General features: G+C 42.3%; 5 protein-coding genes across 6 annotated transcripts in view; 4 read left to right on the top strand and 1 right to left on the bottom strand.

Annotated features, from left to right (window-relative positions):
- The window catches only part of smad6b (SMAD family member 6b), an 18,321-nt gene extending 11,233 nt beyond the window's left edge, over positions 1-7,088 (top strand). Inside the window, exon 4 of the mRNA XM_037452166.2 lies at positions 5,665-7,088. Coding sequence (XP_037308063.2) covers positions 5,665-6,206 — 542 coding nt within the window. The 3' untranslated portion in view covers positions 6,207-7,088. The remainder of the gene's footprint in view (positions 1-5,664) is intronic.
- A 19,886-nt stretch (positions 7,089-26,974) lies between these two features.
- smad3b (SMAD family member 3b) lies at positions 26,975-37,146 on the top strand. The gene is made up of 9 exons (XM_037451738.2): positions 26,975-27,441; positions 29,604-29,797; positions 29,911-30,045; positions 30,345-30,419; positions 30,520-30,567; positions 32,661-32,873; positions 32,972-33,109; positions 33,226-33,370; positions 34,444-37,146. The coding sequence occupies exons 1-9, from the start codon at positions 27,239-27,241 to the stop codon at positions 34,565-34,567; spliced, it is 1,275 nt and encodes a 424-aa protein (XP_037307635.1). The 5' UTR covers positions 26,975-27,238; the 3' UTR covers positions 34,568-37,146.
- A 564-nt stretch (positions 37,147-37,710) lies between these two features.
- Positions 37,711-40,531, bottom strand: aagab (alpha and gamma adaptin binding protein). 2 transcript variants are annotated; one of them, XM_037451740.2, is made up of 10 exons: positions 40,345-40,531; positions 39,844-40,034; positions 39,655-39,751; positions 39,467-39,556; positions 39,279-39,362; positions 39,108-39,187; positions 38,837-38,933; positions 38,609-38,713; positions 38,425-38,474; positions 37,711-38,281 (listed from the first exon to the last, which is right to left on the bottom strand). In XM_037451740.2, the coding sequence occupies exons 1-10, from the start codon at positions 40,436-40,438 to the stop codon at positions 38,204-38,206; spliced, it is 966 nt and encodes a 321-aa protein (XP_037307637.2). In that variant the 5' UTR covers positions 40,439-40,531; the 3' UTR covers positions 37,711-38,203. The 2 variants fall into 2 exon arrangements, with proteins under 2 accessions (XP_037307637.2, XP_037307636.2); XM_037451739.2 differs by having other exon boundaries at positions 37,952-38,281; positions 38,837-38,936.
- A 285-nt stretch (positions 40,532-40,816) lies between these two features.
- On the top strand, positions 40,817-61,382 carry iqch (IQ motif containing H). Its single transcript, XM_037452299.2, is given in 21 exon segments — positions 40,817-41,102; positions 41,398-41,520; positions 41,653-41,747; positions 41,903-41,978; positions 42,338-42,457; positions 44,544-44,640; positions 44,792-44,878; positions 44,988-45,181; positions 45,278-45,823; positions 47,179-47,245; positions 48,185-48,268; positions 48,349-48,533; positions 49,450-49,722; positions 49,868-50,056; positions 54,488-54,608; positions 54,812-55,098; positions 57,992-58,144; positions 59,390-59,512; positions 59,705-59,766; positions 60,024-60,132; positions 60,300-61,382. Coding segments are annotated over 21 exon segments (3,114 nt in total). The 5' UTR covers positions 40,817-41,051; the 3' UTR covers positions 60,372-61,382.
- A 198-nt stretch (positions 61,383-61,580) lies between these two features.
- Positions 61,581-64,174, top strand: c6h15orf61 (chromosome 6 C15orf61 homolog). Its single transcript, XM_037452300.2, has 2 exons — positions 61,581-62,316; positions 62,420-64,174. The coding sequence occupies exons 1-2, from the start codon at positions 61,974-61,976 to the stop codon at positions 62,545-62,547; spliced, it is 471 nt and encodes a 156-aa protein (XP_037308197.1). The 5' UTR covers positions 61,581-61,973; the 3' UTR covers positions 62,548-64,174.
- Positions 64,175-71,379: the final 7,205 nt, after the last annotated feature.

The raw sequence follows: 71,379 nt of genomic DNA, 5'->3' as shown, positions 1-71,379 counted from the left end.
GGGGGGGGGGTGGGGGCAGTTGTCTTTGTTTGGGGAGCTGGTGTCTGGATGCCCTCCGTGGAACAGTGTGAGTTACAGCTCAGCAAGTGTTGTGATTGAAACAGAAACACTGGTGCCACATTATCCTGACAGAACACATTCTCCTCGCATCGTCTGATCCACTGGGCCGATCAATAGGAAACCATTGTTTGAACGGCAACTTTGTCCATTATGGCGGGTTCACCTGGCTGCCCGGTGGAAACCAAATACCCGCCTTTCGCCTTAAATTAGTCAGACTAATATAACTCGTAGTGATGGAGTTCCCTGTTATTGTTCATTTGAAACCAAGCTCTTAACATATCTTGATCATAAAGACCAGTCAAAGTAAGTTCCCGCCCTCGTAGTATTTAGTATTAAAATCCAAAAGAGCCCACAGCCAACACTCTCCACTCCCATGTGACGTGTGATTTGGGGAGAATATTTTTTGCCAAACGGGACTCTTAAAGGAGAAAGAAAATCAAACCTTCTGGATGCACCCTGCCCCCCCCCCCCACAGTCCTAACCAGAGTAGGAAGTTAGGAGGCACAGCCAGGGGAGGAGGGGAGGGGTTCAGGAATGTGCAGGGTCTCCTCTACTCAAACGCTCTCGGCCCCCGGACCTCCCTCACACGCGCACAAACAAACACGCTGACGCTCGCGCGCACGCACACACAAACAGAGAGGTCGCACGGGGAGGTGAAAGGGCACAGCCACCCAGCAGGATGTTCAGCGAGTGTTTTGCTTTGTGCGCTCTCCTAGACTGCGCTGGCCTTTAAGGCAGCCTGTAGATATGACATTTACAAACATTCCCTGGAGTTTTCACAAAAGGCCCCTAGGCCGCACTTGCATCACTACCATCACGTATGTTGTGTCTCTCACACATTGCAGAGCTCTAGAGGAGACTCTGAGGAAATGAGGAGCACATTTGCTTCCCTCAGAAAAACAAAAAATAAAAGTTTTCTCCCCTCACTCCACTGTCCCCTTAGGACGGCTCCTCAGCATTAGCCTCCTTAGCTTCCTGTGCTTTTTACACCCTCTAGTGTTTATTGATTTAACTCATGGATTCTGTTAGTTATCTGCTATCAAGGCTATCAAGGGCACAGCACTTTTCCTCCCTTGTGGGGTCATCCAGAAACAGAGGGAAAGTGGAGAGGAAGTGGATGACAATGTAAAGCATTCCCATTGTGACCAGCCGGGCTTGGTGACTGGATTCAGTTTCTGCGGCTCCCACAGTGTTTTCTCCCAGCACATATCTTTTCCTCTCTTTCTCTCTAGATCTCTCTCTCTCTCTGTCTGTCTGTCTCTCTCACGCTCTCTCTGTCTCAGCAGAGAAAGGCCAGACCTCTGGGAGAAAAAATCCATAGACATATAAGAGCAGCTCCAGTGAGCATGTCTGTGTGATAAAGCCGACTTTGATGGCAGCGATAGCCCAGACGCCAGCCTAAATGCGGCCCGCCCAGAGGTTGGAGGAGGCCTGTAGTAACTGCTGTCTACCCAATTAAAGCCACACCGTACACGGGAACAAGAAGAGGCTTTTGCTTTTGTTCAATTTTTTTTAATGTTTTGGTTCTAAACGAAAGTTATATCAAACAAATTAGTGGGGTGAACCGAAATGCTCAAAGACCAACATGTGTTTAAAATGTTCTCAAAAGTGTACACAACCGTGCACACACTCACGCACCACAAACACGCACAGTCCTCGTGCCCGCCTCCTCACTGCCAGGCCCCCAGCCTATCAGTTTGTTGTTAGGGTTTAATAGCTGGGGGGGGGTGGGGGGGGGATCTAATCCTCGGCGCAGAATGAGAGGCTGCCTCTCGTCCTCCTCTCGCCTGCACTGCTTAAAGGGACTCGCAACAGTCTTTTTTCCTCCTCCTCCTCAGCAAAGTTTTACAGCAATGTCCCCATCCCGCTCTGGATTAGGAGAGATGAAGTATAATGGAGGTGGCCCCCGGAGCATGGTGGGGAGTGTTAGCACGGAGGGGAAGCTGTTGTTTGTCTGCCTGTCCCTGACACACGGCCTCCCATTCATCTCACTCTAAAGCTGCAGAGCGGTGTTTACCCTGGGGCAGCTCTTTGCTGCTTCTCTCTCTGCCCCCATCCCTCCACCCCCCCCCCCCCCCCACCCCCTTCCCCCCATCCTTTTCATGCTGTCTTTAAGAGCATTACTGGATGATCATCAAGGATTGCCATTGAATCTCTCAGGCCCCCATTTTTGTATACTTAGTATTGAGTTTCCAGACTTGCCCTCGAGTGCAAAGAAATCTGCCGTTTTCCATGTGAAGGTTTTTGTTTTTTCTCACAGGCATAATTAAGGGTTATGTTAATATCATGTTGGTTATCTCTCATAACAGAGGAAAAACTGTTGAATAGCAGTAGTCATCACCAGTATTTGCCTTTCTTTGGTCTATGTCCGACGCAGTAGCTTGATATACCGTAATTATCAGTGGGGGAAATGTAACAAACTACAATTATTCAATTTCGGTGCCAAAGCACAATTTTCACAGGGGGAAATGTAGCATACTTGAGTTGTTTTTTGTTTTATGCATCGTTGAACTTCTTACTCCACTCCCCTTTTACTATTCAACCCTAATAATTGATGCTAAACCTTTACCAAAATCGGACAGTTTTGCAGTCTCTGTTTGCTTTCCGAGTTGCAGTGAACTGATGAAAGTCTGTTTGTTATCAGGCCTGATGTCCTGCTTTTGATCTTCCAAATTCCTCCAATCAGACAGAAAAAATCAACAATTTCACAAGGTTTCCGTGGAGCTCACGCCTTGTGGAAATCGAGCTCAGCGCAGCAAATTCTTTCTGTAGTTGCAAAAGTGTTTTATAAACACGACTGCAGTACTGCAGATTCAGTCAACCAAGGTTCAGTGTCGTAATCCGTTTACTTATTTCATGACCCTTAAGGGAAAGCCAAACACAAGCTTATCATCATTTACTTATCATATTTCCTACAGCTTTATTCCATGAAGCCAGATCTAACCAGGTCTCCCTTTTTTTAAACCAAGCACTTTGAGATTGGTTACGCAAGGCGTCGGACCCCTAAACTCCTTCTGGTGTTCAGATCAACGGGGAACTGGCACCGGGGCTGCGTCCTTTGACTCTGACTGACACTAAGAGGAGAGGCTTTTGAGAATAAAATAACAATAATAACATACGCTACTATTCTAATGGGCAAACTAAGCTGTTAAAAGGTGGCAGGGTTAAATGGATGCAGAGCCCCGGTAATTGCTCCCAGACCTGTCGTGGCTCCGCCCTGAGCAGACCCTCGGAGAGCCCGGCATGGAGTCGTTGGTGCCTTTGCTGCGGTCAGAGGGGAGGAAGACACACGCCCTTCCTCCACCGCCTTTTAGGTTTGGTCGTATAATGATAATTAAAGCCGGCCTCGTGCTCTCTTGCACCAATTTGGAAATGGTAGATAAACATAAACAGACATATCCAAACATCGCTGACAAAGTCTTTTAAAGAGCGTTTTGACGTAGGAGCCAGCGGTGGAGGCTGTAGTTGCCGCGGTGATCTTGTCCAAACAGTCTGCCGGTGGCGATAGATTTGCTCTGTTAAAAAGATCCCAACGAGTCCCTCTGTCGGGAGCCTTGATCTCAGCACTGCCCCTCAGCCAAAACACACAAGTTCAGGACAAAAACACAAACGCGCTGGGCGATTTTCATCCCTGTCCAAGCAGGCACGTGTGCGCACAGGCACACGTAGACGCTCGACACAAACAGAGCGACAGGAAAAGGCCTGGCTCGTGGTGCACTCATTGTCTTCTCTCAGGCCGAACATTTGAGACATTTCTAACCTTTGTCCTTCTCATTCTTCTTTCCTGGTCCTGGCAGTCTTACTCACTCCCTTTGTTCAAGGCTACGTGTGAAAACTAGACAGTTGACCAAATTGCTTTTGCTTTATTTCTCCCATTTAAAAAGAAGGAGACGGTAGCCATTTGGTCTTTTGTGTTTGCGTGTGCAGTTTCAAAGTGAGTTTACCTTGATGTGTGGCCTCCATTCGATTTGAGACAATAGAGGGCCGTAAACAAGTAGAGGCTGAGCTCTTTGTGTGGCCGAGCCACGCTGAAGTAAAGGCTGAGCTCAGAGTGGAGGAGCTGGAGTGTGGAATTCACTAATGGCACATGCATGTTGGGGCCCCTGAAGAGAGGGGGTCATTTCAGCCATCAGTGTGTGCGCAAACACACAGAGAGCCTGTCTGCAGCTTCCCCCCCCCACCCCCCACCTCCCCCCACCCACCCGCACACACCCCCGCTTGCTCACTCTTCTCCTCCCCCTCCACAACAAATTGAGCCTTGAACCGGCAGCCGTTTTGCCTGTGCAAGTCTGGTCAACGTTTTTGCTAATCTTTGTTTAAACTCTACCAGTGTGGGTCACTCAGCAGAAAGGTTCAGTCGGGTGGGAGGAGAGCGGGGCATTTGTTGCCGCGCGGATCTCCGATGCTCCACCTTAAAGGCGTTTGTTAATGGGGCGGGCGGTCATTAAGCCCCGAGAGAGAAGAGGCCTGAAAGGAAAGAGGCCACAGGCCCAGGCTTTAAATCCTCTGTGCCAATAGACTCTCTGAAGCAAAATAATGGCATCACTCTGTGTGTGAGTTAATGGGAGCTGATAGCATGAAGGCTGGGGGGTCAGCGGGTCACGGGCTTGTGCTAAGTTGTCAGGGAGCTGAATGCCGTCCCTGGGCCCACAGCAGGGGGAAGAGCGGGGTGCAGGGGGGGGGGGCCTCTGCCTGGCCCTCTCCCTTCACCCCCGCTCTCGTGGAATGTGAGGAAGACGGGGGGGGGGGAAGAGGAGAAAGAGGCACCCTCATCCTGGAGAAGTAAAGGGTGAAGAGACGGATGTGAGATCATGGGACTCTGTGTGCTTTTTCTCTTCCTTCCGCCCCTCTCCTGGCACCACGGCACAACTGCACGACAGCTTTGAGCAGTGTGGACTGAAGCAGCCTCTGAAAGTAGTGCTGTGTGCGTCCGTTCACTACAGTGAAGATAGAAGTCCACCGAGGGAGCTGTAACTCACTTTGGAGTGCTGAGGGCTGTCACTGGAAAGAGTTCACAGACTGCAGCCATGAAAACTGAATTAGCAAGCTGATTTACTGGACAGAGATGTTAAGGAATGAGGTGCCAACTTTGTTCCACTGTAAAAAGAAAACAGTGTGTGGCTCTAAAGCAGACATGCAAAACACTGACTTTTGAAAAAAACACGCTGGACTTTTTATCCACTACTGATTTTCAGTGGAACCACTGTGTCGAATCCAAAATCATTTCTCGAGTAAACACGACCTGTTTTATGAAAAAGGTTCACGTTTAGGAGCAGCGACTGCTTCCCGCTGTGTGGCCGGTGTTTAATCGTTACAGTGCCCTCTTGAGGCAGAGGATGAAGCTGCAGGTCTTCAGCTGGACTCACCCTGTTACACCCCCAGGATATGTATAGTAGCCCGAGTGCGTGTGTGCGCGCATGTGTGCTGGTCGGATGTGCATGCAGTTGTATTTGTACAAGGCTTAGATTTCAATACAGGGCCTCCTTCAGTATTTATAGTGTGGCCATCTGCTCCACACAATAAAAAGAGATAGTTAATCCGTTAAAACGTTTTTACTAGGCCTGTTTGCTTTTGTTTATGATTTTTTTTTTTTGTCTCTTCTAGATGCCAGTATGTCGCCTGACGCCCCGAAGCAGAGCCACTGGTGTAATGTGGCGTACTGGGAGCACCGCACGCGCGTGGGTCGCCTCTACACGGTGTACGAGCACTCCGTCAGCATCTTCTATGATCTACCTCAGGGCACGGGCTTCTGCCTGGGCCAGCTCAACCTGGAGCACCGCAGCAGCACAGTTCAGCGCACGCGAGGCAAAATCGGCTACGGCATCCTGCTCAGCAAAGAGCCGGACGGTGTGTGGGCGTATAATCGCAGTGAGCACCCCATATTTGTCAACTCCCCAACCCTGGACGTGCCCAACAGCAGAACTCTGGTGGTGCGGAAGGTTATGCCGGGCTACTCCATCAAGGTGTTTGACTATGAGCGCTCGTTCCTCCTGAGGCACACCACGGAGGTTGACCTCTTGGACGGACCCTACGACCCCAACAGTGTGCGCATCAGCTTTGCTAAGGGCTGGGGCCCCTGCTACTCGAGACAGTTCATCACCTCCTGCCCCTGCTGGCTGGAGATCCTCCTCAACAACCATAGATAACACCGACGGACACCCACAAACTATCCAAAATATCATCTACCTAGATTTAATATAAAGTTTTATATATTATATGAAATATATATTATACTTGTAAATACGGAGTCATTTTTACAATGTAATTATTTATGTATGGTGCAATGTGTATATGGACAAGAAGAAACAAACGGAAATGCACTTTGGCTTATATATATTATATATATAAATATATATAAAGAATCTTTCAATACCAACTTGAGAAATTATTCAGCAAAATTAGGATGAGCCTGGATGCGGTGTATAGTTTTCATATACTATTAATATCCAGACAAAAAGCTAACACCATTCACACATTGATAATAAAGGATTCGCATAATAAATATATTTGATTTGTCTGTATCATTAGTCCTTTGATAACAAATGGTAACACTGCTCTCTGATTCATTTTCAGGATGTTTTAACAAGTGTATTGATATCTCAAGGTCACCAGGTCACGCTTATGATTTGTCTAAAATGCCCACCATCACACATCTTAGTAAACCATCATGTATTATAGTGGTGTATTTTACTGAAATAATGTCCTTGTGTGGCATTTTAAGTTTACACAGGACAAGCCTGGGAAGGTCTGAGTTGAACTTGCACTTTTCTTTGCTAAACAGAAAATGACCGGAGCAATCGTTTCACAGTTTATTTACAACGGCAATTAAAAAGAGTAGCACTGTGTCTTCACCAGTGGGTAAAAAGCAGAAGCAAATACTGCATGTTCCTTGCTGTGAAGACAAGCAAACTCAACTGATCCACATGTCCTTGAGGTCCCAGGGAGCCCCTGTAGTGAGGACACAGAGGAGACGGTGCAGCAGTGGACAGCGTGAAACTGCTCGGCCCTACACACATCGCTGGTCCCGCAGTCACAGGCGCCCGCAGCCAGATCGCCTCACAATGCGCGTTGCTATAACTGATCGGGGGGGACGCGGCACCCTGAAAAAACGCCGCACTGATACTGGAATGTATACAGAGAAACCAAGGAGTTTTACAGGCCTACTGGAATCTTAAATACTTCAGCCAAGGTGGATGTGGTTTCGCTGGCTTCCTTCATAATTGCTGGTGTAGGGTTGTCAGATTGGCGGTGGTGGGAATGATGGGGGACGGAGGGGGGGGGGGGGGGGGGGGTGTTGGGGCCAGAGGTCTCTGCCAACATTCAGCAATAGAGGCATTCAGTAACACTCTGATTTAATGAGTGCTGAACTGTGCAGTTACAAGGAAACAAGGTTTTTGAAAGTGGGCTCAAAAAAACATCAAAACTGCCGGATGGGCTTTTTCTGAAGTGTTACAGGAATGCACTTTCAGCAGCACAGTGAAGAGCGGGGGGGCCTTTTTCGGTGACGGGTTGTCATATTTTGTTGAGGAAATGACTGCTTTCCAGTGGTGGTCTGCTTGAGTGCAGCGTCTCCCTGTCCTTCGCCTCCTCCATAAAGGCTAAGACAGCTCCTCCAGGCCTGCTGACTGTCTGGAGCCAAGACCGCGTTGAGTTCAAACAGCAGAGGAGTGGCTCCGCTCCGCCTCCGTCTCTGCCTCCGCTCTCCTCCCTACAACTGGGGGCCATTATCCTGCTCCTTTGTGTCTCTGTTATGGGGAAAAAACGGGCCCACATCACCACTGGAGAGGAACTGGCAGACAATTATATGGGGTGGCGAGGAGCTAAGACACATAGTGGGCAGATTACACAAGCCACCGCAGAGGGTATGTGAGGGGGCCTAATTAGACAGGGCTGGGGAGGGGCCGAGCAACAGAACACGTCCACATCCACTGAGGCAGCATCTCTCGAGAGGCGCCTGCTCTGCTCCGGAGCAGGAATAGTTGGGGCAGGAGGACTTTGACTCTGAGCAAGATTAAGGAGAGAACGCAAAAGCCATGTTAGCGAATGGCTCCGTGAACTCAGGAATGGCATCAATTATCGGGCCGCTGCCATCAATCGTTTTCGTTTTTTCCTTTGATTTACTGAGCACGTATGTATGTATCTGCATTTGTGTTTCTGTGCACAGATGAGCCCCTCCAAGCTTTGTATGTGGACGACTCCTTTTTAAAGCGCTGAGTTTTCAAACCCTGTTATTATGGCTTCTGTCCTGCCAAAGCCTCAGTGCATTCCTCTGACTGTAGATTCTTGTCTTTAATCCTCTCCTAAAGCCGGGGTCCTCCATGTTCACAGTCACAAAGGCTTGAGCTCCCTCTGATAATTCCAATCAAGATACCAAACGTGTCTGTTCCCTTAAAAACAAAATGTGAGCACACCTCCAAAAAGCATCCCTTGGTTCAATGTGTGAGTAATAATGCGATACTTTCAACCAAAAGAGGTTCCAGCGTTCCTGTTGGCTCATACAGTACCAGAGAGTTAAAACAGACACTAAAGTCAGTATTTTAGAGTTGTCCTAAAGAGGTCCTAGGAGCCATAAATATGTGGAACTACAGCAGCTCGCTACTATTCACTCCATTTGATGACCCTATCCTGCACATCTGGCCCCAGTAAAAAAACATGAGGTAATCGCACCTTTTGAAAAAAGGAGATTACACTTCCTTCCCCCCGCCCACACTCTCTCTCTCTCTCTCTCTCTCTCTCATGAACATCGGTCTACAGAAGTCTTCTCACCTCTGGTGAGGGTGTTAATTACGGCTCCTTGCAGCTGCCATGCTTGCCACTTACTGGGCCTGCCGACACTTGCCAGTGCACAGGGGATCCACGCTCTCAGAGGGGATTATGGGCCGGCACGCACAGCGCGGCAAGAAAGGGAGACTTTTCCTTTTGGGTGTTTTTCCACTTTTAATAGGCTGAATGTAAGACAGACGACAGACGGATGAGAAGCGACTTGATTGATGTCTCTGTGTCTTGGTGTGGGTTTGCGTGGGTCTTTGCTCGCAGAGGTGTGCGGTAAGTCTGTACAGCCATCGCAAGCACTTTGTTAATGCTTTTCTGTGTGGATGCGTCTTGCTTCCCAAGTTACATATCTCCCCAAAGACAAACTATGATTCTGCTACTGTGCTGCATGCCTCTAACTGGGCCTGGAAGCGACCACTGAGTAAGCATTTAGGTGGTTTTTCAGTGGCCAAAAGCAGCCTGGTGCTGATGCTCCACCTCCCGGTGCTCCCCCACCCTCTCTGCAGTAATTACAGGGTGCACAGGGGCCTCTCTGACGTACGAAAAGGATTTATTTTAGTGTGTTTCCACAGAGGTTAAAATAATGCCACAGTGTGAGCACAAACACACACACACACACACCCTCAGGCTCAATCCTGACAGCATTTATCAACAGCCCATTGCTGCCTCCCTTTGTTCAACTAAAAGTCATGAGAGCACAGGTCATCGTTGTGGCATCCAGTGACATTAAGTATGTCTTTAAAAACTGGATGGTGTGAATTGACATTTCTATTTCAAAAACGAAAAATCTGTTGTTGTTTTTTTGGTTAGAAGCCTCTTTTAAATGCACGCAAGACTTTGCTCAGTTATAATACTTACATTCCTTTGATGGAGTTGCCTTATTGGCTGCGATCGAGTCCTTTCGGATCCTTGTTTCTAAACGGTGAGGCAATAGCTCATCAAGGCGCTGTGCTGCAGAGGTGCTGCTTGTGCTGACCAGTGTTTTATTTGTTCTTTGAAGTGACTCTCTGAGAAAAACGATCATAAATCAGCTTTACACTTTCTGCTAAGTAATACAAAATACATAAGTCTCACATGTTTTGAGAAGTAATCCTATATATTAAAGTATGTCATGCTCATTGATCTTGCCAAGAACTCAACGACTTTTTTCCACAGGCCCAGTTTGTCCTTTTAGAAGTCTGACGGAGTTTCTTTTTTTTCCGAGGGGCTGTAAAAGAGAAGACCGAGGAACGTAGCCCCCTTTTTTTTCTCTACAGGGCTCCTAATATGTTCCATATTGTGAGTTTAAATGGGGTGGACTCAGGAAATGCAGTCACACTGCTTTGCCTTCCAAGCTTCCAGTCTGAGGTTTGGCCTGCAGTGCCGGTGGTTCTGTGGACTGGGGCTGATTGGGTGGTTGGAGCAGCCGAGGCGGTCAGGCTTCGCCATGTGGGCTTTCTTCCTCCTCTCCTCCGGAGCCGAGATGTCCACGTCGCTGGTTCTGTTTTGTTATGTTTTCCTGCCTGCAGTGGAACCCCATCTCATTCAGATTATAGATAAATGTCTCTCCCTCTGGCCCGCTCACGCTCTGGTTGTCCACTGCAACTTCATTCCAGTTCATTGTGCAGAATTTCTTAAAGGAATGAACTATACATTTTGAAAGTTTCTTGCCAAGAGTTAGATGTGGAAATAGATACTAGGTTTTTGCAGTTTGCAGCCAGTTAGCTAAGCATACAGACGGTAACAGCTGTAGGAAGAAATATAATCCACCTACCAGCGCCTCTAAAGCTCACAAATTGACACGTTATAACTTCTGAAGTGCATTCAGTAAGAGTTTGCCATGCGACCAGCAGCGAATTCAGGAAGTTAAAGCTTGCAGCCAAGAAATGGTGACGGTTCTGTGGCAGGGCAGAGGAAAACACAGAAGGCGAGGTGAGGTTGTGGGCAAGGTCTTTTTACCTGGCGCAAGGCAGTCACACACAGGAAGTCGGTCAGTTGAGGCAATCAAATTCGACAGGGAGTAGGCCAAAATCCAAAAATCAAGAACAGGAAACTAACACAAGAGGGGAATGTTAGAAAGCAATGAACAAAAGGTACAAAGAAGCAGGAAAGCAGGGGAGGAAACCAGCGGCAGGTGATCGAACGCAGGTGTATTGAATGAGAATTCGGGAGGAACAAGAGGACAGGAGCTGAAATGACAGCAGAGGTTAGTGACAACATTAAACAGGGAACACACTCACAACGGGATGTTACTGAAATAGTCCAGCGTTAAACCGCTTTCTGGTCTTCATACTGAACTAAGCTAATGGCAGCCGACTGTAGCTTCATATTCAACACAATCTAATCCAACAATCTGCAAGAAAACATAAGTATCTTTCTGAGAATGCAAAACCTTTTCTTTCTTTATACTTCAAGCAGTTGCCTATTGATGCCTATTTTGTCTCCAGTGTGTTGTGAGATCTTCATTAACCGGGGCCAGCACTTTAAGCCAACCCTTCATCTGCTGCAGATGACTTTATGGGGCTTTCTAAGTACTCGTGCTCAGCAATGTGAGGCCCAGCTACGAGCGCGTATCTCCGAAAAGAGCAAAGATGAGTGAGGAGGCTCAAATTCCAGCACAGAGGTCAGGTTTCGCATTCCTGGGGCACACACCACCGCCTGTCTCCACACTGACATACCTGCCGAGCGTATGAGTGCCAGTGAGGGGCCAGGAATGTGTGTGTGTGTGTGTGCGTACACATGCACGTGGTGGACTGTGATTATGTTTTCTTCATTTAAACTAAATTTGTCAAAATGCATTCCATTGCAAATCACCAAACGCACAGAAAAAAATCTATCAAAGCAAAGAAAGGAGTGAGCTGTTTTGTTGTGTGATACAGAAGAAAACTCACAGATGTAGCGAGGAGTTGGCTCACCGAATCAAACCAAGCACTCATTGCTCTGTGCACGCCATTCCCGATCAGCTCCGAGGGTGGGTGGGAGTCCAAAAAGAGCATTAAAAAACACGAGGCTCCTTCTAGTCTCAGTTGAACAGAGCGGATGCCCTTGAAACTCAGAGGAATCCAGAGAAACCGCTGCAGCTTTTAGCTCATGGTGCCTGCTGGGCTGCAGCTTTTATTTTGAGGTAAAAGCCTCGCTAAACAAAAGCTGAAGTGTCTTTGTAATTGTTTAGTCATTTTGTTGTGATTTTAATGGAAAGTTGGATACGAATACCAATCCAGCTGCATACAATGGTTTTCATTAAGTTAACAATAGTGTTTATTTCACGGTCTCTGAACCGGGCCCCATGAGGGGAAGTGGATGACTAATTAGATTTAAGTGTTGCTTTCTTTTTTATAAAATATGAAGCTTAAAGTTCTGAGCCGCATGGATTGTTTTATTCATCCTCAGGCTTTAGCTGTAAGAACACATTTTCTCAATACAAAAAATGCACTTAAGCCTGGATAGGTAGTAAACGTTTTATGGGCCATGTCAGAGTATCGGATGTCAAAAGCAGAATTTATGACGCTATCTCTTTACAAAATGTACGTCAGGCTGGGCAACTCCTCACCAATATACTGTAGGTGCAGTAGGTGAGGTGACATCTGGCTCGTCATCGTTGCGGGGCTCATCTGCGGAATTCTCTTGATCAGAAACACAATACTTCCCAGCAGTGTTGCGTTAGTTGCTTAATGGTAACAGTACACTAAATTTGTACACATGTTTGAGTTGGCCCAGAACGAGGGGTTATCAAACAACTAATTAGACGGCATCAAACTTCACAGAAATACAGAAACTTGGCCCGGGTGGATCTTCGCTCCACATGCTCTGCGATGGGGTCCCATGAGAACACAAGCGTCCTCAGTGGGCTTCCCAGTCATCAAGAGCGGCCAGCGTTAATAACATGTTTTATTCCTCTATGGCCGTGCAACATGATCTCCATCTGACATTCCTGGGCTTTTGTTTGTCTCCGTTTCCACTCCGCTCTCCCCACTGCTGCTTCACTTGTCCCGGGCCCAATCCCGTATGAGGCTGTTTAACGTCTTAATATGCTGCTGTCTTTCATCTGGCTCCTGTTAAAGCCTTAACAGAAAGATGGTGAATGCTAACTACTGTCAGCACCTGGCTGTAAGAGAGCGGTGGAGTGGTGCACAGAGGGAGAGGAGACAGGGGGCGGGGGGGGGGGGGAACAGAGGACTCAAAAAGTGTCGAGAGAAAGGCCCGTTGACTCAGTGGTGGAAGTTCTATTGCTTTAAAAAGTTTCAAAACTTTTGATTTTATGAAATGATTTTATGACCATTGAAGCAAAAATCCTCTTCACTCTGAAAGGGCTCACATGGCTATAGGAATGATTAAATCTATTCATTTACACTGTGCCATACAACATTGTTGAGTGATTTTTTTTTATATTGAGGTCAAAATATTTAAATTATGTCTGAAATTTAGTTGATTAGTAGTAGAGTAGAAGACAACAAATACGTGGATGTTCATGTTCCTCCTGCTGTAATTCACCATGTGTCACGCACGGTCATTTTCCGATAATCTTCCCTCTGTACTGCCCGCTCGCTTGCTTTTGTACTCTCGGCCGCTCTTTGTCAGCTTGTTGCTGTGCATCATGGCGTGGTTCGCCCAGATTCCTCTGCAGGTTTATGTCCACGCCCATCCCATCGCCCGCGGCAGCAGGTACGCGTGGCGGCAGCCTGCCAGAGCTGACGTGTCTGATGATGTCCTTACAACCATTAACACGGCAAGGAATTGCTAATAGAAACCAGCCCCCCAGCTAAAACGAGTCGTGTCAGCCGCGGTGCGGCAGGCCCCCCCCGGTCTCTATCGGACGAGGGGATCTTGTCCTAAACATGAGGCCTAAACATGAAGCAGCGCAGTCGCAGTCCTCTCTTCTCTTCGCTGGCATTCCTCTAACTCATTAGGTCTCCCCCCCCCCCCCCCCCCTCCTGGCCTGTACCAACACAACGAAAGCAATCCAGGTGAATTTATATAAACGCTGTAATAACGGCCCTCGGGGCTACTCAAAATCAGGATAATAGGAGGCGCCTTGCGAGCAGAAAAGAAAAAGAAAACCCTCATTACACTTGCTTCTGCTTTGGTCCTGAATTGTCCAACGTGCTGCAGCTTGTCACTCTTGGAAAGTGTTCAGACTCATCTGCTTCGGCGTTGTTCATTCCTCCTGCGGCCCAGATCAGGCTGCTGATTGAACGAAGGCCCCCGAAACTGTCTGAAATTGTGTTTATGTAATGTAATACCTATTATTTTAGTAATGTTGTTTTATATCCCGCAGGGCTGTGGAGTGAAAGATGAGTTATTCTTCAGTATACCAAAGCCACTCGCTCAACCTCTCGCTGTCAAGTGTAGAGTAAAACTAAGGGCAAGGTAAATTTGGTCCTCAGTGTTGCTTTTATTTTTGCTGGCATGCGCATGTTTTTGGGCACAAGCGGGCATCTGCTCGTGTTTCTGGTCTTTGGCACGTCCTCAGTCGGTGAGGTGCAGTTTCAGGGGATTTCTTCCCTCAGGCTGTGGCTCCAGTCCAGGCTAAGAGGCCTGTCCGCGTCTAAAAAAGATGCCCCCCGTGTCAGTGTGATTGCTGTGTGAGAATACAGAAGAACGGGCAGGTGGTATTTATAGCAGGAGGAACTAGACAGTGCGGCGGATCGCGCTTACTATGCGAAGAGAGTCAAAGAGCTGGTTTATTTTGTTGTGACAGGACAAATATTTGTGAGTCCATTATGAGGTTACACCTACAGACACAGGCTTTGGAGACAGTAGGAGTTTGTTTTCATCCTTTTCATCTCCCCCCCAGCCCTCCTTCTTCCCTCCCTCCTTTAACTCCCCCCTCTCAGCAGAGTTTTTAATATCAAAGTGCACTGTCTGACAGGGGTGAGTCTCAAACAAGGCCTCTTTTGTTGGGTCTCCCTCCAACCGGCCAGCAACGACAAGAACTTGTCAACCCTTGTTCAGTTAGAAAGGAAGATGAAGGGAAGGGGGGGAGGGCCCGAATTGGCTCTTCTACAATGTACAAACCAGATTATTTCGGCGTCTGACGTTGGGTATGAAACTGAATAACTTCATTTCATCTTATTAAGAAGCAGTCATATTATCGATATTAAAAAACACCATTCATTTTTAAGATTCCCCATATATTTAATGTCATCACACATAATAGGGACACAATCTCTCTGTCTCTATAAGGAGGAGAGGGGGACGACTTTGCCAGTAAACCGAACAGCAGCCAGAATGAATATAATATTTGTATCAGTATTCAGTTTGCTTGGTATTTACACTCATGTCTTGCCATGTGATACGGAGGCTATGCACGTTTACCCAGCAGTGGTGAAGAGTAAAGTATATTCAATCAAGTCAGATTTTAGGATGCTCTCCTAGGAGAGGAGAGTTACTTGCTGGAAATGAAGGAATAAAACCTTTTGTAGCCTGTTAACAACTGGCTTGAGTTAAAAGGCTAAGTGCTAACTAAAAGCTGTTACCTATGCACCTCTTTGAGATGACACTCAGGCTAAACTATTCACAATATTGACAATTAGCTGCCATGAGACAGCCCTGCTGTGAGCATCCGGCTGTGGTTAGCAGAAGGCTAAACTATGAGCAACAAGTTCTATTCATCTCTGAAACATATTGTCAGGATTCCATCTAAAGGGACCTGCATCTGCATTTGTAGAGCAGCCAATAGGAAAATATCATATGAATGTAAGTCTGACAAACCCTTAAAACAAAGCGGAGAGGAGGCACAGAAACCAGAAATCTTTCTCTCAGATCACTAGAATAAATATGCTCAAAGCTTATTATGGATTTTTGTCCAACGATGCCAAAAATAAACTGCCTTACCACAGCTTTAAGTACAGGATATTTTTAATTTCACCTCATTGGCTACCTCATCCTACTTGTGATTGAACTTGAAATCATCCTCCGAAGAATTTATTGCACATGCTTTGGAAAATGCCTTCAGCTCACGTGATAGCACAGAACTTTTATGCTTCTGTTTTCAATGTAAGCAACCTTGTAGCGTCATGCTGATTCATGAACCGCTGTTTAGTTTGTTTCCACAGATGAAGTCACAACTGTGAGGAGGATCATTTGATCTGGATGAACACTCTGCACTGATCATTGCCCTGTCGTGTCACCCCTCCAGAATGGGTTGAGTTTGTGGTAGTAACGTGGCTCTGGTGAGAATTGAGATGATCTGGATATCAATGCTATTCCTGCATGGAAAACACCTTCAAACAAACCAGGCTCGGTGCAAGAGCCACGATGTTCTTCCCTTACTATGTGAAAACTGCGTTTGACCTCTTTCCACTAAGAACATCCTCGCGAGTTGTAGTTCAGGTTGTAGGTACGACAGTGTATGTTTACAGTGTGCTGTAATGCACACCAGGGGGGAGGAGGAGGAGGAGGGGGGGGGAGGGAGGGAGTGCCCGTGGCTGGCGGCCAGCTGAGGCCCCAGATGTGCCGCGTTGTTCGGACCTTGTCCTGCGCTGTAAGTGTGTGGCTTGGAGTCGGCTACCGGACACACACTGAGGGATCTGGACAGCAGATGACGGCTGGCTGCTCCCAGCGTGTAACACAAACTGTTGAGCTGTTAAGAACGTACAGTGAAAATGTCAATGAGATGAAAATCATTTAGTTAGTGAGAAAGAAAAAGGATTAGTTATTTTTACGCCATAACGAACCGGCAAATAACAGTATGTGTCACCAACTATCATTCATTTGGAGGTGTGATTAATATAAGTCCAGTATTTCATCTCCTCTAGCTCTGTTTTAGGACTGTAGAAAATACCTCATGAGCAACTAAATGCTCCCCCATGTTCACCGGCTAGTTGCCACCTTTATCCGCCTGCTGTTTGGTGCCGAGCGCATATGTGTAACATTTTTTTGGAACGTTTTTATCCTGTTCCCTCTGATGTGTCTCTTTGTCATCAAAAAGGAATTCCTCTCTAGGTTTCTCCTGAGGGGGTCACTCCTGTTTTGACATCTCGTAAAGTGCCCCTGGCTAAGTCTTTGAACCTAATTGTGGGTTGATATCTATAATAATGTCACTATTGCACTATTCTATGAAACCCCCTCATTATTTTCAGCGTTACCTTTTTTCTGTCTCCCACCACTTGAATCTTAGTTTGTCGTCCTCTTGCATGTTTGTCCCCTTTTCCATGCCGTCATGGGGGACGGCTACCTGTTTTCCCACACTGACATGTGAACAGAAAGCCGAGGCAGCGGAGGCCATGCCTGTCTACCTTCCCAACCCAACGTGTTTGCGTTCCACCGTACGCCATGCGTGGAGAATGTGAACTTATTATTTTGAGACACTTCAGGGGGGGAAATGACTCCACCCAGAGGTTATGTAATTTAAAAAGCTCTCTAAAAAAGGTTCCTTACTTTCTTTACGGGGCTTTTTCAAATATGGCCAACACTCCTCGAGGGCCACGTGTGGAGGTCCGTGAAGGGTTTGCTGGACGGGCACGGAGAGCACGCAGCTCGGCGAGGGAGTTTAAGTGTTCTGTCATGGTGGAACACGGACGTCTGGTGGTGATTACGGGCCATTTGTTTCTGTCAGAGCACAAAGCTTAAGCCTTCTTTCTGCGGGATGGATGAATTAGTGGAAGTTAACTAGATAAAAGGAAGGAGAAGAAAAAAGAGAGCCGCACTCATCAATGAAATTCTTTGACACTGAGACGTGCAGTGATTACCTTCACTGGAATGTGTTTCTACGATACGATTGAAGAAAAAAAAAGTTTTTTTTCCCCCTCCCTGTGTGCGTGTTCTGTGCTCTCACGGACCAAATTTTCCATTGGAACTTCCAGCCCTTGTATCCAAACTTGTCCTCATTTTATTCTAACCCCTTGTTGTTTCCTTCCCTCTTGCACACAAACACACGCACACATACATAATAAACATGACCTGACTAATGCGTGTTCCTTGTCCAAAGAGCAGAGATAAAGACAGAGAGGAAAGTGGCGAGTGGTGCAGATCCCCCCCCCCCTCCTTTCCTCCCCTCTTGTCCTCCCCAAGGGGATCGGATGTTCTCAGCCGTTATAAAGCAAGCAAAGCTATCGGCCGGCAGACCGTCTGGCTCCAGAGCCGCCCGGGCACACAGACAATGCCAGACCTTCTGTCACGAGCTGTGCTTTCACGGAGTTCATCCCAACGAGCCTGTGGGCCCGAAACACGGCCGCACACACACACACACACACATACACGCATGCACGCACGCACGCGCGCTGAGCACACTCGAGATAACTTAGTTCATTTCGAACTCTTGTTTGTGTCGTCTTGTGTTCGCAGCTCTCAGCTCTCACTCTCGGCGGGATTTTCGATGACCTCGCCCTCCGTCTCAAACTCAAGCCGCCGTTTGACCTCCTCGGTGACAGCAGGTTTTTTTAATAAGCTCTGTGGGTTGTTGCAACGTCAGCAGCAACTCCCAGAGAGCCCTCAGCCTGTGCCATTAAGCGCATGTGAGAAAATGTCGCTGGTATTGACGGTGTCCATTCCACCCTTCATTAACTTAAATGTGGACGCCAACTAGTTCATGTTATTCAATGGATGAAACGTGCACAAGCACTTTACTTGAGTCATCTCTTTCACACTTACATGATGCCCCGTTACATAGTCTTAATTACTATGTAGTAGTTAATTACCACTAGCTACAACAAAATCCAATATTGAGAATCAGACAACACTGAGAAGGATCACTTTGGCAAGAGACTACTACTGTTTAAGATAAAATTCTTTCGTTCAGATGATTGGGGGCTTTTTGTGATGTTCACAGGGTGAAACATTTAAATGGATCCATCACATTTTCTAGATATTTTTTGCAATTTCAACTTTTTCTCTATCTATGAACTGAAATTAACATACAAAGTTTTAATTCAAGCCACTTTATTGCAACTGTGTTGCACAGGAGGATTAGCTGGATGGATGTCTCCTGCTTGGGGATCTACCGGTCTGACTGCATCCAGGAGACCGGAGTGAGTTATTCCCGCTGAGGCTTCTTTGTAGCCTGCTGCAGCTGTTTTGGATTTCAAGGTCCACCCCTCTCCTCTGTCCAGCATTTCCCCCTTCAGACACCCTCCCTCGATTACCACCCCTGTAGTACCCACCGACACTCGCTTACATCTGCTCTCATGGTAAAATAGCGACAGGCATCACAACAGGTGTTTTACGATCGCTTGTCCGTCCACACGGGTTCCAGGGTGATTGATGGAGGAAGAGAGGAAAGCAAGCATGAAGGTTCACATTGTGTTTGAGACAACGGCAGGAGCTGCACACAGTGTGTGTGGTGGTGGCGGCGCGAGAGGCGGCTGGCCCGGGACCGTGAGTCCTCCTCCACACCGGTTCACCCCTGGACAATTAGGGACACTGTGCCCATGAACGCGTCCTTGTACTTGCTTGTGGTTCCTCGTTGCGTGTGAGATGGGGGCCTTGCATGTCAGAATAACTGATACTGATAATGGGTACGGTGTAAAAAGGAACACTTAATGAATGTCATTAAGACATTCATTAAGTGTTCCTGTACGATTGGACAAAGAGGAACAAAATAACCCGACCAAAACAAAATGTCACCTATTTATCCTCCCTCCTCTTGTGATGTCCCCACCGTGCTTTCTCCCTCCAATATCTCCTTCTCACCCACGGCTGTTTTCATCACCCCCCCCTCTCTCCCTCTCTCTCTCTCTCTGAACGAGCTGCCCCTCGGATTACTGGGGCTTGTGGAGCTCTATCAGAAACATGTGTGGAGGGCTGGAGGAGGCTGATGGGAAGTCCTCCGTCAAGCGGCTCGCCCTCATTTATTCCAAAGAGCCCCAGCCAGTGGGGAAGACAGAAACCTTTTGGCTTTTTACAGGATATTATTTCCATTGAATGGATAAACAGGAAGGAAAAAAACGTCTTACCCTGAAACCACTTTGTAAAAAACAGGAGCCAGTTGGAAACCTTAATCCCCCCCCCTCCCCACCCCCACCCCGTCTCAGGCACTAAGGCTTTTAGCCTGTGACTTTCCTGCCCACCGTCTCTGTTTAAAAACGTTCAATGTACATCTTCCGCCGCAAACTAAAGACACACCTCTTCAGACTACACCTTGACTAAAAACACTAACCAATCGTAGCACTTAAATTGTACTTATAATGGCTCTTATCGTTAACAAGTTGTAAAATGGCACTTCTTGTTCTTCTGGGTTTGTATCTCTATCGTTGAAAAGCACTTATTGTAAGACGCTTTGGATAAAAGCGTCAGCTCAATGACATGTAATGTGTTTGACTTCAATATCAATATCAATTATAACCATGGCTGATCACACCAGACTGCGCAGTCTGCTGTCTGTAAATATCAATGGCAACATGTGGCAACAGTAGATGCAGCGTTTGACAGAAAGGACGCTTTAAGTTTACTTTATTTGGCGATTATTCAAACCTTTGTTACACTGCCACCTTGTGGACTTTTACTGTATTGAGGGCACACATTTAAGGGGACATTTTAGTTTAAATGTTTAAAATAAACTACTTGTTCCATTATTTTATTTGCTCCTACTTGAGTAGTAGTACAGACGTATTATTTTAATATGAATATTGAACTAAAAGTGAGTGTTGATTTAATCCTATCTGACATTTTTGGAAGGTTAATAATAATACTGAATGATAGTCTGAGGTTTCTTTTTTATAAGATGTGGAATGATTTTTCCTTTTCTGGGTCTCAAATACCAGTTCTTGTGGAGCAAACATAACAGCTGTTTATTAACAATATTCACATAATATTACATCTGCAAGTCTTCATTGAAGAAGCAGCAGATTAAACATGTGGCAGAAAGACTGCATTTGTTTTTTGGCCATTTCTGCTAAAGTCATATGCAAGAAGGAACCAAAGAACTCTAAATTGCATCTATAAAGTCCATTGAGATTGTAAAACCAAGTCTTTGTACTAAGTACAGTAAGGAGAAATCACTGCAGAGTAATGCTGCCGGAGCAGGAAAATGTCTCTCTTTCAGCTACCGAGTAGAGTCTGTGCTGCCTGAGAATGGGCCACAGAGGGAATGGAAAAATCCACGGCATTTAGCTGAAGCTATGTCATAAAGGCAGCACTAATGAGCCGGAGGTTTTAGGAGAGCGAGAGGAGGAGGAGGAGGAGGAAGCGAGAGGAAATGGTTTACATATGGATTTGAAAGAGCACAGGCAGGCACCACAGCTATGTTGTGTATTTAATGCAAAGCATTCAAGAAAAGTCATTTTGGTGCAAATGTGTCCCTCGCTCCTGCTGCTCCTGCTCCGACACTTTTATTTGGCACTCACTTCGGCTTGTGAAACTTATACACTCGTTCATTTGTTGCAAAAGAGTAGGTTCATTAATATTACAGAATGCTAATACACTGAAGAGGATTGTATGAAGGAACACTAATTTAGCTTTTTTTCATTTTGTAGATTTTCAAAATGTTTCTTTCTTGTACACAATAAAGAGTGTGTCTCACTTAGAAGGAGTATCTTTCTTTCCTCAGCTCTAAAACACATTGTTGGTTGTTAAGCTGCTTCTTAAACGCAAGCAAAGACCAGAGGCAATGTGAACCTTCATAATAAATAAATAAAAGGACTACAACAAGACTAATTGTTTTCTTGTCTTTAGGGCACATTAAATCATCTTCATAGCAACATAAAACGTTATCAAAAGGATTATAAGATTGTTGCTTTATTTAGTTATGGACTGTAGTTCACATATAATAACAGCACAGTTCAACTTGTTTTATATCATACAGAATAGAATGAAAAGCTCAAGCAGCATGGAGTTTTTAAAAAAATAGGTCTTTAAAAGGAGTTGTTAGAAGCTGTGATGGAGATGTCAAAATGTCTTGTCCAGTAACTTTTCTGGTTATATTTTAAAGAAAGATCGTCTCAGTTTGTTTCGATTGGCCGCTTATACATTGTTTGTAATGTAATGTAATGTATTGTAAAAAATACCAATAAAATTTCTGTAAAATACACAGCGACTTGATAACCTCTTGTGAAACTTCATTGAACACAAACAGGGGAAAGATGTCCTCATAAAACTATTTTGTCAGGCACTTGATCAAGAGACTTGAGTGTTGTTTTTGTGATATTACACTTTACTGGCACCATCCTCCGTGTCACCGACCTTCACTTTGACCAGTGGATTAAAACTAAAGAGGATGTGGTTGTGTGTGGGGACACTAATCTATTTTACACATAACTATAGCAGTTTGGTCTCTTAAGTGCCTCTTTTGACCAAACTACAGCATCATCTGCGGCCTTGCGGCTGTCCCTCCACTGACCTGGTCACATCACACATATCAAAGCGCAGTGGTTCTGGTCTGCAGATACACATCCCTGTTCTAACGAGCTCTGTGTGGATTGGGCCGTGGATGGACGCAACAGGGGTTGGTTTGCAGCAAAGAACACATGTGACACAAACAAGGTTTACCTAAAGACAACAGCTGAGGGAGAGAACGGGACTTTCCTGTCATCGCCCCAATCGTGAGGAATGTGTTGATCTACTTCCCCAAAGCACGGCCCTTGTCATTCTGCTCAAAGTCACAATATCAGCAATAGAGGTTGGAAGAGTAGCAACATTATATTAAAATACATATACAGCACTTTCCTCATGAAACTAATACTTCGCTATTAATGTCTTGGAAGATCAGAAACCACAAGTACACAAAGTACACAATAAAAAGCAATACGTTTACTTAATTTACATATACTATTGAATATGCCAGAATCCCTGATATTTGTGAGGTTTCAAACAACTAATGTGCCTTTGTATATAATCGGGGGGAAAAAGTGTTTCAAATTTTTTTTGTATGGATAACGATTGTAAATACGCTCTTACTACTGAAAACACATTTTCAGGATACAGTAAGAGAGATCAGTAAGTTTACAAGTTTACGCTCTCAAACTAATCCTAATGAGAAGACATTATAGGGAGAGACTCGAAAATAGCGACGAGTCGAATAAGAGCTCTGCATCGCCTGCAGCTCTCTGAAATAAGCAAGTTTTAATGTTCAAGAGTAATGCTTAATTATCCATACATGGCCATTTACGAGCATTTTGCCACAGGGCTTCGGCTTCACATTCCCCAATCTAATAGAAGATGGCATTATTGCGTGCAGTCAGAATTATTCACTGCATTACCCACGATTCATAGCGTGTATTAAAGCAAGCAATTTCATGCATATGGATACAGTGGGTCTTAGCAGGGGAGCTCCTGATTGCTCTGAAGCTAATTTCACAATCATTAGTTTTGGTGGTGATGTGAGTGACGGAGTGTATTTAGATTTCAGAAAATGACAAGTTCCACAAGCTTTGGTGACGAAGTTGTAAAGATGAAAGTCTGATCATTGTAACGCTCTGTGTTTAAGCGGCACAGCGCCTGCACTGCTGTGCGTTACAATGAATCTGCTATGATTTCCAAAAACTTGCTTTTCAAAATACAAATAAAGTACATATTGTCTGGTGTTCATCACTTGTGATATAAAGGTTCACCCATGAAATAGTCCCAGAGGGAGAGATACTTTGTAGATTCGGGGCCAAGTGCTTGAAGCTCAGGCTCAACAGAAAACCATTTTAGCCTACAGGTAAAGTTAATGAATCATGGCTAAGTGCTGCATTCCATGCATACGTAAGATGAGCAAATATTTTGCAAAACCTCTGAATCCACTTAATGCTTTTATGGACCATTGTTCACAAAACAATTGTAAATTGTGTTTATGGACTAGGATATAAATCAATGGCAATAAATTATAATCACAGAGAGTCCTTCCAAATGCCATACAATGTAAAGGTACGGGTTTCTTTGCAGGCGTATATAGATTATTCAACATAAATAATCAACCAAGTATATATTATTATTGATAAAGATTGTGAAAAAAATACTTTCACAAACAGTACAGTGATGCATCAATAAATATAATTTAATTAATAAAATAAACATTGTTCTGAAATTATCTTGAAATACCTCATTTATTCTGCTCTATTTTAAGTATATTGGGATGTTTTAGCACACATGGTGGATGAATAGAAAAGATATTAGATAGATAGATAGATAGATAGATAGATAGATAGATAGATAGATAGATAGATAGATAGATAGATAGATAGATAGATAGATAGATAGATAGATAGATAGATAGATAGATAGATAGATAGATAGATAGATAGATAGATAGATCTATGACGGTTAAATGATGTAATACTAGCTTTTAGCCAGTAGGGGACAATATGGTATCTATTTTGCTAAACCTTGTATTTCAGCCAGTGTAAAATACATGTCACAGATTAACTTGCAATTTTGCTAAATATATCAGAAATATTCTAGATAATAATGTAAAATCATTGCAGAACAACATTGCATGCACACAGGGTGTAAATGTTAATAGCAAGTCTCACTATCTCACTATCTAGGCAAAAGGCATTAACAATAGGCCATGTTATTGGTTAATAATCCATTGCTTTATAGATCCTTTAGAATACAAACATTTGGGTAAGTGATGATTGGTTCCTGGTAATAATACATTTGGGAATGTTGGCAATCCAATAATAATATCTGACAACAGATTAATTCTCACCCTCTTATGATGTAATGTGTAAATGTTACTGTTATGTTGTCAATGAATGGCTTTTATTTCACATACTCTGCCAATATTTCCCCAGATGTCACTTGGTATTTTGGTTCAATGAGTGTCTAGTGATGAAATCATCAGACAAAACCAATATGTGAGAAGATTAACGAATCACACCGGCATTAACCTGTGCGACAAATGCAGGAGAAAAAAAGAGGAATGTGTGAAAGTGTATTTCCTGCACGGGTCTGAAGCGTTTGAGGGTGTTTTGGTTCAATCAAGAGGGAGGGAGTTATGTACTGTACCTGTTTCAGAGGTGCCACTGTCTGCGGAGAGATTGATGGGTGCAAGATATCACTTGCATTGTAAAAGGAGCTTAAAAAGGAGGCAGAAATTGCAGGGAGAACTGGACTCCACCCGTTTGGCGCTGTGCAGAACAGCCACGTCTGGTTCTAACACACTGCAATTAGCTGCTGAGGCAATTACTGGTTTGTGGAGCTCCAATTTCTTTTAATCATACGGTTCTGTAAGCTATCATTTATCTATAGAGATTGTGCTGTTAGCAGAACTCTGATACCAACTGGATGAAGACTTGTGTTCAAAGTCATTTTTAAACTTTATTTAAGATTTTGGTAACCTCATAACACTTAAAACGTTAGTTCAATTTAACAATATGGACACACAAAAGGCATATTTACTCTAATTGCCACTCCATCCTTGTCTAAGTAATGTTGTGACAGCAGCCCAGCTGATCAAGCCTCTTCACCATATCCTGCTTGTTTCCCACATAGCTCCTGAGTGGTCAATCACAATGCTATTGTTATCCATCAGATTGTCTGCAGTCATTGCTTATTCACAGATGTCGTGCTTTTTGTCCAAAATGATTCTTCTCCTGTTTGCTGTGGCCCATCTGCCCTGCAGTCAGACAAATGCAAGGCCCCCATTTCTCTCTTTCTTTCTCTCGCTCTCTCTCACTCACAGACACACACACACACACACACGCACTTACGCCAGCTGTCCAGCTTGTGTCCTCCGCCAGTAAAAGGTGATGGCCCTGAAGCATCAGAGAACATAAGGAAGAAAAGAGTCATACGAAATAACTTTTTATTGTCAGTTGCCTGACTGACAGATTGTATCAATGTGTCAGCATTATTCCATACAGACTATTCCAAATTAATATATCAAATGTATTATCCATCCATCCATCCACTCTTCCAACCGTTTATCCTGCACACTGGGACGCGGGGGGCTGGAGTCAATCCCAGCCAATTTGGGGCGAGAGACAGTGTGCACCGTGGATCGCAGGGCTAACACGGAGACAAACAACCATTCACACTCACGTGCACACACCTAAGGGCAATTTAGAGATCCCAATCAACCTAATCCCCAGAGCATGTCTTTGGACTGTGGGAGGAAGCCGGAGTACCCGGAGAGAACCCATGCAGATACGGGGAGAACATGCAGACTCCACACAGGAAGGCCAGTGGGCGGGAAATGTATTATGATGTTAATAAAGTATATTCAGTTGAATTGAATTGCATCTGACTGGAAATTCGGTCAAACTTATTGATTATTATATGGTCTGCTGACACTATATAAAAAATATTTAATCCATAATGAAAATAATTGGTGGATGCTTCCCTACTTGTGATTATTGATATGAATAGGTAATACTTTTGGACATAAAAACTATTGAGCCATTATTCAACATAATATAATGTGACTTTATGATGACATTTCTTTACATTATCTTTCATGACTTTTTATTTCTGACATATGTTTTAACTTTTTATTCCTGACATTTCTTGACATAATATCTAACTGTTCTACCAAGAGCCAAGTGTCCAAGTGTATAATATTTTCAAGTGACACTGCCAATTTTGCTTAAATATTTATTTAAAGGAGACAATGCCGAATACTTTGTTAAAAATAGGTAGCAGTCATTGATAGAGTTTATATATAGAGAGAAGGAAAGAGGGCTGGTTCTGGATGGAGATATTTATAGCACAGGAACACTGATGTTTACTGGAGGCGTCGGCCATGAGATGCACTTATTAATAACACCCTTAAACCCGAAATAGGCTACAACTGATATCAAAGTCACCTCCCTCGTCCATTTCTGGAAAGATGCATCAGTGGTGAAATCAAATCGCTTTTATGACAGGATGAAAGGGATTACTCTTTAGGGGTCTTCTATTCATGGACCCAGTAAATGCAAGGATTGGATCACTTTTCATTGATGGCATTTCTCTGATAGAAAACAAATTTTCCATCTATTGACTCCTGTGTTTGACTTTGAGTTTTGAGTTTAAATCATGCAAGTTAAGAGGACACATTCCTTTCGAGGCCATCAAATGATATTACCATAATCCAATAGTGCCAATGTAGTTAATCAATGAGTGCTCGAATCACAGCTTCACACTTTAGTTAATTTAATGTTCAATTAACGTTAGTTTACTGAAAGTAAAGGAGTTTACTGAAAATGTTTAAATAGGTGCTGGTATTATTTTAGGTAGAAAAATAGTTATTGTCCTCTTTACACTGTCACTTGATGCAAGTGGAGGACAGACTAGCGGAGTGAGGAGCAGGAGCAGGAGGAGGAGGAGGGGCAGCGGACAGCCCGGCAGACGGAGGAGCTGCTCCACCACTCGGACGATCGGAGTTGACCTGCGACGCGAGCCGCCGCCGCCGCTGAGTCCGCAGGCAGCGACCAGCCAGCCACTCGTCCGCCTGGGACTTTATCCAGCGAAGCTAACTGGCTAACTTACTTTTGCTGTGGGAAACTGTTAAGTAATGTTAGCAATTCTGGGAACCAAATCAGTGTGCTGTAGCTAATTGTCGACCGGGTAAGCTGAAAAGCGGGTAAAAATGTCCATATTACCGTTTACACCTCCAATCGTGAAGAGGCTTCTTGGCTGGAAGAAGGGAGAGCAGAACGGGCAAGAGGAGAAATGGTGCGAGAAGGCTGTCAAAAGTCTTGTGAAGAAGTTGAAAAAGACGGGACAGTTGGACGAGTTGGAAAAAGCCATCACAACACAGAATGTCCACACGAAATGCATAACCATACCCAGGTAACAACACAAACCGCTAACTGCCGTTAGCTGCCATCGTAGTTTGCTAACGTTAGCTTATGTTGGCTAAGTAGCTTGCTAGTTAATTATGCTAAAATTAGAAGCGTTGTGATTTTGTTTGTCTAGCCACTTTTTTCTTCTGGCTTATCAATGTCAATGTCGGCAGGTCCATTTACCAAAACATAATTGAAGGTGTTATCTGCAGGGTTAGCTTTAGCAGCTACATTTAAGCTAACCCAATGCTACATGGTAACAATCTAATAAGCGAACTTGCTTTTCAGGCTAACGTTACATTTTACATTGTTATTAAAACCGGTAACAATGGACTTTATAAGAGTCTCAATTACTGAAACGTTTCATGTAATAACTTACTTACTGAAATAACGTTAAATGTAAGCGGATGACATTTAAATTTGATGCGATTTGGGCCATTACCCCCACATTAATGAAGGTCGTCACATAACGATAATTAGTTTGCAAAGTCAGCATAACCGCTAGACCAGCGTTATCCTATACTACCAATTCAAGCAACATTATTGTGCAACCAGGGTCTCTCAAATTGCCTGAGCAACTTTAAAAAGAATGTCTTTAAGCACATTTCACCTGTTGACATGAATGCTGCCTGCGGCACATTCAGTGCTACACAAACAAATGTGTCCACAGTTCACACGTGTGGTGAATGTCAGAAGGGGTGGTTTGGCAAACAGTTCTGTGACTCAGAGGATGTTTAGACTAGAGAGTGTGTACTCTGGGAGAGTTGGAACAAGGGCTCAGTTTGGGATTCCCCATATGGGATACCCAGAAACGCTACTACAAACGAGGTCGAGTTTGTGTGTGGTAAAAACCTTCTCTCAGTTCTTGGGTACTTTGCTCTAGGGATGGCGTGGGCCACTGTTTGGATTGTGGTTCAACCTCTGGGGGTTTAGAGCCGGGAGGTCTACAGAAAAACAGCTGTCTGGCTACTTGTTGGGGATGCAGAGAATCTGTGTGCGTTATGCATAGTGAAAACACCAGGCTAGCAGCTAAACTGTGTTGTTACCATTCTTCATGTATATGTAGAAACTTGGCAGTACACACTTTTTTTTATTGTCTATCTTCGTAAAATCTGGCTGATGTTGGCCGTGAGACCAAAGTCTTTAACAGCAAGTGTTTTTTCCCCCCCACTCGGGAAGGTTGAAAGATAGGAAGTATTGTTTTGAGATCCCTGGGTTGCTTCTCTATTGTTGTTATTTCTGGTGAATAAAAGCGTTGTCTCAGTCCAAAAGTGGTGATCATGTCAAAGACCGGACACCAGCCTTGGCCAATCTCAGGTGAAGCATAGGAAGGTTGACCTCAGCTGACCCAAAGAAAAAGACACCCTCTATGCAGGAGGCAATGCTGGATGATGATCCTCAATCCTTCTCTTTTGTACGTGTGTGCGTGCACGTTTTAGAAATTATGATAATTGAGTTAGATGCTGTAAGTTGGTCACCTTGAAACTAGCACCAAGCTAGCTTTAAATTGTTTGCCTCGAACGCCAAGTCCTCTCTGACGTACTTCCCAGGAAGGTCAAGCCATGGTTAAGAATGAGATCCATGTGTTTCTAGTCCGACAGCTCAAAAATGAGCTTAACTGTTGTTGAGTTCAGAGGTGAGAAGTGCCATCACCTCACTGGATCTATGTGAGGGGAGATACACAGGTTTTGTTACAGTCCCTCCTTTTTGTTTTTAGTCACTTGGGTTTTATGGCAAGTAAATATGATCTTAACATTAACATATTTATGGCCGAACTCTCATTTTATGCAATCACAATTTTATTTCTGTAGTTTGACTGTATGGCATAATAATAATAAAAGCCAAATTTTTCTTGTGTGACAGTACATTTTGTTTGTTTCCCGAAATGAGTATTTAGTGTTTGGGGTCATTATTGTTCCCTAACTGGTGCCAGTGTGTGGGAAGGACTGAGGGATAGGTTGGCACAATACACGCTCTTTTATGAATACTTTATTTTGATACAGTAAATAAAAAGCATATTCTGGATGTTTTGCCTTTGGTAAATGTTAATCAACATCGATCTAGCAAATATGTTAAAAGTTGTATCTTAACAAAAGCCAAAGCATGGAGCAAAGTGTAATTGATTGAAACTGTATGTACCACTACAGCCTTTTTGGTGGTGTCTTTCAGGTCTTTAGATGGCCGTCTTCAGGTCTCTCACAGGAAAGGTCTTCCTCATGTCATCTACTGTCGCTTGTGGCGCTGGCCAGACCTGCAGTCCCACCATGAGCTGAGGGCTGTCGACCACTGTGAGTTTGCCTTCCACACGAAGAAGGATGAAGTCTGCGTCAACCCCTACCACTACCAGAGGGTGGAGACGCCAAGTGGGTGCAGTTAATTGCTACATGATCCAAATGACTGTATTTAGAATAATGCTTTTGCCACAGTGTATACAGAGCAGAACTTGTATTTAATGAAAGTATCCGTGTGTCTCCAGCTTTACCTCCTGTTCTGGTACCACGCCATTCAGATATCCCCGCGGAGTTTCCCCCGTTGGATGACTACAGCCCATCCATCCCAGAGAATACCAACTTTCCCGCTGGCATTGAGCCCCAGAGTAACTATATTCCTGGTGAGAAAAATTATTTATGGCTTTTGTTCTCATGATGGATTTTTCTTTTTGGTTGTGTTTTTAATTTGGAAAGGACTGTGTTTGTGTTAGAACATTTCAGACAAAGGTGAAATTGACTGTATGAGAATGCTGGTTTCATTGATATTTGCCTCTAATGTTCATGCGTGGCTGGGGCTGCTTACTGACAAATAGCTGTAAATAAAGCATTCATTCATTATCAAAATCCTGTTTCAGCAATTGAAAACATGACAAACTTTCTGAAATAATGATACGAGTGTGTCTGTGTTTGGATGTTTTAGAAACTCCTCCGCCAGGGTACCTGAGTGAGGATGGTGAGACAAATGATCACCACCTCAACCACAGCATGGACACAGGTGAGTCACATCAAAGTACACACAATTCAAGCCCGTACTATTCTAATTATCCCTTATCTGGATAATAAAAACCAAACTTGTATTGCCACTCTTATTCCAGGTTCACCCAGCCTGTCACCCAATCCTGTGTCACCCACAAACAGTCTTGGTAAGTAAAAACCAAAAGGGTGGTCTACTACTTAAAGAGCATATAATTTACAATGTGCACTTATCTGGTTTGTAGACTTAATGTTTTACACAGACATGGCACTTTAAAACTGACTATGGCTGTCAATAGATTTAAAAGAATTAACTAATTAATCGCAAAATTTGAACTTCAATTATCGTAATAGAAAGTTTGTTTTTCATCTAAAGACTAGAGCTTACAAGTAACGAGTAATCCCTTCATCTGCAACATGTGATCTTCTTGGAAGCAGAATTCCACTGGGTGGTAGATGTTGAACTAGCGACTCTTCCTGCTGTCCTCGTGCAATTTGAGTGGCTCTCAAGGCTCCATTTCACGGCTGTGTTTGAAGTGCCAACAATTTTTAACTTTATTTTATTTTATACCATAGAGTTAATTTGTAAATTGAACATGCCATTTTCTTGCACTGTGTTACCTGTCTTATTCAGGAATCAGGAAACATTTATTACCATAATATCTCAGACATACAATGAATTTGACTTTACTGCTGGTGCATGACAGCAGACAATGGACAACAAGACAACATAGTGCAAGTATAGTGCAAGGAATAAAATATAATGCCATGGGTTAGTAATCTAAGGCTTTGGGTTAGTTTAAAAATAACGGAATAAGAGTTAAAAAAGTTAAAAATAAAGTGCACCAACAAACAGTGAAAGTGACAAGTGTTTACATGTGGAGTGTGAAGAAAGTGACCGATGGGATGATCGAGTCAGTCAGTGGGCTCTGGTGATTTGCAGGGAAGAAACTGTTAGTGTGGTGGGAGGTCTTAGTCCTGATGGACCTCAGTCTCCTGCCAGATGGAAGGGGCACAAACAGTTTTTGTCCGGGGTGAGATCGGTCGGCTACAATCTCTTTGGCTTGTCCATTGTCTTACTGTTGGATGTGATGCACCAACCGCCATGTCAAATTTCTTGTATGTCCAACATATTTTGGCAATAAATGTTCCTGATTCCTGAGGACGTTTAGGGACACAGTGGTGGTCTTCTGCAGACTGGTCTTCTAGCAGCTAGCTAAGCTTAGCAGTGGTCCGTTTGCCACTCATCCCCCTTCTGTTTACAAGTGGAGGAATTCCTCTCCGCTGTATGTCGCGCCTTTGTTTGTTTTACTTCCAATGCAAAAAGCTCTCTCCATCTTCAACTACCGTCTCGCTCTCCTGTCTAACTGACTGCACCACGCGGTGGTTTTGTTTCCGGGCTCAACGCTCACCTGAAGTCAACGAAGTTGTGCCAACTTGAATTAACACGTTATTTTTTGCAGTCATTAATTCACTACATTACACTTTTTCTGAGTAAACCAGAAGTGACTAATATCTTATTAATTGTTTTGTCAATTAAATTGCATTTATATAGCCAAATATAAAAAATGTGCCACAGGGGTTTTTGCAATCTTTCCACCAAATCGGCATCCTCTGTTCTCGGACCCTATCGTCGGATAATGAAAGACTTCCTGTTTTTTATGAGCAATTTACAGGAGCAAAGGTCTACGTCTGGGAGGGTTGGCCTCGGGGCAGTAACGGAGTAGTGTGGTATGAATGGAGCCTTTGTCTTTGGTCTGTCCGTGTGTGTGTGTGTGTGTGTGTGTGTGTGTGTGTGTGTGTGTGTGTGTGTGTGTGTGTGTGTGTGTGTGTGTGTGTGTGTGTGTGTGTGTGTGTGTGTGTGTGTGTGTGTGTGTGTGTGTGTGTGTGTGTGTGTGTGTGTGTGTGTGTGTGTGTGGATGGGCCAGCAACAGGCAGCTCAAGGTAATGCAATAATGATATCCGGTTGCCAGGGAATCCTATCTATGTGGAAAGCCACCAGGAGGTCATTGTTAAAAAGATGAGGAGGAAAAAAATGTACGTCATGTCATGGCCATTCCTAGCTGGGGGTCATGGGAAAGAGCTTTTGAAAGGAAATCAAAGGCAAACTTCCTCAGCGGAGTGCATTTTCACAATCAAATGGTTGTTTAACAAAGCAGTACCCGTTCCCATGTTTTTCTAAATGAGTTTTCTCATCGACCTAACTGAAACTTGCATCTCAGCTAATGTCTCTCCATTCAACCCCCACCCGTCGCTCACGCAGACTTACAACCTGTGACATACTGCGAGTCTGCCTTCTGGTGCTCGATCTCCTACTATGAGCTGAACCAACGTGTAGGAGAGACCTTCCACGCCTCCCAGCCTTCCCTCACTGTTGACGGATTCACAGACCCTTCCAACTCTGAACGCTTCTGCCTGGGCTTGCTGTCCAACGTCAACCGCAACTCAGCGGTAGAGCTCACACGCAGACACATAGGTACAGATTTTATTTCATAAGCTCTGATCCAAGCTGACTGTTATACTTGCCATAGTCAGCTGGTATCTGGATCACAATTGTCTCTTTTCCCTTTTCAGGGCGGGGCGTGAGGTTGTACTACATCGGAGGTGAGGTGTTCGCAGAGTGTCTCAGTGACAGTGCCATCTTTGTTCAGAGTCCTAACTGCAACCAGCGCTACGGCTGGCATCCGGCCACTGTCTGCAAAATACCTCCAGGTTAGCATCAGAGGCGACACACATGCATGAAGCCAGCAGGGGTAAAATAAATATATACTGAAATCTACTTTGTCCTCAGTGCTACTCATGATAATAAAACATTTATTTTTTTGCAGGCTGCAACCTGAAGATCTTCAACAACCAGGAGTTTGCTGCTCTCCTTGCGCAGTCAGTCAATCGGGGCTTTGAGGCCGTCTACCAGCTCACTAGAATGTGCACCATTCGCATGAGTTTTGTCAAGGGTTGGGGAGCCGAGTACAGGTAAAGGAATACATTTCAAACTAATTGAGACGATTAGAAATACATGTTCCATTAAATGTGTTTCTGACATGAACATGATGTCATAACATGATGTGTGTTTGTATAAAGGTTTTAAGCATAAAATGTGGCAAAGGGTGTACGACAATGAAGTTCAACCAGTTAATGTTAAAATTATTGTGATTTACTGAGACAAATATGATATGTGGGTTACTGGGGGAGGGTGCTAGTGTGAGTCGGCAAGAGAGAGTTGAGTAACAGGAAGAATGCGCCAGGCATGTGTCGGTTAGGGGAATGTGAAGTGGGAGGTGAACACATTTCTGACACCCTCTGCAAAGGGGATTCCCACTGGTGTTAAAAGACCATGGAGGAAAACCATCTTTGATCAAAACTTAAATGTCTTCAGAAAAGGCCTGTAGAGTTGGCTTCAGTTTGTTTCTAATAAAGACAGGCAGACTGTATCTTTGCACTGATTACAATCAAAAACAAAATCACAATCTCACTCAAAACATTTGGGGGAAGAACAACAGATAGGGATGTAGTGGGAGCAAATTCAGCCTTGGACTCCGAGATGGAGCGTAGTCATTGATGTCAATTTAAACAAATACAATATTGGTGGTATAAAGAGAACACTAGGATATCCTGCTGCCTCCTCAGTATGTGCTAAACTAAATCAAGTCACGTCCATCACTCCAAACCGAGAGGGGTCGCTTGTTTCCCCGGGTCAATATTTAATGTTAGATTGGCCGGCTCCACTCTGTGCTTTGAGGGCCAAGTTGGCTCATTCTGCGACCGGGGACCATACAGGAACTAGTGACACTTCAAACCTGCTTATCAATCCACTCATTGGCCTCTTTTGACTGGATGGTTTATACACACGTGCATTTGTGAATTTTCTTCTAAGTTTTGAATGCAGTGGCTCCACCTGACGGTGTGTAATTAAACACAGAAAAGTATCCTTGTTAATGGTGGCTTGCAATGAAAAATGACTTGGTAAAATGTGTTGTACTCTGAAGTAGTGTGAAAAGCTCTAGCAATGACAAACTGCTTCCCTCCTTCTTCTTTGTACCCTGCAGACGTCAGACGGTGACCAGCACCCCCTGCTGGATAGAACTGCATCTCAATGGCCCTTTGCAGTGGCTGGACAAGGTTCTCACACAGATGGGCTCTCCCAGCATCCACTGCTCCAGTGTGTCCTAGGAGCAGCACGTGCTTCCCAAAAAATCCTCTTCCCCTTCCCGTCCACATAAACACAACCACATATGCACATAGGAAAAGTCAAGCATCCCCTAGTGATAAGATGCAAGCCATCAAATCGAAAGATCCCTCTCCTCCCTGGCTGTCTTTAACATTTCAACTCCCATCCATAGCACTTTCCTCAGTACCATTTAGTGTCTCCGTTTGATGGTTATTTAGGACTTGTACATTGTTTTGTTTTTCATTTGTTAAACAGGCAGCCACAGGGTATTTGCAATAGGTTTCAACATGTTAATCATTTTTCCTTCTATATTCATTCAGACATGGAACGTTTTTTTTACAAAGAATATTTAAATTTGTTTGATTGAAATGGTCAGTTACAGGTTAGTCAACTTTTAACATATTTCAAAACCGTTTTGATTCTGTGAATTAGCTCGTATGTTGACACATTTAGTGTCCTTGTACCACCCTTTGGCATTAGGAGGCTTATTTATCAACTAAACCATAAATTAATGACAAATTCCAAGTAATAATAAAATAAACTATATATATATTTGTTACTAATAAGTACAACGTACTATCCCCATTTATATATATATATATATATATATATACACTCACCGGCCACTTTATTAGGTACCCCATGCTAGTAACGGGTTGGACCCCCTTTTGCCTTCAGAACTGCCTCAATTCTTCGTGGCATAGATTCAACAAGGTGCTGGAAGCATTCCTCAGGGAGTTTGGTCCATATTGACATGATGGCATCACACAGTTGCCGCAGATTTGTCGGCTGCACATCCATGATGCGAATCTCCCGTTCCACCACATCCCAAAGATGCTCTATTGGATTGAGATCTGGTGATTGTGGAGGCCATTTGAGTACAGCGAACTCATTGTCATGTTCAAGTAACCAGTCTGAGATGATTCCAGCTTTATGACATGGCGCATTATCCTGCTGAAAGTAGCCATCAGAAGTTGGGTACATTGTGGTCATAAAGGGATGGACATGGTCAGCAACAATACTCAGGTAGGCTGTGGCGTTGCAACGATGCTCAATTGGTACCAAGGGGCCCAAAGAGTGCCAAGAAAATATTCCCCACACCATGACACCACCACCACCAGCCTGAACCGTTGATACAAGGCAGGATGGATCCATGCTTTCATGTTGTAGACGCCAAATTCTGACCCTACCATCCGAATGTCGCAGCAGAAATCGAGACTCATCAGACCAGGCAACGTTTTTCCAATCTTCTATTGTCCAATTTCGATGAGCTTGTGCAAATTGTAGCCTCAGTTTCCTGTTCTTAGCTGAAAGGAGTGGCACCCGGTGTGGTCTTCTGCTGCTGTAGCCCATCTGCCTCAAAGTTCGACGTACTGTGCGTTCAGAGATGCTCTTATGCCCACCTTGGTTGTAACGGGTGGTTATTTGAGTCACTGTTGCCCTTCTATCAGCTCGAACCAGTCTGGCCATTCTCCTCTGACCTCTGGCATCAACAAGGCATTTCCGCCCACAGAACTGCCGCTCACTGGATGTTTTTTCTTTTTCGGACCATTCTCTGTAAACCCTAGAGATGGTTGTGCGTGAAAATCCCAGTAGATTAGCAGTTTCTGAAATACTCAGACCAGCCCTTCTGGCACCAACAATCATGCCACGTTCAAAGTCACTCAAATCACCTTTCTTCCCCATACTGATGCTCGGTTTGAACTGCAGGAGATTGTCTTGACAATGTCTACATGCCTAAATGCACTGAGTTGCTGCCATGTGATTGGCTGCTTAGAAATTAAGTGTTAACGAGCAGTTGGATAGGTGTACCTAATAAAGTGGCCGGTGGGTGTGTGTGTGTATATATATATATATATATATATATGTCAATTATGATTGAACATGTAATTTGTATTTGATCAATTTTAAACTGAATATAGACATTAGCACCATTGTTTCTTGAGAAGAACACTTTTATGAAAACTATTTTGCTCAGTGAAAGAGACATTTTCTAAGTTATTTTTGCATACTGTCCTGCATGGGAATATATTTTTTTTATTGCCTCAAAATGATTGTACATAAATATTTATAGCTTGTGACTTCTCGTAGTCGTGCAGTGCTTGAAACATTTGACCCAACTGACCTCTGGCGTGAGTATATTCACAAAAAGACTCATTATTGATCATTAAAGGCAGGCTTTTTAAATGTGGGTCATTGTGAGTGTCACATAGAACTACTGTAACAGCTATTATTTTCATAGGGACAAAGTATGAACAGGTTGAATTCAGGGCCCCGTGTGACTTTAGTATGAAGGGTACTGACTAGTGGTAATCATGGCAGTGGCTCAACCATCGGTCATTTCGGGGAGAAACATAAATGCAAATCTTGTCACATTACCTACCGACTGTTTGGCAACAGAACTTTCTGCTCCTTGTGGGTAAATGATGCACTTAAAATTGATTGTGTTGATTAGTGTAATGCTTTAGATCTGGTATGGCTTGTCTAGTAAATACTATATATTACATGTACCATGCTACGATATAAGGCATGTGTTATATGCTCGCTATCATTGTCTATGAAGGCGCCATGTTTATCCTGAACTTATGGAAGACAATCACCATGTAATCTATTTAAAACACTTACAAGGTACTAAATGGAAATTATGTGTACTACAGTGTGTTGGGTATAGTTGCTAGTTCTGTATTTCATTACTTGTTTCTGGATTTTTTTTCCCCACGTAGCCCAATATTATATCAAAGGACCTTGTTATTGATGAAAATGTAGGGAATTGCATCCAAGTAAAATTATTTCAAGTCTTTTTGTTATCAATTGTGATTTTAAGACCATGATTATTACAATTAAAAATGAAATCCATATAAATGAATGCAGTCCAATACTGTCCTGTAATGTTCTTTGGTTGAATCCCCTTACAGTTTGACAAAGGGCAACTTGTAAGGCTGTAGTTCATGGCGGTATTTTGTTGGACTGGGAAGTCGTAAACTGTTTTTAATTCTGCTCCTCCATGAATGTAAAGACCCAATACATCTAACACTCCACTATACTGGCCAATACAGTACCATAATTGATCACTATTTACTGCAGAGATTATCCATTGCAGCGTATGTGTTTTTATTTTCAGGTTTGCATACCTTTAATAAGCAGTACATGGCCTGAATGTCTTTGTAGTGCATGAAACTTTAGTAAAATAACACAAAGGAGCATATAAAATGAAGTCTTTATGCATTAAACGTCGTACAACACAGGGATAAGGCACATTATGTCACTTGCTAATGTATGTGACAAGTGTACCATTGTATAATGGACTTAAATTGAAGACCACGTTACTTTTGTTTTTCCACCCGCACCACCATGTTTTGAGTTTTACTCAGGGCTCATAGCAAGCCCCCCAGGGGGGAGGGGGGGGGTCACTAATCTCCCCAATTCAAATACGCAAATGCTTCTCACAATTTCCCAGCATCACAATTATTTCAATTTAATTATCAAAAGTGTCTTAATAGGACTATGCCAACTGTACCATCAGCTAGCTTTTGTACTTTCCAGGTGAAACAAGCAAGTCCATGAGTGCTGGATCATGTGGGTGCTGCAGAAAGGGACGCGGACCAGGAGAATAGGGACTGAGTTACAGGTTCGTGCTTTTAGCTTTCCTCTCCCGATGATAACCCGTCTATCTCATCGTCATCACCACCAATGGCCGTCCAAAACGCTTTTGCTACCTGCAAAGCAGATTCAGTGTAAATACTTAATTTACTGAGAAACATTGAGGCTACGAATGATTTCATGATATGACACATTTTTAATATGAAGATTTTTTTATGAGTTTTATGAGAATGGCATTCAGTCTTGTACAGTTTCTTACCTTCTCTGCATGAACCTTTCTCTCCTCATGAGGTAAGGAAGAAGCTTTGTCTGCAGGATAAAAATCAGAAAACCAAATGACATCAGTCATCATCAATCTGTAACTTGACCAACAATCAAAGCGAGTTGCCAACACACAGTTTTTGCTGACTAAGTTGTGCGCTCCCTTTTCATTCCCAAATTACCTTTCATCTCTTTTAATTTAGTAAAAAGACGTTCAAAGTTATCCACATCTGCATCTCCAGCTGTGAGATTAGCGAGTTCCCGAATGTCCAAATCAGTCATTGCATCTGAATGAATAAACACAAGTGAACATTAAATGTTGCTTCCAATCATCGGGATATTATTTTTGTTTTGGGTATTCATTGTTTATCCGTTATTGTCAATAAAAAAGTTGGGGGTAATTAACTTACCAACAACTGTGTCCCCCTGTGTCTCTGTGTTCGCACTAGTTTCTGTATGGTTAGTCTCCTCACTAACACGCGAGCCCTCTATTGGCAAACTGGAAGACTGCTACAGACATAGAGCTATGGTTAGCATACTCATCTAACACAGGCACATTTGAAATCCTATCTAAAAGGGAAATGGGTGGATGGCAAGATAAATATGAACATATCAACAAAACTGTAAATTCAGTTACGATTTAAGTAAGGATTAAATTATTACAAATAAATTGCCACTGACCTGTGGATCTTGACAGCTGCGTGGGTTGTTGTGTCTGGCAGCCACTAAACTGCTCATCAGACCAAAGCCCTGATTGTGTCCTATCAGGGAGATGTATACTCTGTCACATACAATTCATACACAAAGCTAAATTAAATACAATAGGCAAATGTATTATTGATGTCATCCCACCGTCCTTCATCTCCACACTGGTCCACACGTTGGCATTGAGAGCCTGCACAATTCTTTTTACTCCTGTGGATTCTGGAAAGTCATCTGTTCAAGCAACATAGACTGTGTAAATGGGTAGAAAACAATGCATTATACAAATAATGAAAATATGCAGTGCCATTTAAATTTCTGCTTTCTGTAACACTCACCATCCTCGTCCGGCAACTCCTGTGGATTGAGCTCCACAAGTTCGAAGGCATGAGACAGACACCATTGTTGGGCTTCATGTCTGGTGACCCCTTGAAAATAAATGTCAGATGCCATATTATACACTTCAATATTGTATTCAAGTGCTTTATGCAAGCTAACAAACATCATTAACAGCCGGGGAACTAACCATTTTCACAGACTCTATCACACACCAGAATTAGCACTTCTGGAGCAAGATCCTCCACTACTGGTATCCAAGGATGTAGCTTTTCCAGACCATCTTTCTGCGAAGCCCATGCAACAGATATTCTAAATATATCACACAGTGGATCATTGTTGAGATTCTCAAACTACAGCATATTTTTAAGTCACGTACCACTGTACTGTCAAAATAAGCGATAAAAGCCTGCATGGATTGGGCGATCTCCGATGACATTTGAAAAGTGCTTGGCACAACGCATAGCCTCACATCCGCTGTATAATATTTGTTGTTGATGGTCCATGGATACCAGGCTACCGTTTCTTCTCGTTTGATCGGCTCGGGAATAGCCTTTGAACTGAGGATCTCTGGGGAACGAAAACATTCGTTATAAAACACAGATAAAAAGAGAAACATTACGTTAGTTAGCTGGGCTTAACAACTTGATTGTAACCTCCTTTAGACTTTGATATATGTGGCTTATATTCATGGCCCACTAAATCAATAACGTTAAATCACTAACTCGCTTGGTAACCGCGAACAGCTTAACATTAGTTGTCGACCAGTATTAACAATATACACGCGATATCACGTCACCTGTTGTGCTAATAGTAAGTTAGCTTTGCACAGCGTTAGCCTGTTTGCCTAATTGTGGACGTTGAGCTCAGCTAAACTTACGTTTAATCAGCTCTTCTTCTTTAAAACCACCGTCACAGCTTGTGATTAGCACACATGGAATAGGAATCTCTGATTCCTCCTCTGCACTTGACATTTTTATTCTCAATGGGACAAGCTTCTTCACCAGCTAGCTTGATTTGACGTTGATAACCTTTCAACTCTCAGCCGCTGTGCCGTCTCTTCCGGTGGAGAGTTGCTTACCCTGAAGGTGAAGGAAACATAGTTGTTTTTTTTTAAATAACACCATTCATTCAAAACAACACTTATGTGCGTTTCCACTATTTTATATATTGCCGTAATATACCTTAACGTTAGATAGAAAAATTTAATTTGTGAATACGTCAACATTAAATGTACTTCCTTTACTAAACCCTTTCAGAGTAAAGGGTATTATAATCCCTTAAATTATTTTTTCAATCAAATGGCAAAGCATCTTCCCAAAAGCGTTGGCGTTGTAATAATATTACATGTGTAAATTTGTTTTTCGCTGCCTTTGTAACGAAGGTTTGCCCGTTGTGGTGGTTTTAACCACGGAATGTCCGTCAGTACCCGGGTGTAAATTAGCCTCTTGTTGTCATGGTAGCGAGTAACGTTAGGTTACTGTGAATAACCGTGATTCACGAGTAGCTAACGCTAACTTAACTGCTTTGGTTAAAGAAGTTAACGTTACATATTTGAGGTCTTCATTATTTTCAACTCAATATATCATGTCGGACACAGTTCAAAACGAAGATAATTTGGGAGCAGTTTTATTTCAGGTAAAGTTGACTAACGTTACCTCAGCTCAGAACCCATTTTGGTATGTAGTGTTAATTCAGCGTTAACGTTAGCAGGTGTTAGCTAACTTAGTTAACGTTGAAGTCGACGGAATGACCAGCTAAATTACAACCTCAGTCAGACAACGACTGACGCTAAATGTTAGTTAAACTATTAACATTACCATCTATTTTCAAACCTCAAATACAGGTTAACTACCAAGTATACGCAAGAACAAGTTTCAAGCTTGGCAATTTATGGGCCAAAAATCTACAATCACATAACTGTATTTTACAGAATTAAGAGGATTTGAAACAACTCAAATGTGCTCTTGAGAACATATCTGTCAATGAAAGGGGTCAAACACTGGATATTCAAGCTCTGGATGCTGCCATTGGCAAGACAGAAAGAAGCGTCAGGGTGAGGATGCTTCACACAAAATAACTACAGTATATATACATATACATATGTGTGTGTGTGTGTGTGTATTCTGAATTACTTTGATAATATATGCTTATTATTTGATATATCTATATGTGTATATGTAAATAGAAGCATGCAGATGATTATCTGAAAACAGTGACAAAGCAGTTGCTGGTCCTTCCAAGAATTGAAGACTTTCAAAAGAAGAAACAGATTCCCAAATGGTAAGTGAGGAGAAGCTCACACATGTTGTTTACTGTCTAATCTTTTAAAGTGCTAAAACCTTTTTATGCACCATCAAGTTAGAACTCTTACTAAGTATCTTTAGAATCGCATACAGTAGTGTGAGTTGTTGGAGTGAAATAAACACATCCTACAGGAAACCTGCCCTGGAGAGTATCCAAGATGTGTGTCCACAAAGGGAAGCCATTCCTGGGGCTTCACCTGTGGAAAAGGTAGATCATTCTATATTTTGTTGAGAAATACATAATGATACAGAGTATACGCACAGTGTATACATTGTACTTATGTAAGGTTTATAATTATTTATTTTGTTCAGAAATGAAAACCAATTTATTCACATGACAATAGAGTACAAGCTACAATGTATACTGCAGTTAGGTAAGTTAGAAATGTAATTATTCGGTCACATTACACATTAAGGCACTCAAGACCAACACAGGTTGATATGGTGTGTTGGAGAAGCACAGGGGACAAATAATACTTTTCGGCCTAGCAAAACTGCTCGTACATTTGAATTGTTGTCATTGAGTAACTCAAGTTTTGAAGCTTTTTCTTTATCCGTCTTGATTAGCACAAGTCAGCTTTAACCAAGCATTTGTTGCATAATCCTGCTCATCCAAACAACAGAGTTGTTATGCACCAGAAATTTGGGATATCACTCCCTGATGTCCACAAGAGGAAGACAAATAAAGTAAGTCAGACAAAATCTATATTTTTTTATACATTTGGCTGTAAATGAATTAAGAGTCTGACATTTAAATAAACATTTTGTAAAATACAACAATACAATACAACATAAAAACAGCACTTTACAGATCTTTCTGATTAAGTAGTTTCTAAATGCAGTATCATGGTGAATATTGTTAAAATATGTTTATTAATGCTAGAAATAATCTAAAGGTTTTTGCAAAGTGTACTTCAAACTACGGTTTTACAGTAAATACTATGATTTTAAAAATGTGACTTTACTCAGTCCCACCTATGGGCCCTTCAGACTCTTTGCGGAATCAAGGTGATTTTCTCAAACGTGTTGCCAGATTGAGTAGTTTACACAACAACCATGGTTTCAACTGCCCACCACAAACCTTCACAACAAATACATTAATTCCAACTGATCCGCATTTGCCTTCTTTCTCTTTTTATTCTCGAGCACGGCCCAGTTGTTTCACGGGCAGGTGAAACCCAATCACAGGGATTGCACCTGGAAAGAGACCAAAAAGAAAGAGAGAAAACAAGACAGGGAAAAGTTGTCTTGCCCCAGCCTGACATGTGACATAAACTATAATAACAAACTCTGATCAATATAACATAATGTCCCCCAGATTTTTGATTTGCACACTGAGATTAATCTTGAGCAGAATTGATTCCTCTGTGTTTGTTGATATCAGTTGTAACATAGAGCACATGCCTCAGGAAAGATTTGATTGGGAGGCATTACAAGAGGTTCAGCTACAACCAAGATGAATTGGATATCATGACTCCTTTCCTTGATGTTCAGTCCTTTATCCCCAGGACAGACACTTTATGCTGGAGATAAGAGTGATGGTACAAGTCTGCATTAATAGGTGTTTCAAGTATCGTGTTCAGAGAGACAGGGACATAAAGGTCACTCGCTGGCTTAATGGGGACAGCTACCACTTGTCACAGCAAACAAATTAATCTTTGCAAAGGTCGGCATTACTTTTAGAAATGTTTTACACATTTTATTTTCCAATATGTTTTTAGTGATCTATACCTGACATGAGAAATAGCGGCCAAGACTGTCACCCTGATATAGGAGAGATGGAAGTGCTGGCTGCAGAAAGCGGAAAGCAGCAGATTGCAGCACATCAGCATTCTTCTAAAGAAACAGGCGCCTGATTGCTGTGCTATGCGCTACTGGTTTACAGCTGTCTCAGGACAGAAATGGGTACCTGCTCCAGCATGCCAATAAGACAGCCGTGGCTTCCCCAACTGCAAACTACTGGCTCTCTGCCTGCTGCCTCCTCCTGCAACACAGGCCAGCTCGTCTCCACTCCATACTCATGCCAGGAAATTAGCTTTTGCATTTTAGCAATTTTACAAAAAGTTGCCACCTTTTCCCAACCCCACCTGAAACAGATGTGTGCCTTTGAGGGGATATTCTCCCAGCACCTGGCTACTACCTGTGGTCTGTCAAAGAGCTCAGTGGTCTGAAAATAACGAAGGAGAAGACGTTATATGCAAAGTTTGGAGGATTATCACAGCAAAAACTTTGTTTTCTGAGTAATGACACATTTTAATATGTTTTAAGGTCAAAGAACAATTCACTTCTAATGTTATTATTATACAATACTATGTATACAACTATTTAAATATTGCAAAACATAATTGCTTGAAGGTTAACCTTTAATCTTGGATACTTTTGATTGATTGATCGGTTACAGGATCGTTGCCATTGGCCACTTAAATTCTGTCTGTGATCATGTAGGTATCCAAGTTCTCTTATTTATATTTTTGTTCTTATATCAACAAACTTGCAAGAGTATGATTAATGGTTGGTTACCTCCTACACTGAAGAGTTTCTCTATAAAAGATAGACATTTTGTTGAAGAAAAAAAAAAAAACTTTGAATTTACAGATGCTTACGGTCTCCTCGACCAGTCACTGTTTCATTTAGTTAGATTAAGCAAAGGAGAGTTTCCGTTGGCAATAACAAATTTGGGCCAGACCAGAAATTACTGGTTTGGTGGCATTGTTGTTGTTGATTATTACAATATTTTCAACATCTGATCTTAAAATAAAAAATTTCTGTTAAGGCAAAACTTGACGAAATAATCACTGGCCCTTTGGTGAGTCTTCCAGTCACAAAGTGCCGTTATGGCCTGGCAAAGCCAGAAGAAGACGTGGGGACAGGTAAAACATTTGATTCACCTCAGCACCAGCACCTTGATACTATACTTAAATTATCATTACACGTGTACATGTCAGGAATTTCTATCTGGCAGCCACCTTATATTCAGTAAATCTTTTAGGAAGTTATTCTTCTATTTTATGTTTCCTTCAGTGCCAAATACAAATTCGCTTCAAATGGCGATACAGCACAAGGCAGCGTCTCTTCACTCCAGAGAGGATTCACTTTCTCCAAAGACAGGTCTGCTCAGTGACTCCGGTGCAGTAGAGACCGCTGCCACTTGAATATACGTTGATGCCTGATCGATCACTGATACAGTACAGTTAAGCCTTTTTATTTGTGACTTTAGGTCAGATAGGCGTGATGTCTAGGAGTCACAAGCAGCTAAAATCTGAAACAGAACCTGGATCCACCTGCAAAACCATAGACAGAGAGTGGACACCCATCCCCATCAAGGCTCCGCCTCCTTCCGCAACCTCTAACGGCATGGAGCACAGGGACATGATGCCAGGCACCAACGGCCTTTTCCCCAAAAGCCCTCATGTAAGATCACTGTAAAAGTTTAATATAATACATAGAGACACGTGAAAAAAGATAACATTCGTACTATTAAAGTCTAGGTTTGTCTGTGTTCTTTAGAATCTACCCCTGCAAGGACGAGTAAATATCAACAAATGCGACTTTACAATCTTAATGGGACGCACCAACCCAATGGCGAGAGATTTCCGTGAATTTAAGCAGAGCTTTAGCTTGTGCTGGAGCAGTGTGGTGGATGCCCTGGAGGCCCTGGAAAAGCTGCTCAGGGACTTTGCTGTGCCACTGGCCAGAGTGAGCGGGCGACGGCTGGTGGAGTTAGGCCATGCGTGGGAAAGTGGTTGGTTAAAGGCTCCTCCGCCGACCGGCTTCCTCTCAGTGCTCGAGAACTGGGAGGAGGTGTTGGTTCTGCTCTCACGCCCAGGTCAGCGCTACAAGGGAGAGGGAGGCATTGAGGCGGCTGCCGTCCACATTCAGTCCTGCTGGAGGCGCCACTTTGCCCGAACGGCCTACCTGCGCCACTGCCGGCGCAGGTGGGCGGCAGGCACCATAGCTGTCTCATGGCTGATGTTCACTCAGATGCGTCACGTCAGGAAGGCCCTACAGGCCCGTCGTTCCAGACAACTGGAGAATTTCCGCAGCAGAGCCAAGGTGATGTTGCGTGTAATCACTGTGTGATTTCTCTCTCTCGCTCTCTGACTTAATATTGCTGCTTACTTAACCTTTCAAAGCTGATGTTTGTTTATATTGTTTTTACCTTGTTATCAAAATTAGAGTGGAGCTTGATTTGTCCATTATCCTTCTATAAATGACAGTATAAGTATGCATGGACAGAAATAGATGCAATGTCATGTCAATAAAAATTAATCAGGTTAACTTGCTGCTTTGGTACTTTCGGAATTAGTAACAAAAACACATAACAGTATCGGAAAGCAATGCCCCAGATGAACAGAATAGAACAAAAACAAAAACAAGATATCAGGGGAGTTAGACCAACAGAGGGAGACAGCAGAAAGAGAAAGTGGGACTGATGAATAAAAGAGAACAGCAGAAAAAAAGGGTCAGATGCATGAACAGTTGAAAACACAAGAAATATAGAGCCAAACAGAAGAATAAAGTTAAACTGCAGCCCCATCTATAAGACAAGAAGAAAAATGGGGAAATAGTAATTATGAGGGCAAGAGATAATTGCAAGAAGGTTTAATCTAGGTATTACTGAATTACAGTACATCTAACGGTAATTAAATATTTAATAACATGCCATAAATATCATAGGTGGTTCAAGAATTTAAATACAAAAAATGTGTTGTGGTTGTTTTACGCTAACAAATGATTGTGATTGTGTAGTTGAGTGGGACATGGGCAGCTATTGGTTTGAAAAGGATATCCATAAAACTGGTACCATATCCAACATCATTTCATTTAATCATGCAACTAAATCGTACTTCTTTTTGAGCCACAAAGACAAATTTACTGCAGGAGAAACTGAAACATCTTCTATTTGGTTCTTTAAGAGAGCGGTGTGACAGAACAGTTTCTCAAGAATGCATGATGTTCTGCACATTTTTACCCATTCAGCAAAGATGTCGTGTCTGTGCTGTCATCTGGGTTGAACATCTTTTTAGACTGCTGACAAAATACTAATTAGTACCGACAATTTCATTTAGTTCTAACATCTCTGTGCGTGTATACATGCACTAAATGTATGTTCTCACTCTTAAAACATTCATACCCTGTTAATTAAGCCAGCTAATCTTCCTCTGGCAGTAGCATCATGTACCTTACTGATTGAATTAATTGTGGGAAGATAATGCTATAGTTGCTAAACGCTTATTTTAATTAAGGTGATATTTTATGCTTGGTTTGTTTCTGTTAGCCCAGAGAGAGATTGGCTTGATGTGTTTTATCCATGTAATGATGATTTGTGTGTGTGTGTGTGTGTGTGTGTGTGTGTGTGTACGCATCCAAGCGGCGCCTCTCTGATCACTCCTTTTCTCCATCCCCAGCATCTGGCAGCCAACTGGAAACGCATCCAGTCCTCCAAGAGGACCATTATCCACATCCCTTCATTAGGTAGCTTTCTCTGCTTTCTGCACACACACACACACACACACACACACACACACACACACACACACACACACACACACACACACACACACATCTGATGTAGCAGCAGTCATCCCCTGTCTCACCACTCTGCTGCCCCAGTCCACTGCCCCGGTGGAGGCACTCTGTCTCGTTGAAATGGTTCTCTGCAGGAAGGCACTCACGGGGTTGATGGCGGTCCCCGTGCTAGGAAACTGAACAATTTAGTTCCATTGCCATTTAATTTGCAGATTAAGAAAATGAAAGGCTATTTCGGTCAAATATTTGCAAGAGGTCTTATTTTATTGCTTTGCAGAAAAAATACACAAAAGAGGAAGAGGCTTTTGTGTTTTTGCACTAAAGAAAGTGCAAGCTATGATCCCTTCTTGTTCTCTTTTCACCATTGCACTCACATTTAGACTGTAATCAGGCATGTACATTGTAAATCATTAAACGATTGTCTGAAATTATTAAGCCTAATTACTAGCAGATGGAATGCTTTATTTGCACTTGGGGTGGCTTCAGAGAGTGCTGTGTGAGCAAGGATAATTAGAAAGTTGAACCCCATTGTTGTTAATTAGCATGAATCCAATCATTTAATTACTTTGATTCAGTTGAGAATTCTCTATCAGGCGGACAGACATCAAGTAAAATCATGGCAGCTCCACCGGATGTAGCTCTACGGGGACTGGACAAGCTGCAACAGGATGGCCGGCAAACTGCACCTGCTAGTTATTAGGCTAAATGAATCACCCGATTGCCCTACTGTGTGTCTTTAGCCGTAACTAAACCATCCCCCAAGTCTAGTAGAGCACACGTGAGAGTAGTTGGACAGAGCTGCAGATTTTTAATAAAGCCAGTTAGAGATGATACGAATCTTTCTTTGAAAGTCATGTGTACACTTTTGTGACCTCGTTCTAACAGGATACTCACAAAACCGGCGTATGAACTTGAGGGGATATGACATCCTACAGAACATCCAAATAAGCAGACTGTGTGATATTCGAGGTAGGAGCTTTTGCTACATCCTCACTGCCTTACACACACATTCACTTTCTCATTTCCTCATTTTCCATGTATGTTTTAAGATGAAAATGTGGACGTGATCTACGTATGTCCACGACATCTCGGAGATGACATTTTGCACTATTACACCCGCCTCCTGAAGTGTGGTGGAGCCCCAGACGAGGATGGCACCAGGCCCCCTGCGGCCTCGTCCTCCTCGGCCAGACGCTTCATCATCCTCACACCTGAGGCTATTGATTATTTCCCGGTAAGATGGATTACCTTCACATTTTTTACACAAGCAACTCTGAACAAACAAACCTGACGATGTATTCCATTTTTCAGCAGGATTTTAAAAGGATTTGTAGAGGAAAGACTCGGTTGTATCGTAATGTCGAGGTGCACAATTCACAAACATCTGTAGGTTGTGAATTGTCCTCTAGAGGATACTAGAAAATAATGTTATCTACAGTTGTCATGCACTCAGTTATCAGTTATTATAAAATAAATCATTGCTTTTTACAGCTTTTGAAATAAATATGCAAACTAGAGCTGTATTCATTTTTACTGAATTAAAAAACGTGTAATGGTCTCTAGCTGGTGTTCAGTAAATAATTCGATTTTCTTGTCAGTTTATTCTATCTATCTGTAGCATTTTCCAAACTTCTGAATTGATTTGATAACCTCAATGAAATAAAATGAAGGTGTTATAGTATTGAATCCAGCCATTCTGTCCATCTTTTTCTTTCTATCACTTTGCACTAGATTAAATTTACAACATGACATGGTCTTCTTCATTTCTGTTTATTGATTTTCCTGCTGTTTTGTGGTTAAACTGTGCCAGGCGTGTTGCTGAGATGAATGACTGCTACCCATTGCTGGCAGCGCATTCTGCCACTGACAGAAGGGATAATTCCATGTGGATCAAATAAATACAGATGTGAAGTAATTAGTTATATTCCCAAGGAGCTCATTGCTAGCACACATTAAAGATGTGAAGAATAGGCGAGGCCTCCCACAGACAGATTTTATCAATTCAACATGCTGGAATACAGGAGAGGTTAAAACCCTGCTGGCTATTACAATAATAGATCTTTTGTGTGTACACAGTGATAAATCAGGTCAAGAAACAACCCCTAGAAAATACTCTTAGCTGCAGCAAAAATCCTTTTTATTCCTTCCAGACCCGTAACCTGTGCCTATCCACACTGCTAAAGTACAGTCCACGCACCCTGAAGCGCATCAAGCACCTGATCCAGGGCAAGCAGGCCTATATTGTGGGTGGGGTGGCCCATGAGGATGACCTGGCCGTGGCTGATGAGCTAGGAGTGTCAATCCTGGCTTCAGAACCGGCAATCGCACAGCTCCACAGCACCAAATCTGGAGGGAGGAGCATCTTTTCCGGAGCAGAGGTTGATGTATCCCCGGGTCGAGGAGACATCTACACGCTCATCCAGGTGAGGGATCAAAACACAAATGCATTGACAGACGGCATTAGAGCATGAGGTATTTCATCAGTGCCTTGTAACACCGATAACATTTCCACTTTCCTTAATAACTTAATAACTAGAGTGTTTTGTTTGTAATTCAAATGTCATTTAGCTTCATGAAGCACTGGCTGGACTCATGGCTCAAAACGTCGATGTGCATCGCTGGCTCTTTAAGATGGACTCTGAATACGGAGGCTGTGGGACGGCATACTGCGACACATGTCATCTGAGCTGCTATAACTGGGCTCTGCAGGAATGCCATCGTTATGGTCCTGAGCTATGGAAGACCGAATGGATTCAGGTAAAGATGTGTCTCAGAGGATTCCGTTATTCGCTCCCCGTCATAAACTATAGAAACAATTCTTAGAAGCACTTTCACAGACTTTGCTATTTTTATTGAATTTGCTAGAATTTTGGTTTGTGTTCTTATTTATTTCCATTATTACTTCTGCCAAAATTGATGTTTTTTACTATAATGTCTTGTTTTTTTATTGCTCCCGCACAGCAATAGTTTTAGAGTTTTTTAATACCAATAAACTTTATTGCGATGATTATTACACCCATATCAATGAGGGATCGGGCCATCTAAAGTCAACATGCTAACTAGAAAATTAACAGACAACATTACAGCATCAACTGTATATTACAATGGAGATCCTTGTTGTGATGGGACAGTTTACAAGGGTTTGATTCACTTCTGTCATTGAAAAGCTACGGTCACAGTGGGGACAGAGAGATTCCATCAATTAGCCCAGAGTGGGTGTTTTATGTGAATACAATGCTGCTCCCTTCAGTTAGAGAGTATTTTGAGCACCGTCCCCCGAGTCACAGATCATTAAATAGACAGATAAAATATCTGTTTATACACACAGCCATTATCCATTCTCGGAGGCACACACATCGACTAGTGTCAATGGGTTGGGGAGAACAGCGGCGTGTCCAATGCTATTAATGCCCTAACTCACCTGGCAGTGACAATTTGGTCAACAGAGAACTTCTGTAAACATCTGTATATCTTTTTTGAAAACTTTTGTGCAAAATATTATCACACAAATTCACAACTCATTGGTAATCTAGAGGCCTTGAAAGTACAGCATATCGTAAAACAAACTACTCTCAACTCTTCTACTATTACTCTCAAATTAAATTCTTCAATTTAAGCTGTTGCTTTTATTTGCTTCTAGCATCACAACACTGAGGTTTCAGTGTCTGTCCCTAACAATCACTGGTTAGGGGGTCATCTGTAAGGTGAATATTATAATAATGCTGAGCGTAGTGTTTAAAATGTGACCCTGTAATTATTCTATAAATGACATCTTACATTTGCCGTCTCCCCAAAAAATAAACAAAAGAACAGATAAAATACATTGAATCATTTGTAAACCATTCATTTGGTACAGATGCAATCTGTACACAGCTTCTGAGCCCCTGGCTCTTATTTTTCATATGCTTACAAAGTAGCCTTTGATTTTCTGTCATGTGTTAATTACAGTATTTATCCATTTAACTGGGAGCTTTGTGTAAACTAATTACAGGCTAATGATTGTGGGCTTGGAGCCCAACGATTTTACTTTTTATCCCATTTGAAAGAACAGCAGTCATCTCGAGCTTCTTACGGCTCACTCTGCTTTTTGTTCCGATTAGCTCGTTCTTTGATTCACATCGCATGTGCAGTGCAGGGCTGTAATTGTTGTGGCGTTGGAGCTGTTAATTACGGCAGAGAGTGGCTGAGCCGCAGCCAAGGTCCATAATGGTGGCTGAGGCCGCACAGGAAAGTAAATGGGGTTTGTTTCACCAGCTGGGGTCCCATGGAGAGGGAAGAGTGCCGAGCCCCCCCCCCCCCCCAGTGTAGGCCAGCAGCCTCGGGGCTTCTGGGCCATATGGACACAACACTTTAACTGGCCTTTATTCTACACCTTGCTCTTTTAATCAAAGCAAAGCCAACATCCTGTGTTTTTCATTTTATGAATTTTTTGTTACTACATTGATTTCCTCTAAAATGTATTAGCCCCTTAATGTTTCACATTGTCCCTCGCCTGTTGTACAAGTGTATATTGAAGATTAGAACGAAACACATGAATATTTTATATCAGTGTATCTCATCGCCTCCCTCTCCTCACAGCAGAAGCTGAATGGATGCTGTTTTAAACATGGCCGTATACTTTGAGGTATAACACTCATTAACTTACCCCCGTAACCGAAAAGAACTGGACCTAATCGCAATGGCAATGACAGCTAGTGAATGGGATAGATACTGAATACTTTCAAGCATTCAAGCAATACATGTTTAAAGCTAAGGCTGTGATAATATCAGCTATTAAGTTAATTATTAATGCAAAACAAATTATCAAATGAATCATTTTAAATATTAATTCAAAATTACCAAGGCTATCACCAATATAATCTTACCAATATAATTGTTCACCAAAAATAACAAATAAGTGATGATTGATTATACAAACATGTTTTACAGTTGTGTGGAATGTGTCGTAACCTTTATAATCCCCGGAAGGGTTAGATCATACTTAGCCTCAGTCTGCGCAGACCCTGTGCATACTTTTGTAATTATTGCTCGTTCTGAAGGGCTCAGCATGAAGAAGTCTGACTCACAAGAATGCCATGTGGTCTTTCAGAATAATACCAACAATCACATCCCTTCTGGCTATGTAAAAGAAAGGATAAAAGGGTTACACCATCAGGAAGGAGTCTACTAGATGGCGTGTTTCTCTGAATACTGCGAGGTCCTCAGCCTCCAGCACAATCACTCTGCCTTCAGAAAGCCCCCAGGCCTCTTTTAGCATTTACACAGAGAGAGAGAGAGAGGTTAAAGACATGTAGATCCTCACCCATGCAACGCCCGAAGGGGGCCACACACACTCCTAAGCGCTCACACAGCTTGCACATGGATCATTAGGCACAAGGGGGTGAAAATTACACCTAATAGCGTCGACAGATGGAGCATTTCTTTTTGCCGCGCCGTGTACGAACTGATCTTGAGCAACACCTTATTTAGGTAAAGTTTGTCAACAAAATGGGTCATTTGATAATCACTTCCACTGAAGAGGTACAGGCACATTTGTACAGATGTTTTCTGTCTAAATATTGTGCAGTCTGTGATTGCATGGAAGAGTTTGAACATATAATGTTCAGCCTTTATTTAATTAACCGGGATTTACGTTAATGAGATGTTAAATAATTTCCTTCAGTCCCTGTTTGATCCAAACAAGTGTTTGCTTGGTTCTTTTTTTTCTTTTCTTTGCTTCAAGGTCCATAGTCCAACTTATGTTACTTGTTCCAAAATAAATCATTAGTGGGTTGTAGTTAATTGAGGTTGGAGCTTAGGTAGGACAGTGCTACGGGGAATAAATATTCCTTCAAAACGTGTCACTAGCCAGATCGTATCCCTTTATTCCAGAGACGTACAGTAGCTTCTCACTGGATTCACTGTGTAATGGAGAGATGAAATAGCAATCAAAGAGGCAGGTTAACATCTATTTTATTTATGACCAGATTTCTTGGCTTTATGTGGACACCAAGCAACGCCTGAATCGTATCACAGGGTACTGTACGCAGTTTAAGTCCAAATAATTTATTGCAAAATACCTCTGTCTTTTTTTTCCCTCTCCTGCTGTGTCTTCCAACTGCATAGGCAAAGTCCTGGGGTGAGCTTGCTCTTCTGTTGAAAATGACAACCGTTGCTTTACACTTTTTGCCGCACCATTGTGTGCTTTATGGTTTGTATAGAGGGAATCACTGAGTAGCGTTTGACCTCGCCTCTTACAGTACTTGAATATGATGATGGCTGTTACATGACTGGAATATCAACAGCGTAATCTTCAGTCCTGTCTCCAGTGAAGCCGACAGCGTGTACTCAAAAGCAAAGTAACTCTCTGAGTGGAACGACGAAACAGCAAAGACATTATTTTCCATTCAGACTTGAGTTTTCTTTCAGGAAGGTTTCACATGTTTTATTGTGTATTACCGAATTAAATTCCTGTCTAATGGTCATATTCAGACATTATTACATACAGAACCCTGTACTTAAAATAAGACTCAGCAGTTGTACTTGTCATGCAGTCCACACATAGCATGCAGGTTTTATAACAGAATTCATTTGTGGTCTGTAATAGAGTTGTTCTTCCTTTTATCACAGCATTGTCAGAGGAAACAGTGTACTTCAGTTGCCAAACTGTGCAGTAGACACCTAAAACAGAAGTAAGAAAATGAACAGCATAATTAAGTGGTGAAACCATTATGGCATTTCCCAGTTACAGAAACAAGAGTGATATCGATCCGAGTCAAGCCCTGATTGATCCCTAGATAGATAGGGTTAGCTTAGGCATTCATCAGCTGCCCAGTTAAGAGAGGTGTTATTGAGGGCAGGTGCTGTCTCTGTGGCCGTGAGTTAAAGCCATTAGGCTCCTGAGGCCTTCTGATAATAGGCTGTCACTCACAGATAGACCCTCCCCGCACTATCCATCAGACACTCGCACAGAAATCGAAGCAGCCACCAAAGGTCTCGAGGATAACAAGCCGTCACAGGAGTCATCCGGATAGCACAAGGGCATTTCCAATGATGTAGTTGAGACCCAGAAAGCTTTGATAATGGAACAAATGAAGTAGCAAGGATTTGTGAGTGATGCGTGTTTGACAAAACATAATGTTGTCAGATCTGTCACCAACTCATGTTCAGTAGCTCCCTAATGTGGGCACATTAACTCCCTTTCTGCAGGAGTCCGTACAGCTCAGATATTTAAAGGAAGTCCCGGAGTGGCTTGCTGGTCACGCCCAGCCGGCTAAGACCTCCTGCTATCCCAACTGGGCCTGCTTCCTGAAGAGCTTCCTCAGACAAGGTCAGATACCATTGGTCAGAATCGGAAGGTTTTTATCGTTTTTAGGATAGTCATTTCCTATGTCCTGCCTAGATCCCATATGTGTCAAGTTTAATACTTTTCATCTTTGTTCATCATTAAACACAGAGGTTCAGATGCTGTTTAACACTGGGAAGTGTCTGTTGTATGCACCCTTCATTCCTCTGCTCTCACCGTGTGCCCAGGCGGTGTGGTGGAGGCCTACCCCCCTTCAGAATGTGTCACCTGCCTCACCGTGGATCTGCTGCTGGAGCCCGGCGGTGAGGTGACCATGTTGTCCTGTGGAGACCAGCTTCAGGGCTCCTGTCAACTGGAAGCTATGGGCTCCACTGTTCCTCAGACCTCCGTGAACCCAGAGACCTTGCAATCCATCAGCATGCGTGTTGGCCAGGCCTGTTTACAGCGCCTTATCGTGGGTTATGTCTCCGTGGACCTGGCTACCTTCCTGAACCGCAACACCATGGAGCAGAAGGTGAGCTCTCGCTACTACAATAAATATGGTCTGGGGTGTTGCGCCTAGGCTTTCTATTTACCCGGATTGTGAGAAATACTTTTTAAAGCCGGGTCAGGGATCCATAGGAGCGGATAGGTGTCTCCTCTACTGCTCCCCCGGGATTTGGGAAACAGGCGAGGCAAACAGTGGGTACGGAGACCAAATGTATCACGAGGCCGTCTAATAAAGTGTCAGGTCTTATTGTGTCGATGCACTGAGTCCACCATTTAAGGCTTGCCCTTTAACCTCGCTGTGCCGGGGAATTCCGTGGTACCTATTTTTCAGACAATAGGTCATTCTAAAGTGATTTGGCAGCTTCACAGGGATGCCCTGTCAGTGTTTAACCCATAGCTGCTTACCTGCAGTGGGCGGCTGAAATGTGTCTCGTTATTATAGCGAGGCGCCATCAAAGCTTTGTCTCATTCATCAAGATTAGGTTTTGAAACCTTTTTGATTTATGATATTGGAAATGGGCTGGTTTATGATGGTTTAACCTTTGCTCCTAACATGTGGCTACATTGACTGCTTATTGATCCAGAGTTGTAAAATGAAATGCTGTGAAATGAAATGCTGTGTTTATAATATGGTCTATAATAATAAACTTTCGAGAGAGTATAGAAAGCATTTCAGCTACTTTATAGTTTTACAAAAGGGTATAAAAAAAAAGGTTTTTTTCTTTTATTAAAAATACATCAGTTAGTAATGCATCTTCATCTCCAGGACATTTAAAAATATCTTCTATCTGTTTTGTTTACTATTGAAGCTTCATTTGTATTTGCATTGCTAATATATTCTCAGTATAAAACATGGATCTGGAGGGCACGCTTACCACTAGAGGGTAGTCTCTTATGGATTAGACGCCGCGTGAGCAAAGCAGGGTTCAGACAATGCAATCCATATGTATAATAATATAAATCAGTATTTGTAGCAGCATTGGTATTATTTATTCCTTTAAGACTCAAAATAAAGATTTCTTTTCAGGAGGGTGAATTGTATTAGATTATAATAATTCAAATGTCATTTACATATATATATATATTACAGTATTTCTTACTTTTTGGGGGGATTTCATTCAATCCTTAATTTGTAATTTCAGTCAAACTAGAATCAGAAATTATACTATCTCTCAGATGTATCATTGAAACCGCACCTGCTTTTTTTTTACTCAATATAATGACAACCTTAAAATTAATTTTCAGTTTCAATGTTGACACAAAATTGAATTGGATTCACTGACAGAATAATTAAGAACAGATTATAAACAGCATGTGCTTCAGTAGAGGTAGGAACATTAAAGACAGATTCTTAACCATCTCCTGCACACAGAGCAGACAGAGGAGAGCCACATGGGCAAACCTGTCTGGATTTAAACATCAATTTAGATTCAAACCTGTTGCTAAAGGCTGCCTACTTTATTTGATGGGAAGAAGTGGGTCACATATGTTTGCCCTTGCAGTCTTTCCTCACATTGTGGAACGATGGGGCCCCAGCTGCAGCATCAGGATTTTAATGAAAATGCAAGGCAATAGAAAACAGTTACAATCCAGGCTTACATTTCCCACGGCTTTGTTAAGAGTGACAATGAGACATTTGAGTAAGATTTTTAGTGAGTGGAATGAATGGCGCAGTGGAGTGTGTCCATCACTCAGGCCCAGGTATCAACCCGACGCATCGAGGCTGGTGTCTGTCCTGTCGCTAAGGGAGGCTCAGTGCAGAGATTACTGCTGAACTTTTGAGAAACATGAACTAAATAAGTGTTTAGATGTATACTGTCTCAACCATGTGTCCACTTTAATGTATTTTTTCATTATTTAGAGTCCTTCTTTAAGTGATTTAAAAAATATATTTTTTTACAATTCATGTTATTTATAGTTACCAACTTGAAATTTGCTATTAATTAATTATGAAAGAGCAACAATCAGAATAACGGATTCATAATATGATAATTGTTCAAACAAATATCGCATATTTCTTATAGGTTGCAGCTCCTCATAACTGAAGATTTGCAAGTTCCCTTTGTCTTACGTTATTGTAAAATTGCATATAATGAAAAAACTGTAGAAGTAATTGAAACCTTTGAAAATGTGGTGGCATTTTACACTATTTCCTGAATTTTCATTTTTTTTTTAAACGGTTAATGGAGAATCTAATTGGAGATTAATCAATGTAAAAAATAAATGGTATCTGCAGCCCGAGACCATAAACTATGACTCACAACGTATTTGAATTTAATAAAACATGTGGCTTATAATAGAATCACTGCACATGCAAAGATATCCATGTGCTAGTGGAGATAAAATGCTCAGGTTCCAGAAACTGTTTCAGACAGGCAGCGATTTGCATTCAGTGGCAGGACGTTTACTTTGACAAATAGGAACAGCAAAGGGAGGCAGTCGACTGCCACTTAGTTATTAACAAGTCCTTCACTGGTGATTTATTTGCCACTTTTGAGGAAAGGGCATAGCTATTAGGTTATTATTGGGGAAATTAGCCCTGTTTAAGCAGAAGGCTACGACCATACCTGACCCCTTAATATACTTATAATGATGCCATTTACCATACATATCTAACTTAGCCTCTCATCAGACCTGCGCCATACAAAGTACCGCGAGGCAGACTGAGCACAAACACGCAGGGGAGGATCTACCACGCGCACGTCTCTGTATTACCTAAATCTGTCGAGCACATAGCTTTAAGCGTGTTTTCTTTTCCCCTGCCTCTCAACATGGACGACACAGTAAGGATTTAAAGGTACTAACCCCTCTCTGGTTGAAACACTTTGACGTTTTATTTTTGTGATTAAATTAAAATTTAAGTTATAGTGTCAGTTTTCCCCTGCTGTGGCACAGGGTTCATGGTGTTTTGTCTGCAGGTGTGGGCTATTGATCTGGACCTTGCATACAGTGACCAGCTGGCCATGACCCAGATGCTTCTGATGATGACTGGAGGAACGCTGAATTGCAGCACAGGCTGTTTAGAAGTGCCGATCCAAGAGAAATGCTGTGAACATCAGATTGCAGCCAAAGTACTGTTTGATATTTGCTTATATGCTTATAACATTTTTGATAATGTGTCATTTCTCTAAAACGGGATAGGGTCCGTTTTAAATGCTACATATTTGAAGTATACTTTTACAGTGTCCTCAACAAGAAACAAACTGCTAGTTCTAGAGCAAGCTGAGACTTAAGAGGATATTATTGCACCACTACAGTAATCACTAAGATAGATCAGTAGTTTCCTCTTCATTTTTGTTAAATACAACTAAATAATGTAATTACGCACTGAGCTCAATTGGTGTTTAGGTGCTGAATTCATTATCATTTTGATAGATGAGCCTAAATAATCAACACATTAATAATTCATAACATTTTCATTATGCATGTGTATGCATGCTTGAACACCTCATCAACCTGGTGCCAGGGCTTAAACAATGGAGTCCTTTTATTAGCAGTATGCCTGAGTTTACGCTTGTTAATCCGCGTCTTGTATTATTTTATCAAACATTCATTTAGTTGGTAGCCTGGTGGTCCAGTGCACGCCGCAGTGGTTAATGGCTTTACCAGTGGCCATCATTAGGGGCATGAATATTACAAACACAATTAAATCCCTGTTGGACACTTTTATTGTTGTTTGAGGGTCCCATGTTTGACAACCGCAAGCACACACCCATCACAGAGAATCATGGGCTATCTCCTGAGCTCACAGGGGCTTAGGCCTCCTCTTTTTGTCTCCCAGAGGTGCTTGAGAAGCAGAAACATCTTTATCCTCTTGAGCCCTGCCACTTTAAAGTAATCAACCTCTCTAGTGTTACTTATGGCACTCACATTCTCAGAACCCCTCCATTATGGCGATATGTATTGTGCGTTGAGTAGTTATTTCATTTGGTGGTGCATTTGTCTCAATTTTTGAATGCAAACATTTGCAGTCCTGAAACTATGGTTACTTTGATTGGCATCACACAATTAAGCTCATCTTGTATTTGGCATGTCTTCTAAACATTAATTTTTCCTCCCAGCAGTTAATTAAGGCCCAACAGTTTACCACATGTTCCCTACACTCATCATGTTTACTAATCACACACACTCCCCAACCTCAACAGTGACCCTAAGGACATGTGCATGGGGTTCAGCCATCTCTACTTCACCCGTTTTACACACACCACCTATTACACTCTCCAATCTCCAAATGTAAATACACACTGTTTGTCTTTTGAGATTCAGGGTGATTAATGGCAACAATCATGCTTCATCTTTTTCATTTGTTTTTACAGCCTCCTGTGTTTAATCGTTATGCAGTTATTGGGAGCCACTTGTTTCACTCTAACCTCTCCATGTTGTACCATAATGTGTTCTTCATGGTGTGCGACGCTCATGGCATAGGATTTAACAACAAGGTAAAAATCCTTTATAAACATCCATTACATCACATCCTTACATTTTCTCAACTTATTTGCTCAATGCTTGGTTGATTGAAAGTGTATGTCGGACAATTTTACATCTCAAAGTTTTAATATCTTCTCTTTTAATCAACACAGTGTGATGATTACGCTCTTCTATTCACTGTGTTGGTGTTTTTCAATCTTTAGGGAAAGCATGGAACAGTCTTTGCAATTTACGACAGCAGTGAGCGCTGCACCATTGGAATGATGTGAGTATTCTATATTGCATCAAAGCCTTATACATACAAAATGTTAAACTCTACATTTCAAACTGTTAAGCAGAGGTTGAATATTTATCTTTAGCTGTAACAGTTAAATCCAGCGGTGCCCACCCCTGTGAAGAGTGAAGAAGGCTTCTGCTGAGAGTTTCATTTAACCGCCACCATTAGATGAACACAGGGATTGTTTCTTAGCTGGCAACATGGGGGCTGTTTGTAAACTCGTTTGTTTGGGGTGTCGTTGATAGAACAGTCTCTGAAGATCTCCAGGGAGCTCTGGTGACCTTTGCTCGGAATCTGTCAGTCATTCATCAGGAAATATCGCCTTCTAAAATGCAAGGAGAAACCAATTTTAAGGTACCATGTTAATGACTTAACGATCGCTCCTCATCTATATCATGCAACTTGCATCTTCAAATCAGTTCTGGTGAGCCTGAATGATTTTGCTGAAATTAAAGATGGTTGTGGTGTGGGATAATAATGAGTAGTAAGTTAACTTATTTTATCTTTTGTGTTTCTTGGAGGAGTTGATCAAGAACATAAGACGACGTACTGCAGATGACTGTTCGGAACAGAATGCGAGCTGTGGAAGATAAACCTGCTGCTTAAGACAGCTGCTTCAGTAATAAACTTGCCTTGCAGAGTTGAGATATCACGTATTCAGCATCATCAATGTTAAAATATAGTGTGAATATACATATAAACCTTGGGGATTAGTTAATGTCGATAAAAGAATTGAGCTGAATGAATTCCTAAAAAAACACTCTGACACACAATCCGCGGTGAACCTTATGATATCTTTAGATCTATTTTAGCTGCTTGAATATGGTTAAATATTAGGAAATGCTCATAATGACACACAGTAAAGTATGTAATTCTGCTAGTGAATAATAATACTGGTAGACTTGATTCATAAATGAATAAACTTTTCTACAAACCGTTCATTTGAATTATATAAAGTCATTTCATTTTGTGTTGGAAATTGCAGCTCAATTATGGGATTATGTAGTGTTTGTGTGATGCATATTATTTTGTTTATAGATGGCATAGATTAGTATGTTGAATATATTATTTAGTTATTGTTTTAGGAGATGTTGTTTATTCATTTAATCTGTGAACTGGTCACCACACACTACTTTTTAAAAAATGAGAATATTGTTCTCGTTGTAACTTGCAAAAGCACTATTTCTGTTGGATCACAATGTGTAATATGTTGTTGTTTTTATTTTTTCATATTGACTAATGTGTTTCAGATAAATAAAGTTGAAAACTTTTTTATCAAAAATATTTTGACGTTGATATAAAAAAAACATGTGCTAGCCTGCCAGTGTTCAGAATTATTCATTATTTTGTGATTTGTACTTGTTTGCTGAATTAGCGAATAATGCAAATACTTACTTTTATACAATATGTATGCATCATTGCATGTGAACATTAACAGTATTTATGTGTGTATTCAGGCATACGAGTGTGACTCAACATGTTTGTTTTGTGCGGCCCAGTATTAATTGTGGCTGACATGGAGAGATTGTATAGGTTTGGGTGTATTGGCTGCTGTCCATGGTGCTGCTCTACGGCAGACCACTGAACCCTGGACATATTTCAGCAAGTTCTTCAGTGCCTTTGAGTAAATGTAGTTTGCACTTGCACTTCATTACATTCATACATTTGAAATGACTAATGAATAATTTCTAAAATAATAAACTATAATAAACTAAATTTGCAAGAGAGGATTGTTTGGTGAGTTCATACAAATGGAACGCAGGTTGTAGTTGCTAACTCCGTTAAAGAGGAACCACAGCACCGCGCTGTGTTTCTGACCGGATGAATCCAGCAGGAGCACCAGGTCAGAGCGAACAACCTTTACCATCACAAAAGTTCTTTAGTGGAAGCGCTTTTGAAACGTCCCTTTGACTCGTGTGTGTGTGTGTGTGTTTAGTGTGTGAATCCGGACATGTAGCGGGGCAAAAATCAGCAGAAACCACATCGTTTAGCTCACCAGCACGGACTGGTTTGCTAACTTTAGCTCTCGTTACTCGCTCGTGCGTATTTGCCCCCGCTTCAACGGAACCGCGCATGCAGCACGTTTCGCTTTTGCACATCAGCTGATTTAAAACGTCTGTAGATGTCATCCGTGGTTAGTCGGAGCTCTGTGCGCGAGTAGTGTGCCTTCAGTCCAGGTGAAACGCACACCAGTTATGAAGGGGCTTTTGAGGAAGATGCACAGCATCTTTCTAAAGATCGCCCTCTTCCCGAGCACGTGGGGCAACGCGGGGCCTCGGGCAGCCGCCTCGGAGGTGCTGACCTGCCACCTGCTGCAGCGCAAGCTCCCGCCGTGGACTTCGTACTGTGTCCGCTACAGCTCCGTTCACAATGACCAGTTCGGACTGTCCAACTTTAACTGGAGGGTCCAGGGATCCAACTACCACATACTGAGAACCGGCTGTTTCCCCTTTATAAAATACCACTGCTCCAAAGCTCCTCCACACAACCTGGACTTTGAGGACACATTTTTCACCATTTTGAAAGTTATTAATCTGGGTCAGTGGTTATATATTTAAAGCACCCTCTTATTTTTTATAAAAATGCATTCTGTATGGCATACATGGTGGATATTCATATAATTACTGTGTGTTTGCTGCAGGCATCCCTTGTTTGGCCTATGGCCTCGGCTGCTGGATGGTGGTGGGAGCTGCAGAAACAGTGCAGACGAGTGTCGGACCAGTCACAGTCTATTTTGCCTACAAAGAAGACGAAGGCGCACAGTACTGAACCATGAATACGATTCTTTTTAGTGTATTTGCAATGTGTGATTTTTGCAAAACGGTTCAACTGTTCTGGTGGGCTTATGGCCCATCCATTGTCACTAGTGCTCCTATTGTCTGACTGCCCAGGTGTATTTGTGTTTAGTTATTTAAGATTGAAGAGTTGCAGTTGAGCCACTAATGCACGTTGTTAAACTGACACCCAATACTTAGTGTTGTTTTCAGAAAGCAAACTTCAACATTTGACGGAAAGTTAAGGACTTTTCAAGCAATCCATCATTTGTCTCAACACTGGATGTTTTGTAAGCGATGTTAATGAACGTTGTATCTGCCTCCAGTGCACACGTCTTGAGAGTACATGCGTTGTAAAAGTACATATTTCGCAACAAATATTAAAGGGTGTTACATGACTGATGAATGGTTTTACTGCAAAATAGACTAAACACCCGTCTGGCTCATAAGGGTCAGAAAGCTTCTCAAGATTTTGTATTCCTTCCTGTTCAAAACAATTCTCTACATTAGATATTAAGTTGATACCGAGTGGAATTGTTTATTTTACCCCACCAAGTCTTTTGCTTCATTTTGTGGAACAGGATTTAAATAACCCTGGCTCATTTATTTAAAGGTACATTAGTAATCACTCTGCATGCAACAGATTGTCGATAGTGGTGGAGTAAAACCAGTGACGAGACAGGTCTGATAAAATAGGTTTTAATTACCAAAGTGTGGCGTTTGAATAGAGACATGTACACCCTTCCCTCTGGGCCGTCACTGGCCTTTGATTTCTGGTAATGTGCTTTGCTGACAGCGCACACTTACTTCTGCTGCCGAGTCCTGCTCCCTCTGAGAGGCAGGCTGACAAACTACCATATTGATTTCTTCACTCCCAAGCATCTCCTACTAATAGCATTTATCAAGGACCTCAATTTTCTGTCCGTGTCCTCTTCATTTTCGGCAACAAAGAAGCCGAACGAATAATTTCTGGTTTTACATGTAAATCAATGCACCTTTTGACCTTTTTTGCACTTGAAGGCTCCGATCTCCGATCCAACCCTCATGCGGAATTCATTGCGCGAAACCCTCTGAAACAGCAGGATGACACCACACTATCTCTTAATCATACTAATTGCCTTAAACATGGAACATTTAGACACACTTATGGAAATCTGATCCATAGTATCAGGCTGCACTTAAATCCCCCTTCTTTTATTTCCAACCTTTCATCAGGACTGAAAATGTGCATGTGGAATGCTCAGGGAACCATGTCTTAATTACTCATTGACCCTTTGACCCACAAACCACATTGATACCAGCGTACAGCCGGACACAATTGCGTGGGGCTGCGACTGACTGCTGCTTTGTGTGCTGCTTTTACAGGATGATGTGAGTGAGTGAAATCTAAACTGGGGAGCATGTGAGTACATTGTATTTGTTTTCAGGGCTTCACCTTTGAGTCACTCTAAACTACCGGGGAGGGCGCTCCGTCAGCGCCGCCAGAGGCTCAGCGTTACACAGCGAACCTCAGTCAACACCAGTGCGGTTTAGGGTATCTGGAGTTCAAACGAGCTGCTGTAAATTAACAAAATATATCAGCATTTGGTGTGAGATTGATACTTTTTAATAGCCACGGCAGCCTGCCCCCCCCCCCCCCCCCCCCCATATTGAAGGGACTAAATTAGCTGACGCACATCTTATCTGGTAATGAACAAAGAACGAATGCCTGTTTGTCAAGTTTAATTGCATGCGAAAGCTGGTAATAAGTTTTGTCAAGGTGAAATCTTTAAATACTTGTGCTGTTTATAATTTAGGTAAGTAAAGCAAAACAAGTGCTGAAATTGAGTGTAGTGTTGCTGTAAATTGTTAATGTTCAACAGTGAAATTGCTAATCAGCTTTCAGAGAGGTGTAATTATCTTCTAATTAGCTAATACATGTTCTGTTTCTTCAGAGCAAAAAATAAAACCACAAACCACGTTCGTCCCCTTGAAATAGTTGATGCAGCCGATTCTTAAATCATTTATTTAGCAGCAAATTCACAGCATTTCTTTCCCTGTCATATAGATATATGGCTTGGCAGAAACAATTATTGTGTGAACAAGCCCCCGCAGCTAATATTGGCGAGGTTATCATTATTAAGCCTCTGGATGGGCCACCAGCATCGAGCCATCACTCAGATCACTTTAAGGACCACTTGGAATTACATTTTAATGCAGCCGTGTCAGCCAACAATGTCACAATACTCACAGCTAAATGGCACTTTTTGAATTACAATGTGACAACGGAAACATAAAGCTCATTACTTTTCTACAAGAAGACTCTGTCGTGGAAAATATGCACAGTTTCATCAGATTCAAAAGAGTGTTATTTAAGCAGAGTGAGAGACCTCTACATTTTGATTTGTTGTGGCTAAAATATTGTTTTCATTGGTTAATCATTTTTGACGTTTTGTTGTTGAATCACTACTTTTTCTTTCTTTTGGATCGGTGAGAGCACTGAAGCTATTAAAAATCTATTATGGTGGATTTCTTCACCCAAGGGATGGTCGAGGGGCCCCCTCTCTTCTTTATCTTTGTGACATTTTGTAGATGTGTGTGTGTGTGTGTGTGTGTGTACGTGTGTACGTGTTGGGGGAAGTGGAAGTATTGAAACGCTGTGCCTGCTGTGCCAATCAGCGTTGCCAAAGCTACTGTCAGTGGGTGGCTGAAAACTCTGTCAGTTATCTATTCTGTTTTTTTTGTTGTTCTTTTTCGTGTGGCTCAAACCACTCCCAGCTGACATCGCGGCCAAGCTGCAGTAAATACAACCATTTCTTTTTCAAGGTTGCTCATATTCTACTTCACATTTAAATCATGCTAAACATGCTCATTTTACACTCTTAGAGTGGGTCCAAATTGATAAAAATCATGGTCCTTGCTTTTTCTGTTTAGCTGATGCCCTTGAGCTTTTGCACATAACTTCATTCCCAAATCCATTTTTCTTCCACTTCAAGTTGATTGTTGTTGTGTTTTTAATTTCTCGTTGATGGTGTGGCTTCATGTTCCCTTCATTCATACTCAATGCTTACTGTTGACATTAAGAGAATAATGGATTTTAATAGTTGTTCCACGACTTATCGGGAGAGTTAAATGAACTATTCATTTTTATTATATATTATGCAGTATTTAAAGTTTCAGCTCATTAAAAAACAGACGCCTTCCACATCCCCCCAGGCTGTCTTTTACCCCCCACCAGCATGCAGTCAGGCTCCTCTAGCCACGGGCTTTGCTTGATCTGTTTTTCCTAAGTCAAAATTGAAATACTCTGAAATATTTATTTATTTGCTTATGCCTTTTTATATTTCACTAAAGAATAGCCTAATGGCTTCGTAGCTTAAACAAGCGGCATCGGTGAATCACAAAAAAGGGCATTGTGCGTGGTTTTGTTTGATTGATATGATTCGTTATACTGAATGTATGTTTTAGTATACTTCAAAACGAAATATCTGCATGCCTAAATGTTGCACGAGAGCAGACCCCTCGTGTTGTTTGATTTGCCCTGCTTGTAATAAGGAGCGGCCTACACAACAACTCAATGGCAGACTGGGGATCCACATTAAATACAGTGTTACAGATGCTGCATACAAACATGGAAATGGAATAAATCAATTTTGTTCGGGGGAAATGCCTCGCATACCTTTTGATGCAGGGTGATCTCCAATCTTTCTGCAAATGAGCTGCGGCCCCTTGTAATAGTTTCTGCTCCTCGTGGGAGGCCAGTGTCTCAGAAAAGCTGCTGATAGAGGGAGAAATGTAATACAGGTGTAAAGCAGCCTGATAGGGGTCTTACACGGGGGTTATGCATTTTAACAGTGATATACATACTGTTACATATTTATCAACCAATATGGAATTTGCTGGGTTGACTCTTTCTGGCCTGCAGAGATTTGTAAGTCTCTGCTGGAGTGTTGTTAATTCTGGTGGAGAGGGTGGCTATTATGTTGAATTAATAGGAATTAGGGGTTTAAATTGGTTAAGTAAGCACTTCATTAATCGTGAGTGGATTGCTGCGTGTGAGAGGTTTATAGGTGCTCTGGTGCTTAGATGGAAGAAAAGAAGGGAGTTCAGAATTAAAAAGCTGGTTATGTTAGATGTAGTAACAACTCCCAAAAGAAACAGCATAACGTTGAGCTGAAACATTTGTTCGATTTAACTCGTAAGTTAATTGACAGAAAAATAATTGTTGAACCACTTTGATATTTCTTTTTATTTGAATCAGCGAGAAAAAATGAATGAGAATGGTTCAAATTTGCTTTGGAACTTTGTTGCTTTTCATAATAAAAGTAATTTTTTCAGGTTAGGGCCTCTTTGTTCAGTTGTTATGAATTAGGTATCCGCAAATGTCACCGTCAGGTTCGTCTGATAAATAATAAGCGTTAAATAAGCGTTATTTGCAGCCAGTAACAATATACTCCACATGTTGTGGCAAATGTTTGTTAATGTACCTGTTTTCTATTGGAACTTTGCTATGCAACGTGAAAATAAAACTCCACCAAAGAGGCTGTTTTAAAGCCTCTGCTAGCTGCATATCTACAGTGTAACATGCTGATGCTGCATTGGTGTAAGTTACACTGTACCTCAGGGTCCCTTGGATAGCATTTTCCAAGTTTTACTGCAAATGTGCTTTCAGACTCCCTTTGAATGCCGAAACCTTTAAGCATAGGAGATGATTCAATAATGTAATCTTTTGCCCTCGGCCTGGACGCGGCAAGCGCTGCTGTAAGTGAAGTTACGCGTCGCATGGGTCAGTGGGAAGCGTCTGCCTCGCTTGATGTGGCTCCCCCAGCAGAGGTGGACTAATTGAGGTGTGTTTTTATCTGGGTTTGCTAATGATGATGAGGGTGCTGGAGAAGTAGACTGTCCCCTTAGGCTGAGGAATAGCATGACTTAGCCAACCTTCTGTACTTATTGTCCAACAAAGGGGGAATTCACTTAATGCAGTGCTTCAGAAAAGTGGATAATTGTGGCCACAATCAATAAAGTAACAGAGCGGAAAATGAACGGAGCGCGCCGTGTAACTGTGTTGTGGTTATTTGACGGAAATCGAAATGAGCAAAGGCCCTTTGTATTTTTATGTTTGTTTCAGCCGAGTCATCAAGTAAGAAGTCGATCCCGGTTTATTCACACGATATAGTAGCAGGGTTGAAGCTAGTTTGAGAGTGTGTGTGTGTGTGTGTGTGTGTGTGTGTGTCTGTGTGTGTGTGTGTGTGTGTGTGTGTGTGTCTGTGTGTCTGTGTGTATATAGCTGTGACTACAACCACGCGTGTGTATATATGATCGAGGGGGTAGGCTTGGTTCGATGAGCCACATTGTTCCTGTGCGGCCTGGTGACATCGCTGGAGGGCAGAGAGGGATGGAACCTGAGAGGGGTGACAGTGATAAATAGCCCTTTTAATAACAGCTGCCCCACTTGGCCAGCTAGTCCCAGTCAGTGTCCTCTGTGTATTTATGCCTATGTTTATTTATGCATCCATAGCATGCAGGAAATAAACCACCGCAGGGGTACAATCATTCTTTTTTTGTGTTGGGGGGGGGGGATTGCACGGGTTTAACTTTGGGTTGGGGGTAAGCGAGCTCGTCTTAAACCCAGCAGATATTCCTTTAACCCTCAGGTTGATCTGTCTGTATCTCTATGCTGAACTATACATATATCCGAAGGAAGAGTCTGACTATAATAACTAAAGCATAATCAAACAGGATTCTACTTTAATGTGCAATGCCACCGTTTGGGACCTCACCACAGTCGTAGCAATGACATTGAATTCCTTAGAGAAGAAGATTTGCAACCATTAACGGATCCCGCGATTTGTTTTTCTGATATCTGAGGACAGAGTCAATGTTCTACCGACCATGTAGGTTTCCTTAAGAACCTGGATAAGCTGTTACTTTGTGTAGTTCATTGGCGTGTCTAATGCTCTGTGCAGCCTTCAATCTGCATGGCTTTTACATTTTTGTTTCATTGTTGCTGGGTGACTGAAGTCAAAAAAGCTTTTGTCTGCTGAAATATGACCTCAGGCCCGGGGACTGTGGGTAGGGAGAGGTGAGGCTGTAGATCAGAAGTGTCAAAGCTTCTGCCCGCAGGGCGATGCCGGCGCTGTTCACACTCAAACCAGTTCCCTCCCTTTAATTGGTTCAATTAGTTAAGTATCCATATACATTATCGTGTATGCATTTTTCATGACTCTTCTTAACGCTCTGCTTACACAGAACATCTTCCGGCTATGATTTGCCATTTGGATGAATGTCAAGGAGACTAAATGATTGCACTAATTGAGTAATTAAAAGCAGATGTTGGAGCAAAAGCCAACAGCATACACTTTAAACACTTTGCCCTCCAGAAAGCCAACAGTGTTTTTGACACCCCTGTTATACGGTTATCCCAGAGGTGCCTCTGTAATAGTTACAGTTTCACCCTTGTGATTATTCAGTTGAAATCTTTGCTATTGAACCACAATGGTGTTTCTATGCTATTGTGACCATGGGAAATGGTCCGGAAAAGAAAAGCCCATCATGCAACCTAATGGGCAGACTCAGCGGTGCACGGATTCAACACGAGCTCTAGACAGACAGGCAAAGCAAGGAACCCCCTCACTGTTACCCCCCCCCCCCCCCCCCCCCCTCCCCATTGCTGTCCTCTGGTGAGACACCGGCGGCCTGTCCGAGACTCTTTTGAGGGAGATGCCGCTATGTTGAAGGTAATTAACATTGGAAATGTGCCAGTAACGAGAAGCAAGGTGCCATCAAATCACAAAAGAGCAGGGTGTATTTCAATGGTGTTGTCAGCTGTGGTTATTGGAGCGTTGCTGGAAGGCTTCACAAAGTGCAAATCAATAAGTAACAATTTTCCTATTAAAGAAAAATGGACGTGGATAAGATGGCTTGTGGCTGTTTCACTTCACATCAGCTAAGGAGGGACAGTCTCTGGTTGAAGGACAGCTGGTGTGATTTACTAACCCCCACCCCTGGACCTTGAGCTGAGTTTTTTTTAGGTATTTATTAAAATTATTTCCTCGTTTTAGTTTTTCTACAACAAGAGAAGAAAGCGCGTTGAATACAAGGATAGCGGTTCAAAATAGATACAGCTCATGGTTCTATGGATTTCCATTACATTAGAAAATGAACGGTCCTAATAAAAGATTTTTAAAATGATGTATTTTCGCACTGCCCTTTGTGTGAAAAGAGACAGGATCACGTGTTTTCAAGGGCGTCTGGTCTTGTCAGAGCATTTCTAGTTTAACCTTAACTGTCTTTCCATTTTACCTGTGTCACCTGAAAGGAAATATCATAAAGAGGCGTTAATAATTACCTACTTCATCCAGATGTAGTCAGGATATTTAAAAGCAGTGGAGGGAGTTGGTGACAAATCTTTTTTTAATAAATCTCTAGGCCACTAGCGTGGCTAATGAACTTGGTAATTACTCATCACTGGTTGGAAGAGTTTAGCCCGGGCTGGGATGAAAGCAGTGGCTGCTGGGAGCCACAGGAATGGCACAACAGGCAACAATCAACACAGTGTCTGCACAACAATCAATCAAAGCTGTCAGGCCCTTAACAGTCAGAGTAATTTGCTGGTGTTTTTCAGAAAGGAGTACACCTTGTAGAATGTAGCTAAGATCACTTTGCAAACACTTTGCAGCACAATACTTTTAGACCAATGAGATTGTGTCACATGATTTATAGCAGTGCACGAGTAAAAATGTTGTTTTTAGATAAATAACTCTTTCATGAGTGCAAATTACTCCCCTTGTGCCTGGAGTCACTTCCTCGCAGTTCTCTTTGCAGTTGAATGTTTACATTTTGGTACAGTTTACTGGCTCAATGTTTTTCACTTCAGGTCATTCGATGTTATGAGTATAAGGCTGTGCATTATGTTTTGGTTGGTCAGACGCATGAAAAATGTAATATATATATATATATACTGTACTGGTACGTGTACATATATAACATATATGAACCTCACATGTATGTATGTAAGCTGTCTCTCTCTATCTGTCCAACTGTCTCTAGGACACACTATTGAACATTTAAATATAAGTTGTCGTGTTTTACTGAGCGTTTGTTAAACTACAGTGACATTTAAATACGAGTCAGAGCAGGGTGGTGAGTAATACTGGACTATTCACAGATGCTCCTTTCTGCAGAGTTCTAAATCATGTTTCTTAATTCCCAGAGCCACATCTCAATCATACTCCTTGCTAATTTGAGAGCCACCCTCATTTCATTTTAAACGATTCATTTTTGGCAAATTTTTAAATGGCCCCGATGTGTTCTACAATTTAGTCAATTACTGTTTCAGCCAGAAGGACTCCCGGGACCAGGAACATACATCGCCTGGAGGTACCATCTCAATAATTGTTTCAGAAAAGTTGGGAATGGATTGCTAACGCTCTGTTCCACTTATTGAAATGTCAATTGGAGCCAAGACCCTTTTTCTTCTCTTCTCAGGCATTCTCAGTGCACTATGACTGCCCCACCTTTCAGTCCCGGACTGAGTCCTAACTATTACTAGAAGGACATGACTGCACTTTCATAACAATTATTCTAAAACAGTATTTCTATTATTTATTGTGTGTTTTGTATGTCTTAGCTTCTTTGGCGTTTCTTTAAATTTAATTCACAGCTGTATTTCCCTGACATTTCCAATATAAAAATGTGGCAGATGAACTCTACTGTATACGGAAATGGTAATTAATTATTAATTAGCTGGATGGAATTAAGAGATGATGATAATCCAAATTAGGTCTTAATGGATACTAATTAACAAAAGAAACCTTCTTTATGGAACCAAACAGCATGACCCGAAGAC

Source organism: Pungitius pungitius, chromosome 6 (assembly GCF_949316345.1).
Source record: "Pungitius pungitius chromosome 6, fPunPun2.1, whole genome shotgun sequence".
Lineage (NCBI taxonomy): Eukaryota > Metazoa > Chordata > Actinopteri > Perciformes > Gasterosteidae > Pungitius > Pungitius pungitius.
Note: the sequence above shows the minus strand (reverse complement) of the source record. Positions and strands in the feature narration are given on the sequence as shown.

Bases quoted from the DNA above. Each gene is read 5' to 3' on its own strand.
- smad3b (XM_037451738.2), top strand. From the start codon at position 27,239: ATGTCCATATTACCGTTTACACCTCCAATCGTGAAGAGGCTTCTTGGC. The intron at 33,110-33,225 runs GTTAGCATCAGA...ATTTTTTTGCAG, and splicing joins TGTCTGCAAAATACCTCCAG to GCTGCAACCTGAAGATCTTC. The intron at 33,371-34,443 runs GTAAAGGAATAC...TGTACCCTGCAG, and splicing joins GGTTGGGGAGCCGAGTACAG to ACGTCAGACGGTGACCAGCA.
- aagab (XM_037451739.2), bottom strand. From the start codon at position 40,438: ATGTCAAGTGCAGAGGAGGAATCAGAGATTCCTATTCCATGTGTGCTA. The intron at 38,475-38,608 runs GTAATTTGGGAA...TTTATCCTGCAG, and splicing joins TAAATTAAAAGAGATGAAAG to ACAAAGCTTCTTCCTTACCT. The intron at 38,282-38,424 runs GTAAGAAACTGT...TCTGCTTTGCAG, and splicing joins GAAAGGTTCATGCAGAGAAG to GTAGCAAAAGCGTTTTGGAC.
- c6h15orf61 (XM_037452300.2), top strand. From the start codon at position 61,974: ATGAAGGGGCTTTTGAGGAAGATGCACAGCATCTTTCTAAAGATCGCC. The intron at 62,317-62,419 runs GTCAGTGGTTAT...TGTTTGCTGCAG, and splicing joins TTTGAAAGTTATTAATCTGG to GCATCCCTTGTTTGGCCTAT.